The sequence below is a fragment of the Hoplias malabaricus genome, chromosome 2 (genome assembly GCF_029633855.1).
Source record: "Hoplias malabaricus isolate fHopMal1 chromosome 2, fHopMal1.hap1, whole genome shotgun sequence".
Classification (NCBI taxonomy): Eukaryota; Metazoa; Chordata; class Actinopteri; order Characiformes; family Erythrinidae; genus Hoplias; species Hoplias malabaricus.
In genome coordinates, this window is record NC_089801.1 from 11,697,045 (window position 1) to 11,769,133 (window position 72,089).

Sequence of the window (72,089 nt, forward strand, 5' to 3'; positions counted from 1 at the left end):
AGTTTGGGCAGGTTGCTATTCTTTAAAAATAAGTTGATGTCATTTACAGACGGTTCTTGTTCAGGAGTATATCATTTTTGACAGAATGCTTGAAACGTACTATTAATTTAATGTGGTGTAACCTGTTAAGCCATTTATAGCAGGTATAATGGCTTTTTGCTTTTTTTGTTTTCGTTGGTTTGTAAAATATATTCATGATTTATTGTTTTGTTTACAGTGTTCATATTTGAGTCTTTGGATCATAAAGCAGGTTTTCTTATTGAGTATACTGTCTAATTGCAATTGCAGATGTTTCAATTTCAAGTTTCTTCTTTAGGGTCTATGGTATATTTAACTGTGAGATCTTTTATTTGCTGTTTCAAACTGTTTTCTAATTCTATTTTTTTTCTTCTTATATGTTGAGTATGACATGAGTTTCCCTCTCAGTTCTGCTTTACCTGTCTCCCAAAGAAGTGTGGGTGATATTTCTGTGTTGTTCTTTATTTCCAAAAATGATGTCCATTAATTTTTAAAAATGAATCAAAGTTAGGATTTTTTTAGTAAATACGTTGTAGCCTGAGGTACAGGTTGCTTAAAATTAAGGTAAGATAAGACAAGACAGGAGCATGGTCACTTATTATAATTGGGTGTATTGGGTAAAAAAAAAAAAAATTTTGTCTCTGAAATCATGGAGAAGGCACTGGAAGAGAAAGAATAATGGATTAATGTAGTCGGAGCGATAATGAATTTAGAATTTTACTTTAAACACCGTACCTAAAGACACACACACACACGGTATCCCCCTCAGTCTTTAGAACAACACGGAGAGTTCAACGGTGTTTCTGAAAGTCACTGAGGGACTTTCCCAGTAAACAAGGAACGTCCCTGCATGTTCAAAAAAGGTCTTAAAGTAGTTAGTCCGCCAAGGACATATTTTAAACGTCAGTGGACATCCAAAATGAACTGAAAACAAGTCAGTTATTTCAGGACCAACTGATAACTTCAGTGGACGTCCGAAATGCGTTTAAGTCCATTATATTGGGACAAACTGATAACATCAGTGGATGTCCAAAATACCTTTTAAACAAGTCAATTAATTCGGGACCAGTTAACGTCAGTTGATGTCCAAAATGTGTCTGTTATTTTGGGTCCAATTAATAATGTCAGTGGATGTCCGGAATGCGTTTTAAACAAGTCAGTTAAAAGAGAGAGAGAGAGAGAGAGAGAGAGAGAGAGAGAGAGAGAGAGAGAGAGAAATAGAGATAATGTGTATGTTTGAGAGAGAGAAAGCCCCCCCCCCTCAGATAACGGTTACTCTGAGTTTGAATATGGCGCCAAAATAAGTTTCAGTAGATGATTTTTCAACGGTTTGTGGAAGCAGGCATTAAAACAGCGGAGGAGGCTCGTATATTCAGAGGTAAGTGATATTTAATCTTAATAAAATTTTAGCTTCACTCATTCTGGTAAATTATAAGTATTTAAAGAGCTCTAGCAACTCAACAGCTATGCTAGGTTAGCATCTCAGTGAAGACAAGTGAAGGAGCAGAGGAGGATAATAGTTAAACCATTCTGTATAAAAATTGTAAAAGTAATATTACATTATTAACAGTAATGTTTTTGACATTTATTTCAGGTCTGGGTTGCAGTTACATGCAAGCCACCTTACTAACAATGCGAATGTTAACCAAATATCAAAATAAGTGCTGGGCTGGAAAGTAAAATCATACAATACCAATTGCAATTTGTGCTTTTCCGAATATGTGAAAATCATCAGATAAATGATACTTTTATCTGAAGTTGTGCGTAAAATATCGATGTATTGTACTCTGTTATTACTTTTACTTAGAAAATCAATACATATAATTTTATCAGGTGCACCAAAACATTTACATATGATACAATATTTTGTTAGACTGACAATTTTTTTTCCCCACACAGGTATCCAACTAACATGGAGTATGTTCATGTTCCCAAAGGTTTAACTGTGAAATATAAATGTTGTGGGGAACACTAATGCAAATATGTATTTTATTATATTGTAGAATTTGTAATAATATTTTTAAACATATAAGTGTTGATCAGATTATTAATGAAAGCATACATGTTTTGAGACAATACTGTCCATCCTCCAGCACATCTTGCATATGTCATTCAAGCAAAAGCTAGAAAATGTGACACTTTTCAATGTTGCAGAGATCTGAAGGTTTCAGTAATTTTATCAGGCAAGGAAGTCAATAGATGCATCAACAGCATTGTCACCATATGCCCAGTGCAGGTGACAAGTGAACCAACATCATATAAGTATTATTGTATCTTTTATGATTCTGTAAATATTTATGGTTTTGTACAGATCATAATGACTGGCATACTAAATATATATTAGTTTTTTACTCTTAGACAATTTTTAATATTATATAATAATATAATATGTTTTCCTTATTCTAGCTTATTTGCACTACACTATTGTCTTTATTGATATAATTTATTGGAATATTATAAAGAAGCTTTCATCTATTGTGTTCTGCTTTGTTTTTACAGTTGTCTGATGAGGTTGATGGAATCCATACTCTAACAGTGAACAAAATTCAACAGTTCAGCGATGGATTTACAGCTGTACTCCCTAAAATATACCTCGCCACATTGACGTTGAGATGAGAGAGGACTTCAAAGAAGCTTGCAAGTTGTTATTTGACCTAACTAATAATTTAACAATTATTGCATCAATGTGGCTTCTGTGCTTTCATTCATTCATGTATTCATTCATTGTCTTTAACCTCTTGTCCAGTTCAAGGTTGTGGTGGGTACAATATATTTACATACTACCTGGAGTCACTCCGCGCAAGGTGGGAACACACCCTAGACAGGGCACTAGTCCTTCACAGGGTACCACACACCCACACATTCACTCACACACTCACACTATGGACACTTTTGAGTATCCAATCCACCTACCAGGAGCACACAGAGGGAACCCATGCAGACACAGTAAGAATACACCAAACTCCCGAGGGGGGCAACCAGGGTAGGTATGGGATCATTATTAAAGCATTTTCCTTCATGATGTATAAGCATTGACTTCAAGAATAAACTTGTTTTTCTTGACTTACAACTCTGACCCCCTCATTAAGTATGATAAATTAAACTGTTGCCACACCAACTGAAATAGTCACAGTCAACGGAAAGTCAGTATTATGTCTTAGTGTGTCATGCCAAGTCTATTTCTGTTTTTCTGTAGGGTGAACCTAAAACATTATATCTGATAATTCACCTGAAAGATCAGGACTGGGAAACTGGTGTTTCCAGAGGAAGCCAGAGTGTGGTGAAAGCTGAGTTGAGATTTGCTGTCATAGTGCAGTAGATGAGGCCTTCTTCACAAACTCCTGTATGTATCATGCCTTCAAAATTGAATACCCTGCACACCTGAAAACACCATGACATTTCTCCAGAGATGCATTTTAAACATGGAGTTGCAGAGTGTGACTCGAGTGATCAACCTCCTGTACTAAACCTTTCATGCCTCCACTGAACCATCCATCCATCCATTATCTGTAACCGCTTATCCAATTTAGGGTCGCGGGGGGTCCAGAGCCTACCTGGAATCATCGGGCGCAAGGCGGGAATACACCCTGGAGGGGACGCCAGTCCTTCACAGGGCATAACAGACACACACACATTCACTCACACCTACGGACACTTTCGAGTCGCCAATCCACCTACCAACGTTCCTTCCTGTGGGAGGAAACCGGAGCACCCGGAGGAAACCCACGCGGACACGGGGAGAACACACCAACTCCTCACAGACAGTCACCCGGAGCGGGAATCGAACCCACAACCTCCAGGCCCCTGGAGCTGTGTGCCTCCACTGAACCAATGCACACAATTCCTGCATAGAAAGTTTACGTTTCCCAAACTCAAACAACACATTGGCCTGTGCGTGGACATGTACAGTACAACCTGTGGTATATGACTGCCAGTACACTATTTTCAAGTTTCATTCTAACAGAAGATGTGAACTGAAAACACAAGCAATGATTTTCCTTCCACTGTCATATTTTTATTAATTAAATGTATTGGGTTAAACAGATAAAAAAAAAATTATGTATATATTAAAATATTAGTTTTGCACATTTCCTCTTCAGGTGGATTTTTATTCATTTAAAAATTGCTATATTTTTTATTTTGCCTTTTTACTTAAGTAATTGTTTTATACACTGTTGATTATGGAAGCTTATCAGTATTAAAATTAAAATTAAAATGTAATATGTAAAATTGCAATAAAATTCTAAGTTTGAATTTAAATTTCCTTTTCGTACATGCAAGTTTTAACTCAAAATTACAATTCAATATTTCCATATATATTTGCAATTTCATAGACTTCTATTGACATTTATTTTTTTTAACTGAAGCTATATTGTCCATGTGTACAACTAAATAAACAGCATAGAAAGTCATTAAGAATATTTGTGTGAATAATTCTGGTACACTTTAGTCACCACAGGGTCCAAAATGGTTTGTCACTGGGCTGGTATATATAAAGCTAATGTTAATGCTACATTTTAGCCCCTTATGGTTTCAAGTATATTAACTAGTACAAAAACTTACACTGAAAGGTACTGTATTGTACCTAAAAGTGGTACAGCCCCAGTGACAAGCTTTTGTACACTCTGTACTTTGTACTTTGTTCAAATCTGTACTTCATTTTCTTAGTATGTACATTTTTGTTTCATTTACATGTGTAATCAAATACAGAATTTAAAATTTATATTTTCATTAAATATATATAGAGTGGGAACTCTATCTACAAACTTGATCCATTCCGTGACCCAGTTCGTAAGTAGAAAAGTTTGTTTCTCGAGTCAATTTTCTCCATTTAAAATATGTTTACAAAACTCTCAAATTAGTAAAAAAAATACATGTATCTTTACTAAAAATAAAAAAGAAATACAGTGGTAACAGTAATAAAAAGAAATAAAAAAGTTTTAAGTGGTTACATATCGCTACCTTGGAGACGTGACGACTGGCTGGAGGAGTAACACAGGCACTGGCTGTATGACGGGAGGTGGGGAGTGGGTGGAATAACGAAGAGTAGGCAGGCGGTGAATGTGGGGAGACGAAGCATAGATCTGCTATTTACACTAATGCTAAATTGCTAAAACTACAATTTGCTAATCTTAAAAGCTCACTCAAGTCTGGGCGCGCTGGGAGACTTGCCTATTGGGGTCAGTGGCCATTTCCAGCCGCCGGCTCAGCGTAGGTTTGGGTTCGTTTCTAGAGTCATGGTTCGTTGGTGGAGGCAAAAAATATTCAAATGCCTGGTTCGTATCTTGGAAAGTTCGTTAGTATAGGCGTTCGTTAGTAGAGGTTCCACTGTATTTTAAATACATTTATACATGTAATTGTATGCCATATTTGAGTCACATATTTTGGGCTAATAACAAAAAATTTGCAAATATGTTTATAAATATTTTGCTTTTACCTATGGGTATAATGTTTTTTCCAACCGGGATTGTGAACTGACAGGTACAATTAAATACTAATAGAAGTGTTGGAAACATAATGGAAACTATTAAAGAAATAATGGTTAAACTATTAGGAACCATTAAATGCTAATGGGTTACATGATGGAAACTCTTAGATGTAGACACCATTAAAAACCAGTCTGAACCATTAAATTCTTAATGGAACCTACTGTACTTTGACAGTACATTTGTAATGTGACTCTGTTACTCATCTTTTCAAAGTTTATGTTTGGATGTCTTTTCAACTTTAACTCAGTGTTTACTGAATGACATTTAGGTACAAACCGGATTCCAAAAATGTTGGAACACTAAACAAATTGTGAATAAAAACTGAATGCAATGATGTGGAGGTGCCAACATCTAATGTTATATTCAGAATAGAACACAAATCACAGATCAAAAGTTTAAACTGAGAGAATGTATCATTTTAAAGGAAAAATATGTTGTTTCAAAATTTCATGGCGTCAAAAAAAGTTGGGACAAGGCCATTTTTTACCACTGTGTGGCATCCCCACTTCTTCTTACAACACTCAAAAGATGTCTGGGGACAGAGGAGACCAGTTTCTCAAGTTTACAAATAGGAATGCTCTCCCATTCATGTCTAATACAGGCCTCTAACTGTTCAATCATCTTGGGCCTTCTTTGTTGCACCTTCCTCTTTATGATGCGCCAAATGTTCTCTATAGGTGAAAGATCTGGACTGCAGGCTGGCCATTTCAGTACATGGATCCTTCTCCTACGTAGCCATGATGTTGTGATTGCTGCAGAATGTGGTCTGGCATTATCTTGTTGAAAAATGCAGGGTCTTCCCTGAAAGAGATGACATCTAGATGGGAGCATATGTTGTTCTAGAACCTGAACATAATTCTCTGCATTAATGGTGCCTTTCCAGACATGCAAGCTGCCCATGCCATAAGCACTCATGCAACCCCATACCATCAGTGATGCAGGCTTCTGAAAGGAGTGTTGATAACAACTTGGGTTATCCTTGTCCTCTCTGGTCCGGATGACATGGCGTCTCAGTGTTCCATAAAGAACTTCAAATCGTGACTCATCTGACCACAGAACAGTCTTCCATTTTGCCACACTCCATTTTAAAAGACCCCTGGCCCAGTGCAAAGTCTGAGCTTGTGGAGCTTGCTTAGAAATGGCTTCCTCTTTGCACTGTAGAGTTTCAGCTGGCAACGGCAGATGGCACGGTGGATTGTGTTCACTGACAATGCTTTCTGGAAGTATTCCTGAGCCCATTCTGTTTTTTCCTTGACAGTGGCATTCCTCTTTGAGGTGCAGTGACGTTTAAGGGCCCGGAGATCACAAGCATCCAGTAGAGTTTTACGGCCTTGAGCACAGCAATTGTTCCAGATTCTCTGAATCTTTTGATGATGTTATGCACTTTGCTATTTTACGCTGGGTAACACCATTCTGGTATTGCTGCACTATCTTTCTGCGCAACAATGGTGGAATTGGTGATCCTCTTACCATTTTGGCTTCAGAGAGACACTGACACTCTGAGAAGCTCTTTTTATACCCAATCATGTTGTCAATTGACCTAATTAGTGTTAATTGGTCTTCCAGCTGTTCGTTATATGCTTGTTGACACTGTGATATTTTGAATCAACATATTTTTCCTTTAAAATGTTACACTTACTTAGATTAAACTTTTGATCTGTCATCTATGTTCTATTACGAATAAAACATTGACATTTGCCATCTCCACATCATTGCATTCAGTTTTTATTCACAATTTGTTTAGTGTCCCAACCTTTTTGGAATCCGGTTTGTATGTGATTTCAACGTTGAAATAACGGCTTTAAAAGGACATCTTTAATGTGACTTTGTTAGTAATCTTTTCAACGTTAGTGTTTGGACATCTTTTCAACCTTCATTTTCAACCTGAAGAAAATGCTGATTGAACGACATTTAGGTACGTGATTTCAACGTTAAAATAACAGCTTTAAAAGGACGCCTTTAATGTAAATTTTAGTCGTCTTTGCTACGTCTGTGTTTGGACGTCTTTTCAGCTTTCATTTTCAACCTTAAGAAAACATTGATTAGACGACAGTCAAGTACGTTATTTCAACATTGAATCAACGGCTAAATGTTTACTGCGTTTGAGGCGCCTCTCTTTAAATGAGATTATTATATTTCCTTTAACCTTCGCATTTTTAGTTCTCAGTAAATTATTCATGTTTCAAGCTTTTGTGTTCTGCCATGAACAAGACAAGCTGTTCACCCTCGGTCTTCCTGCTCATTTGTTTGGTCTATAACCATGACAGAGGCGCTCTGATCGGTCAGCCTGATTTTTGAAGCAATTGCAGGAAATAGAACTGGTGTTGGCTACCTCTGTTCTATACATTACAGCTGAGTTCAGATCTGTATCTCATTTGTCTGGCAGTAGCAATTCATTTTATGAAGGAAAAAAACATTAAAATTGAACTGAGGCATATTTTACAAAATAAAAATTTTACCTCCTGCCTGTTGTACATTAGGTTTTGGATCATAATAACTACAAGCTGCTCATCTATGTGCATGTTTTAAATTGGAACCACAATTTACCGATGGTTCCTTAGCGTCTTGGGCTTTGGCTGCAGCTATACCGGCAATTTTCAGTAAATGTACTACTGTTATTTAATGTTTTAAAAATACAGCCATTTAAAAGTAGCTACTGTAATGTATGATATTAACATAATGACAAGGTTCAAAGTGAAATTAAAGAGATTGAATAGAAATTAAGGGCTAGAAAATTATATAATAGGTAGAAAATGAGGGACTTTAAAACTACTACAGCCATTTTATGATAGTTATTGATGTATGGGACGTGGGTTTTGGGACCAAATCTAAGGTGGCGCAGCACGTAGTGTTGCAGTCACACAGCTCCAGGGACCTGGAGGGTGTGGGTTCGATTCCCACTCTGGGTGACTGTCTGTGAGGAGTTGGTGTTTTCTCCCCGTGACCGAGTGGGTTTCCTCCCACAGTCCAAAAACACACGTTGGTAGGTGGATTGGCGACTCCGTAGGTGTGAATGTGTGACTGTGTGTGTTGCTCTGTGGGCAACTGGCGCCCCCCTCCAGGGTGTGTTCCCCAATGATTGCGCCCAATGATTCCAGTTAGGCTCTGGACCCACCGTGACCCTGAATTGGATAAGTGGTTACAGATAATGGATGGATGGAAAACATGTTCTTTTAATGTAGAAACTAATTAAATCCGCCATTTTAAAGCATTTAAAAACAATCCAGTAAGCAAACGGAAATATAACAGTAATATAATAACAAAAAAATCTCCAATATGTTAGATATCCAAAGCATTGAAGAACAATTGCCTTTTTCATCAACTCTTTTGAGCTCGTTGGCCTTCCATAGCGGCAGTCGCCGTCTAACAGAGAACGTCTTCCTTTAGTGTGCGGCAAAAGTGACAATATAGGCAGTCTAGATTCATATCATAGAACAATATGAACTATTTAAGGCCTGTCAGCATCATATTGTACCATTTATAGACGTGTAAGTGAGTTTTTTAGCCGCAGAGAGCTGATTGCTCTTCAGCGTCTGAAAATTGAGTGTCGAAATGAAAACATGATATTTTGGCAAAATATAATGGCTGTATTTTGTTCTCTGTGCCTCCATAATTACGAAAATGTTTAGGAAAAATAGATTTTAGGACGCTGTTTATGAACATGAGGAGGGGCGAAACACGAATATGAATGCAATACCTACACAGTAAATTCACCAGTGTTAAATCAACACTATTAGTATTACCTTACAATAACAGTGTTAATTTAACACTAATAGTGTTTATTTAACACTAGTTAATTTACTGTGTATAGCGACGTTTTTTGACCTGTAATATTTTCTACACCCCACCAGTCGAATATCAAAAAAAAAAATTACTACAAGCTCACTTTAAAACTTGGAAACTTACCGAGAGGAAGTACTAATCTCTGTTCGTGCAGCATCGAGGCTGTAATGTGCGGAAACAGCAGGCTGTAAATAAGAAGCAGATTGTAAATAAACATAGCTCCTAATAGTTGTTTAACATCAGCTGACAATGCTAACGCGTAGCCACATGTTTTAAAGAGAGTACTGCAGGCACTTGAAGGTCATTCACGAAAAGGGTAGAGGAGGTGCTAAATTTGGATCCTTTCAATGAGTATACGGCTTGTTTCTTGATTAATTCATTTAAATGAGACTTATCCAATTATGAATTTATTTATGTACAGGCTGCTGTTTCATTCATTTTGATTAATGCTCTCTCTCCCTCAACACACATCATAAAATCACCACTCTTTTACATAACTCAGCTTGGCCAGAGCTCATTTTGGATTTGTTTTATTTTTGTCATTGGCTCACAAAAATGTAAGTAGACGTAACTTATAACAGGTTTAATGCCTCACCCAGTGTTATGCAGTGATGAGTAAACCATGGAGAAATGAGTGGAATCATCTCGAGGTCTGTAGTGTCCAGGCAGAGACCATGTTCCTGACCAATAGCAATAACTTTTGGAAACAGTGAGGAAAGGAGTTGAGAATAACAGATAACAAGTTCAGGCGTGTGTTCTCCCCGTGTCCGCGTGGGTTTCCTCCGGGTGCTCCGGTTTCATCCCACAGTCCAAAAACACACGTTGCAGGTGGATTGGCGACTCGAAAGTGTCCGTAGGTGTGAGTGTGTGAGTGAATGTGTGTGTGTCTGTGTTGCCCTGTGAAGGACTGGCGTCCCCTCCAGGGTGTATTCCCGCCTTGCGCCCGATGATTCCAGGTAGGCTCTGGACCCCCCGCGACCCTAAATTGGATAAGCGCTTACAGATAATGAATGGATGGAAGTTCAGGCGTGAGGCAAGAGGGTTATAGACTTATTGTTCAGTTATATGAACTGTATGGTTTTCATATTGTGTGCTGTAGAGTATCACGCCTCTCTGTGTCTGTATGTCCTTCTTTCGGGGTAATGAAAGTGGCTGCCCTAATATTTACCCAGTAGTCGATTTAAAACCACTGAGTGATAAAGTGAATAACATCGATTATCTCATTCCAGGGACGGCACAGTGGCGCAGCAGATAGTGTCACTGTCACACAGCTCCAGGGATCTGAAAGTTGTGGGTTTGAGTCCTGCTCCGGGTGGCTGTGAACGAGGTTGGTGTGTCCGCGTGGGTTTTATCACACGGTTCAGAAACGCATGTTGGTAGGTGGCTTGGAGACTCCAAAAAGTGTCCATAGGTGTGTTTGTGTGTGTGTGTGTGTGTGTGAATCGCCTTGTGAAGGACTGGCGCCCCCACCAGGGTGTGTTCCTGCCTTGCACCCAGTGATTCCAGGTAGGCTCCAGACCCACCTGGACCCAGAACTGGACAATGAATGAATGAATCTCATTCCTGTGGCCCCTTTCATGTGGTGGGATATTTCAGGCAGCAAGGGAAGTCTGGTCCTGAAGTTCAGTGTGTTCAAAGCAGAAGTAATGGGCAAGCACGTGGAGTTACTTTGAGGGGCAAATTGCGATGGTCATTTACTTTTGGTCAGAGTAAAGTGGTCCATAAAAAAAAAAACAATCTGTGAACTGGCGACAGAGTCATGGGCACCACAGGGTTGACTGATACACATGGGGAATGAAGGCTAGACTGTCTGCTCCCATCCCATGGAAGAGCTTTTGTGTGTGTACAACTTTCTGTAGGAGGCAGTCTTAAAATTGTCAGCAGTGTGCGCTACAGTAGTTCTTCCAGGGTATTGGAACAGATTGGCTGTGCTTTGCTCCACTTCTACATCAACAAGTTTCTGTCGCCCATGACCCTGTCCTCTTTCTGCTGGACACAACCCCTCTTCCTATGGGAGTGTGATTTCAATAGCTCCCCTTTTGTGTTCAGAGAACCCAGTTCCTGTCTTAGACCCAATGTCACAAGAAGTAACCAAAGTAGGTCTGTTTCAAAGGCTTTTATTTTATACATATTATTGTTTATTATTATTATTAAAAACAGTAATACAAGTGGAACAATTTTCATGTATGACATGAAAAGAAAAACAGTACAAAGCACCATAAAATATTAGTTACGTCTTTTTTAAACAGACACCCTTCTTCTGTTTGGTCTTTACACATATGGACAGGAATGATGGTGATGAAGCTGAAGGTGTGCTTACTATATAAAAAATAAAAAAGTATTATTCATAACACAAAATGATGTGTGATTGATTAAAACAATGAAACTAAAATAAATTCCCAAAAACAATTCCTGGAAAAGGTTCTCACAATGATGAGAAAGCATTCTAAAAAAACATGGCCTTTCAACAAATGACACAGTGGTTAACGTAATAGTCATTGTATAAACTAGGTGCTGGATTATTTTAATATTTTATGTTTGGGCATAATTGGTTTCATACAAAATTTATTTCACCTTTTTAGAGGCACCTTTAAAATAAACATAGTAACTATGCCTTCAGGGATTTTGAAATCTCTAAAAATGTCCTAATAATTTCTGAGGACTTAGAGATATAGTTAGATAAGGGTATACCATGGTAGTAAAACATGTTACACTTCTGCATCACTGCTTTTCCTGGCTAAACCCTAATCTTCAGTACAGATTTGAACTCTCAGGCATAACGTAGCATATTTCTAATGTAATAATGATGTCTAATGTTTTAGAGATTTCTTCTGGTTCAGACGTGTGGTGCCCATAATTTATTATATTATATTCATTATCTGTAAGCGCTTATCCAGTTCAGGGCCGCGGTGGGTCCAGAGCCTACCTGGAATCATTGGGCCCAAGGAGAACCAGGATGTTAAAAAATCCAGTATCTGTAGACATCAGCAAGTCATTCACAACTTTAACAAGGGCAGACTCTGTGCTGTAAAAAAGTAGCTTTGTATAGCTACCTCCTGGTCTTCAGGCTGGGAATGAAGAGATTCCATCATTTCGGTCCATGGCTTTGAAGTCATATTATTACTTTCACTTTGCTCAACTGAGAAGTGTCTATTTTTTCCCCCTCTTCATCTGCTCTTGCCTCTTTTGAACACAAACCCCAAATAGTGCTCCAAGAACAAACATCAAAACACCAACCAATATTGAGACAACAACCACTGGAGTTATAGAAGAGGTCACACCTGAAAAAGAGTGGAAATAGACACAAAGGAATAAATGGCAATGTGCGGATTTGTTGTTGTTGTTCATTTAGCTAATAGCTCCACGAGGAAACCATCTGCCGTCTCCTCAGCGGGCATACCCAAATGTCAGGAGTGCACACAGTCAGTCATGTAGGGGTCATACCCACTATGAGTTGATGAAATTCACTAAATTGGAGGAACCTGTGATTTTTATGGTGTGATTTTGAAAACCAGCCCTTAATGGGTTGATGATTTTGGTTTCCATTAATTGTTGTTATATTACTCTGTTCTCAGCAACTTACAAAATTTATATCAGTAAAGATTTTCAGCTTGAATATTTGGACCATCGAGATCAGATATGTGATTTAAGTGTTCCTGTAATTTTTGAGCAGTGTAGTTGCTGGATTCCCTGATTACTACAATAACTTAAAGTAACAGCTGTAATGAAATGCTGAATAACAAGCAGGAAAGCTTGAAACACTTACCAATGACTGTTAGTTTGTGAATGCCCACCACTTCATTGGTAAAGCTATCTGTGATGAGTTTACTCAGCAACACAGTTATTCAGGATTGAGGCTCAGTGAACCAAGTCTTTTTGGATCATTGCTGAGGTTTGGACTAATAGATCCAGATAGACGGAGTCAACCTCCTTTACATAATGTTCAAACCGATGAGCTGTGGGAAAAAAAAAAAAGACGTTTAATTTATATTTAGCTCAATAATGCTAACAATAAATGACAAATATACAAACCGGATTCCAAAAAATTTGGGACACTAAACAAATTGTGAATAAAAACTGAATGCAATGATGTGGAGGTGCCAACATCTAATATTTTATTCAGAATACAACACAAATCACAGATCAAATGTTTAAACTGAGAGAATATTATTTTAAGGGAAAAAAGTTGTTTCAAAATTTCATAGCCTCAACAAATCCCAAAAAAGTTGGGACAAGGCCATTTTTTTACCACTGTGTGCATCCCCCCTTCTTCTTACAACACTCGACAGACGTCTGGAGACAGAGGAGACGAGTTTCTCAAGTTTAGAAATAGGAATGCTCATTCATGTCTAATACAGGCCTCTAACTGTTCAATCATTTTGGGCCTTCTTTGTCGCACCTTCCTCTTTATGATGCGCCAATTGTTCTCTATAGGTGAAAGATCTGGACTGCAGGCTGGCCATTTCAGTACCCGGATCCTTCTCCTACGTAGCCATGATGTTGTGATTGCTGCAGAATGTGGTCTGGCATTATCTTGTTGAAAAATGCAGGGTCTTCCCTGAAAGAGATGACATCTAGATGGGAGCATATGTTGTTCTAGAACCTGAACATAGTTCTCTGCATTAATGGTGCCTTTCCAGACATGCAAGCTGCCCATGCCACAAGCACTCATGCAACCCCATACCATCAGTGATGCAGGCTTCTGAACGGAGCGTTGATAACAACTTGGGTTATCCTTGTCCTCTCTGGTCCAGATGACACGGCGTCCCAGTGTTCCATAAAGGACTTCAAATCGTGACTCATCTGACCACAGAACAGTTTTCTATTTTGTCACACTCCATTTTAAAACACCGCTGGCCCAGTGTAAACGTCTGAGCTTGTGGAGCTTGCTTAGAAATGGCTTCCTCTTTGCACTGTAGAGTTTCAGCTGGCAACGGCGGATGGCACGGTGGATTGTGTTCACTGACAATGCTTTCTGGAAGTATTCCTGAGCCCATTCTGTTTTTTCCTTGACAGTGGCATTCCTGTTTGAAGTGCAGTGACGTTTAAGGGCCCGGAGATCACGAGCATCCAGTAGAGTTTTACAGCCTTGACCCTTACGCACAGCAATTGTTCCAGATTCTTTGAATCTTTTGATGATGTTATGCACGGTTGATGATGATAACTTAAAAGTCTTTGCTATTTTATGCTGGGTAACACCATTCTGGTATTGCTGCACTATCTTTCTGCACAACAATGGTGGAATTGGTGATTCTCTTACCATCTTGGCTTCAGAGAGACACTGACACTCTGAGAAGCTCTTTTTATTCCCAATCATGTTGTCAATTGACCTAATTATTGTTAATTGGTCTTCCAGCTGTTCGTTATATGCTCAAATTCCTTTTTCCAGCCACTTATTGCTACTTGTCCCAACTTTTTGGGGATTTGTTGACACTGTGAAATTTTGAATCAACATATTTTTCCTTTAAAATGTTACATTTACTCAGATTAAACTTTTGATCTGTCATCTATGTTCTATTACGAATAAAATATTGACATTTGCCATCTCCACATCATTGCATTCAGTTTTTATTCACAATTTGTTTAGTGTCCCAACTTTTTGGAATCCGGTTTGTATTAATAATGGCAAAATCCACTGCAGCTAGTTTGCATGAGTCTACTAGTGCCCTTTAGTCTCTGACCAATTATTCTAGGTCTATGGCCAGAACTGTAATTGCTTTCTCATTACTTAACTGACCACATCTGATTTTTCTGGATTTTTTCGTTTTTAAATCAAAGTTCATCTGTTCTTGCAGGTCTCCAGCAGCATTTATCTACATGTTATTAGGCCTTAAAAAAGGAGACTGTATTAAAGACAAAATAAATATATAATAACCTTCAACATTCAGAGAAATTGTGTGTGGGTATCCGTACGCTCCGTCTTTAAGTCTGCATCTAAACAAGCCAGAGTCAGAGAATCTGACAATGTTGATGCTCAGAGAGAGGTCCCCCTTTTTGTAACCTTCTGTTGACACCATGATGTGGCTCAAATCCAGAACCATACGAAATCACTCCATTCTCAAGTTTAACCACCAACTTTTTGGTCTTTTTCCCATTGAATTTAGACAGAGGAGAAGTCTGAGCCTTTGTTTGTTTCAGCGAAGCAAGGAAGTGTAGCCTGAGCTCCAACAGAGACATTTATATCAGTGGGGACTGTAATGAATTATAAAAACAATAATCAATACCAGTTTCATTAGCTACATTAATTTCCTATTCTAAAATACTCTATACAGTATATGTCTTTCTAATTAGGGAATTCAGATACTTTACAGTGCCCCTATTTCTAATATAAGTGCATGCAGTGTTTGATTAATCTACATAGAAGAGAATTGACCAATAAAATGTGACACTTTTAAGAAGCACATAAGCCTTAGTGCCAAGTATACCAAGTGTCAGAGAGGTGTAAAGCCATTCAAAGGCAGTAGTTGAGCTCAGTGTACTTTTATCAGGTTGTTATCAAATTATTTTAGAAGTTTCACAAGAATTTAACAACTTGTGGACAGATAGTGCTGGGTTCTTGGACTTGGAAGTGTTATATTAGACTTTTCAGTGGAAAGTCTAACTTCTACATCTGGTGTTAATTCTGAATTGAAATATCCTGTGTAGTCCAGGCCCAGACACTGTCCAGGAAACTGACCTGCAGTCCTTGTTTTCCAAGCATGGATTAAGCCCAGACTTGGCCCAGTTTTGTTTAATTAAGTCCTGGGAGGCTACATCTGTTGTGTTCAATGTAGTTTTACTCCTTAACATTATACAAACATTTTTGACACCGAGTGCAGTACACTGGAAACGCTTTAGATGAGAATTTACCGTAGAACATCTATCTATCACAATGGTCCTTCCCCTTACACATTGTGTAGGACCAGCCTCGGTCACTGTACACCACAGACGATAAATTAAAGGAAACATCTGCACTTCTGATCTTCTCTGAGGAGCATTCAATCTTGCCCTCAAAACCCGGAGCAACTGTACATTTATCTCCAGAAAACTGAAGAATCTGATATATATATATAAATATTCTAAGCTTTTGGTCAACCATGTCACTGTTGAGCAGTTCAGTTTACAAGAAATGGTGGCACTGTGTCCAAGCTGCACCCAAACTGCATTACTTACTGAAGCAATGACAAGCAGAACTGGAAAAGAAAATACATGTACTTATTAAAACAAATGGAAATTCAGGTAGACCAAATACAAAAATATATAATCACACAAATTATCTTCTGGTCTTGTTTCTTTGGTCATTAAAACATGTCTCTGTCTATCGGACCATTTTTATTTGTTAGAATGTTTGTGAAGGAGTGATTTAAAAACCAAGTCTGAGAGATGTACGCAGTGATTTAAGGTCCACAAATGTTAAAAAGTCTGCTGCCTGTACAGTGTGTATTCCCGTCTTTCACTCAGTGTTTTTGGTTAGGCTCTGTACTATGACATAAACCAGTTTTCAAGGACTTTTTAAGTGTCATGTTTTGTTTTTACTAATGCTGCCAACGCAAAAAAAATCCTCCTCAGACCACAAACAGAGGGTGGAGACCCTCCTCAAGAGGGACTGGATGCTCTGTCACTCTGGACTTCCCCAGGGTGCGAGATGTAAGGCAGGTATGTGCTTACTCATAGCACCATGGCTCTGTGCCTGGACATAGGGTTTTACCCCAAACTGCATGAGAGGTTAGTTTCCCTGTGGGTTGGGGGACAGGATCTGACTTTTGTTTCTGTTTATGAACTGAACAGCAGCTCGGGGTACCCAGCATTCTTGGAGACCCTAAAGGGAGAGCTGGAAAGTACTCAATCTGTGGACTCTATATTTCTGCTGTGGGACTTCAAAGCTCATGTGGGCAATGAGAGTGAGACTTGGAGGGGTGTTATTTTGAGTAATGGCCTCCCTGATTTTAATCTGAATAGTGCAGTGTTGCCAAGTTAGTGACTTTGTCACTATATTTCGCAAGTATTCAGACCCCTCTAGTGACTGTTTCTTTTTTTTAAAAGCAAATAGTGATAAATCTAGAGGCTTTTTTTCTGGAGTTACTGGAGACTGAAAGCACGTATAGTTCTGCATTTACTTGTCCTTAACGTGCAGTGGGTGCTGCCGTGAGCCCCTCCCCGGTCCCAAAACATTCACAGGCGGTCAGTCTCCCAGTAGGTGCAGTCAGAGCACAGAGGAGACCCACAACTTCTCCAATCTGCATCCAAACTGCAGATGAATCACACATGCCCAAAGCCTCCAATGATCCCTCCCTGGCTTACGAAGCTGGATTTCAGTGTTACTCACAACATGTGTAGGTTTGAAACTGGACCAAATGTAATAAAATGTTATAAAAAAAATTAAAAATCCTAAACTTTTAATGACTTTGCAGAGTTAGCAATTCCAACCCACATAAGTCTTTTGAAATTGGATTATTTCAATGATTAAAACAAAACAAAACACAAGAATCAACAGAAGGCATTTCATTTGTAGTTCTAAACATATTTAGGGTGTTTTTTACTCACTTTTTGTCTTTGTCATGGGACATCATTCCTCATTATTCTACAGTAAATTACAAATTGACAATTGTGCATATTAGGCAAAGATGTCTTCTAGCGACTTTTACTACAGCCAATAGCTACTGAAACTATAGAAACTATTTTATTAGCAGAAGAATGTAGTGTAAATGCTAACAAGATACATAGATATCAACATACATAGCTCTGCAATGCTAAAATCTAATACTTTTCTAAAGGAGGTTTAATACTGCAGTTCAAAAAGAGAGAGTGGAAGGTAGGCTTAATAATAAATAAATAAATAAATAAAACTATATTAAGTATACCCTAGACTATACCCTTTCATTCTCTGGTATGTTTTTTAAGTTTACATGCATTGCTTTGCCAATGTTTACTGCAAAAAAAAACTGAAATATTCTTTGCTACACATAAATAGTGAAAATATAGTTAAAACAAGTACACAGTATATGCAGGTGTACGTTACTACATTACAGATATATATCTGACAGAATTCTGAATAGCTAACCACAAGCTAACATTTTCAGCTATTCATTCATTCATTATCTGTAACCGCTTATCCAATTCAGGGTCGCAGAGGGTCCAGAGCCTACCTGAAATCATTGGGCGCAAGACGGGAACACACCCTGGAGGGGGCGCCAGTCCTTCACAGGGCAACACAGACACACACACATTCACTCACACACTCACACCTACGGACACTTTTGAGTCGCCAATCCAAGCTAACTTTACTGCACTCAAAATATCTGTCGATTTACGCCATATTCCTGCTCCATTTCTCTGCTGACAGATTTAACTCTTTAATGAACTCTCCGGCTCGTGCTGTGTGCTCGCGACCCGCTGTGTCCCGTGCTCACAATGAAAGACGCACAGGGTTAAAATGTAGGAAGAATAAACAAAACGAAAATTATTGACATTGTGGTCACAGATCCTTCGCTGGTCAGAGCACAGTGCTTTAACAGAACTATGTAAAAGGAAACAATACAATTTAAAATTTAAAGCGTGGCTGTTAAACTTAACAAATCATATCTTCTGCACCCCACTGTCACGCCCTCGTCTCGTCATGTCTGCTTTCCCCGGTCATGTGCTCTTTTAGCACATGGCTATGTTTGTTATTATTCTAGTCCCGCCTTTGTCCCGTTTACTGTGTTTTAGCGAATGCGTCCGCCCTCAGTCAGTCCGCTCCGCGTTCCTGACACCCACCATCTCCCAATATTAAGTTTCACTCTAAACGCACCTCAAAGTTTGAAAATCCTAATACAGTGATGGGTGAAAACTTACAGAAAACAGGCATTATCTTCTCTGTCCGTGTAGCATCGAGTCTGTAATGTGCGTAAACTGCAGGGGATCAACATGGCTCTTAATGGGCTAGAAACATAATACTTACTAGTTTTATTTAATGCTAAGCGGACAACTGCTTCTACGTGTTTAAAAAAAACGCTTTAGCTTCAAAATACTCCACAGCTCTGACGGTCCTCCACGGGAAGGGGGCGGGGATATGTCGACAGTGAAGTGTTTTCTGTCTCAAAGCACTCTTTTACATAATCCACTAGTTTGGCCAGAGAGCTACCAGTCCTCTGTCCAGCGTTACACTTGGACAGGCAAATAAATACATTAGTTAAACCTTTCACTTTGAATTTGTTTTATATTTGTCACTGGCTTAGACAAATGTCAATATAGTCACTTTGTATTCAACTGGTTAAACATATCACCCTGTGTTATACAGTGATCAGCAAGTTAATCAGGTCCTGAAGTTAATGTTTAATGAGTAATGGGCAAATTACTTTGAGAGGCAAATCGCGATGGTCATATACCTTTGGACAGAGCATCTTAAACCTAGAGGTATTGTGGGGTGATATGTAGTTCTTAGTAAGTGAAAAAAAGTGGTCCATAAAAAACTGAACTGGAGACAGAGTCATTGGCACCACAGAGTTGACTGATACACATGGGGAATGAAGGCTAGACTGTCTGGTCCCATCCCATGGAAGAGCTTTTGTGTGTGTACAGCTTTCTGTAGGAGCCAATCTTAAAATTGTCAGCAGTGTGCGCTACAGTAGTTCTTCCAGGGTATTGGAACAGATTGGCTGTGCTTTGCTCCACTTCTACATCAACAAGTTTCGGTTGCCCATGACCCTGTCCTCGTTCTGCTGGACACAACCCCTCTTCCTATGGCAGTGTTATTTCAATAGCTCCCCTTTTGTGTTCAGAGAACCCAGTTCCTGTCTTAGACCCAGTGTCACAAGAAGTAACCAAAGTAGGTCTGTTTCAAAGGCTTTTATTTTATACATATAATTGTTTTTTTATTAAAAAAAAAAAACAATAATACAAGTGGAACAATTTTCATGTATGACATGAAGAAAAACAGTACAAAACACCATAAAATATTAGCTACATCTTTTTTAAACAGACACCCTTCTTCTGTTGGTCATCACACTTATGGAAGGCAATGATGGCGATGAAGCTGGTGAGTTTACTGTAGTAAAAAAAAAGAAAGCATTAGTCATAACAAAATTTTGTGAATGATGAAACTAAAAACCATGAAACAAATTCCCCAAAATATTTCCTGGAACTGCTCTTCATGAAAACAGAATGAAAACGGTTCTCACAACAATGAGAAAGCATTCTAAAAATAACATGGCATTTCAACAAATGACACAGTGGTTACCGTAATAGTCATTGTATAAACTAGGTGCTAGATTTTTAAAATATTTTTATCTTTGGGCAGAATTGGTCTCATACAGAATTTTTTTTCACGTTTTTAGCGGCACCATTACAATAAACATAGTAACTATGCCTTCAGGGATTTTGAAGTCTCTAAAATGTCCTAATAAGGGACTAGATAAGGGTATACCATGGTAGTAAAACGTGGTACACTTCTGCATTACTGCTTTTCCTGGCTAAACCCTAATCTTCAGTACAGATTTGAACTCTCTGGCATAAGGTAGCATATTCCTAATGTAATAACTATCTTAGAGATTTCTTCTGGTTCAGACGTGTGGTGCCCATCATTTATTTTATATTGGATTTTATTTTATGTGTACTCAGTAGATTTAAAGCTTTTGTGTAACATAAATGTAATTCAAAATTAAAATGTTCTCCTGCTCTTTTTCATTTTATGGCATCTGTTGCAATTTATTAAACACAACAAATGTCATTTTATTCAATAAAAATAATATAAACATTCAGTAGTTTGAAAATGACAAGAAAAATAATTTATTTGTCACTGCATTCATTTTGAGTTCCATCAAGGAAATAGAGCTGCAAAAGCATGTGCATCAATTTGTCCTTTACTTGGGGATAATATCATATCCAAAAGTATGTGTGAATTTTGTTTTAGAAAATTTCAAGATGGTGATTTGATCTTAGCATTTGTGAATGTAGAGGCTAACCATGATTCTAAAATCTTTTGGCTTATGTTGATTTTGAATCTAGTGTATAAGAGAGCAAAGTAATATTGGTCCAACAAATACCTAACTACTGGTTTCACATTCCCATATTATTTTAAATAAAAAGATTTTTTCTTTCAGTTTTATGCTTTATGTAAACATCTACATATAGTTTTGCACATCTACCTCCTGGTCTTCAGGCTGGGAATGAAGAGATTCTGTCATCTCAGTCCAGGGCTTTGAGGTCATATTATTACATTCACTTTGCTCAACTGAGAAGTGTCCATTTTTTTCCCTCGTCGTCTGCTCTCGCCTCTTTTGAACACGAACCCCAAATAGTGCTCCAAGAACAAACACCAAAACACCAACAAATATTGAGACAACAACCACTGAAGTTATAACAGAGGTCATACCTGAAAAAGAGAAATAGACACCTAGGAAAGAAAATGAGCTGATTTGTTGTTCATTTAGTCATTCATTGTCAGTAACTGTTTATCCAGTTCAGAAACACTCACATATTCATTCACAGCTATGAACACTTTTGAACCACCTACCAACGTATGTTTTTGGACAATGGAAGGACACTAGAGCACCTGGTGGAAACCCACAGAAAGAACATACCAACACAGTCACCCAGAGAAGGACTTGAACCCACAACATTCAGGTCCCTGGACTGCGTCACTACCTGCTGCACCACTGTGCTGCTTGTTGTTCATTTAGCTAATGTTCTAGCTAATTGGTGGTGGTGTTAGTGTCTGCTGTGACGGTACAAGAGGATCAGACACAGCAGGGGTTTAAACGTTCAGAAGCTCTGGCTCTTTGAAGGTGGAACGGTATTGTAACAGTGGGATTAACCACCAAATGTAAGGGGTAAAGCTCAGAGCAGTCAGAACAAAAAAGAACAAATGTTTGTTTGTTTGTTTGTATGTTTTTGTGTGTGTAGGAGAGAGAGAGAGAAGAGAAGCAAACACCCAGGGATAAATATGGAGACACTCGAAAAGAGGATAGAAAGGGGACGTGAAAAAGCTCTTAGCCCTTCTACCAAATTACTGGCTCTATATATTTTTTTTTGACCCGCAGTAGAGACAAAGACCTTGTACTGAGCGCCATGTCTTTGAGCTTAAAAAGCCCTCTGCCCAGGTGTGGGGCATTGAGTCTGATTAACTCTGGGGTCGGCATAATGTCTCCCTCGGGTGGTCAGAGACGGCCCAGCACCAGAGCCAACCATTACAGGTATGTTTAAGCAGAAGAATGAGTGGTGTTTGAACATGGCTGGAATTTTACTTTTCTGTAGGTTTATATTCACTGTTTTAATTACCACAGAAAATCTTTTGTAACACGAGTTGTTTAGTTTTGTATCGCTTTTGGTAATGCTGTTAGCCGTCTTCCTTAAGTAAAACAAAACAGCAAATATAAGTCAGTATTACCCAGCTATAGACCAGGAATAGAGCAATATCCCTTATCAGGATTCATGCTTTGCAATGTTTCGAGTTCTTTTCATTATCTAAAAAAAATGACGGATGCTCTTTCTCTGCCATGAGCAGATTTAACATCTACAACATGGCAACCAAGGCAGGTGTGTCTAATAGAGTGGCAAAATGATAATAATAATAATAATAATAATTAAAGGAAAATCTAATCATGACAGTACAAACCCAATTCAACTTCAGGAATATCACTCAACAGCAAGAACCCCCCCCCCCCCCCCCCCCCAAAAAAAAAGTTTGTTTGTGCAGGTGGTGGCCACAGACAGTTACACTCTTCTCATACTTCCTGACTGATTGTTGTTGGGTTTGCATTTTGTTACTGTCCTTGGCATTACTGAAAGCATGTGGCAATACCTTAATTTGCCCAAGTTGTCCAGCTCCTCCAGGATGGCATAGATGAGCCACATTATGAGTTGATTCACTCAAATTAGAGGACCCTGTGATTTTTATGAATTTGATGGTTTTGGTTTCCGTTGACTGTTTGGTTCACAGCAACATACAACATTTATATCAGTAAAGGCTTTTAAGGAATATTTCGATCATCGAGACCCGATGAGTCATTTAAGTGTGTGTTTTTTTCTTTTTAAAAAGGTAGTTGCTGGACTTCCTGATTACAGCGATCCCTCCTATTTCGTGGGGGATGCGTTCCAAGACCAGCCGCGAAAAACGAATTTCCGCGAAGTAGAGGAAAGATGTTTTTTTTATGTATTTAACGAATATTTGGACTTTTAAAACCCTCCCTGTGCTGTTAACAACCCACCCTTTGCATTAAACAGTCATTCTATAATGTTTTTCAGCGGGAACTACATCTGATATCCTACCAGTTTCTTTAATAGAGTAATTCCTAAGCTGTGATTTAGCGTAAGTACATTTCACTCAGATGTAGACATGAACAATACATGTACTGTACGTAAGAAATACTTGTAAATGATATTTTGTCACCTGCAGGCCTAGTCTAATACATGTAAATAATAAAAAAGCCCCCTTTGCTGTACTACAAAGACTGAAAGTAACAGCTCTAATGTAGTGCTGAGTAACAAGCAGGACAGCTTTAAACACTTACCAATGACTGTTAGTTTGTGAACGCCCACCACTTCATTTGTTCTGATGTCTGTGATGGTGTACATTCCACTGTCGGACTCTGAGACTTTACTCAGCACCACAGCGTTATTCAGGATGGAGGCTCTCTGCTCGTAGTCTGGTTTACAATGAAAATAGTCTTCTTTTGGCTTGGTGCACATCCAGGACTCTGCAGGGTTTCCACCGTCCTGTGAGAAGTGCATCATCACTGGAGTTGGGAGGACTAGATCCAGAGAGACGGAGTCACCCTCCTTTATATAGTGTTCAAACCGATGAACTGTGGGAGAAAACAGAGACGTGTAATTAATATTTGACTCACACAGTAATCATATACAAATGAATAGATAATAGATTGCATCCACTGCAGCTGGTTTCCTAGACACTACTTTAGCCACAACTAGTTTAGAGTTTCTTTTATACCAGCATTTTTTATAGATTTCTACAACAGTTTTATAGCAGGTTGATCAGCTGATTGTCAGTTCAATGTTACTGACTTCACCAAAGATACTGTTATAGAAGTTCTGTAACTGACACTGTAAACATATAACAGTGTTATACTTGATATTATTCTTGTGATTTAAAAAAAGGGTACACTTAAAATTCCAATTTTTGCACAAATGGTGATGGACACTCACTCATTTTTGTCTCTTAGGGGCATCATGTTTCTGACCAGTTATTCCAGGTGTGAACACTGGTCTTCTGGCCAGTGCCATAAATGCTTTCACATGGCACAACAGAATGCAACTCTTTTTTTCCTATTTAGATTTTTACATTTTCAGTTTTAAAACAAATGTAATCTGTTCTCCCCCAGCATTTTGCTACATATTATTAGTTATTTTAAAAAGTAACTGTATAAAATATAAAATGAAAATATAATAACCTTCAACAGTCAGAGAAACTGCGTGTGGGTATCCGTACGCTCCGTCCTTAAGAGAGCATCTAAACAAGCCAGAGTCAGAGAATCTGACATTATTGATGCTCAGAGAGAGGTCCCCCTTTTTGTAATCTTCTGTTGACACCATGACCCTCTGCTCAAACCCAGAACCATACGAAATCACTCCATTCTCCAGTTTCACCACCAGCTTGGTGTCTTTTTCCCACTGAATGTAGATGGAGGACAAGTCTGAGTATTTGTCTGTTTCAGCGAAGCATGGAAGTGTAGCCTGAGCTCCAACAGACACATTTACAACAGTGGGAACTGTAATGAAATACAATATCAATTTCATAAGCTTAATCAAATTTCAGTTCTAAAATAAAAATCTTATTATTGTTGGACCTGGAAGTGTTATATTGGAGTATATTCTCCTTCCAATGGAACAACTAACTTCTACATCTGGGGTTAATTCTGAATTTAAAAATCCTGTGTAGTCCAGGCTTAGACCCTGTCCAGGAAACTGACCGGTAGTCCTATATTTCCAGGGATGGATTAAGTCCAGACATGGCCCAGCTTTGATTAATCAAGTCCTGGGAGACTCCATCTGTTGTGTTCAATGTAGTTTTACTCCTTGACGTTATATGAACACTTTGGACACTGAGTGCAGTCCACTGGAAAAGCTTAAGGTCAGAACTTACCTAGAACTTCTAGCTTCTGGTCACAAAGGTCCTTTCCGTCACACGTTGTGTAGTACCAGCCTCTGTCATTGTACACAACAGACAATATAATCAAGGAAATATCTCCCCTTCTGATTTTCTCTTCAGAGCATTCAGTCCTGCCCTCGAACTCTGGAGCAACAGTACATTTCCCTCCAGAAAACCGAAGAATCTCTTTGTTATTAGTCTGCCATTTTACTGTAGTGCAGTTCTGTTTACAAGAAATGGTGGCACTGTGTCCAAGCTTTACTGTAACTGCATAGATGACTGAAACAACAGCAAGCAGGACTGGAAAAGAAAATACATTTAGTGTTAAGTTAAATCATTTCAAGAACAAGACGAAATACACTTTTCTGAAGAACTCACTGTATGGACACCTGCTCATCCAATATATCTTCAATAATCAGTAGTATAAACAAAGAGGCTGTTTTTCACAGCAGTTCTGCTCTTCTGGGAATGATTTACCGCAGGGCTCCTAGGTACTCAAGTTGGATAATTACGTTTGCATCACATATTGGAGGACACTCAATCACAATAGAGTTCTACTGCTCCACACTTCAATGTCACGTGGGGCTTGATTATTTTATAGTAAATGTCTAACCTGTTAATCCAATATTAAGAGATCAATGCACAGCAATACTGTCAGGTTGAGAATATATAACTTTTTTTTTTTTTTAACAAATGCTGTATATAGGTATTATTGAGCTCTGGTTTGCCAATAAAAACATAAAGCTATAAGAGTATTTATATCAATTTCAGGATTCAAACGATCTATTGTTCAGGACATTCCCATCAGACCGCAACTCACAAACTTCCCCCTCAATTGACTGGAAGAAGACTGTTGGGGTGTCCCCTGATGAGTTGGTTAAATCTACACCTTCTGTCACTTCTCGTCACTGAATCACTTCCAGTAATGATTTTCAGTAATTTGGCTTAAAAATGTTTATCTAGTCTCATCTATACCTAAAATGTACATGTGAACGGACTGATCAAAATAACAAACAAAACCCTAAGCTGGTGAATCCTTCCTGTTAATACAAGACTCTCAATTTCAATTTTTCTTTGTGTATCAGGTGTAAATTTAAGCTAGAGATTGTTTTTAACAAATGGATTTAATTCAAAGTCAATGAGAAGTAATCAATTGTAAGTCTGGAGTCTCCTGGAATGTAAGACATGTTTGGAGAGATTTTCCAACTTGATCAAACTAACAACAAATGTATAATTAATCCTGTAAAACAAAGCCAAAATGTCCCAATAATAAAATGTCATCACTAACATGTCCCATGTGTATCTGCAGGAGAGTGAGATCTGACTTGTATCATGTAAAGGCAAGATAAGATAAACCTGGAATTTTTGTTAAATTCTGAGTTGTGTTGTGTGTGAAAACTCACCCAAAGTGATATATATCCATTGTCCATGCAGCATTGTCTGTAGTGTGCTGAAACAACAACTTCACAAGTGAAAAGGATCTAGTGCCACACTGAATTTACATGATTATTCTAAAACTGTCAGCAGTAGCACGTGTTCTTGTTTTAATTCATTCACTTTCACTTTGAACAATGAGCTTGTGGCTGTCTTCCAAGTAAAAGTGCGGGGACGTGTGGTGGGTGGGGGGATTGTAAACCTTGTGAATCTACTCTATATAGTGGAATTATACACTAAATTAAAGAGGCTGATCATTCATTCATTCATTCATGCGGTGGCACAGTGGTGCAGTAGGTGGTGTTGCAGTCACACAGCTCCAAGTCCCTGGAGCTGTGTGGCTGTGACACTACTTGCTGCGCCACCGTGCCGCCCATATATTTTAACCCAAAAATTATAAAAATGAACCCTCTACATATTTATTTTTAATTTTGAAAAACTATACTAATAGCACACCGGAATAAATTTCTTGTAAAGGTTTTCATATGTACAGCATGCATTTAATACTCATCAGACACAATAAAACCACTGACTGGTAAAGTGAATAACACTGGTGATATCATTCCTGTGCCCCCTGCCGTGCAGCATGTGAACAATCGGTTCATGAAGTTGATGTTGGAAGGAGGAATAATGGCCAAGTGTAAGGATCTGAGTGACTTTAACAAATTATGATAATGTCATAATGTTTTGGTCAGTCATTCTCCAAAACAGCAGATCTTGTGGGGGATTTAGGTGTGAAGTGGATGGTACCTACCAAAACTAGTCCAACTACATGCAACAAAGTCATGGACTACATAGGTCTTGCCTTGCGCATCAATGATCCTGTCTTTTTTTCCCACTGGACACAACACCTCTCTTAATAGTTTGAGTTTTATGTCCAAAGAATCTTACACCTTTCTTAGAGCCATAAATAATATCTCCTGGTCTCCTGAAGATTTTGAAGACCTCAGGGGTAAAACAAGTATTACTACTGAAGAAAGAAAGAATTATAAAATGATGACAGCGAGTTTTGTTAACCACAAGTTGGATATTCAACACACAGTGCATTGGACAATTGTGTATTAAACCTTAGAACATTTATAATCATGGGTGGGTGATTAATGTCCCATTCACTCAAGCACTGAAAGAATCTTTACCCTAAAGGATCATTATAGTAAAAATTTTTAAATGAACATTTTTAAAAATAAAATATTCCAGTCTGAAGCAACTTTAGAAAGCTGTACTTTCAGCAACTTTTAATAAGAAAATGTTAAGAGAAAAAAATATATAGTAGTTATCCATTTGAAGAGTGTTTTACGGATGTTAAAAAAACACCATCATAAGGTAAAGGCCTGTACCAAAATTAACAATTCTGTATTTTCAGTTTTCACCAATCAAACAATATGTGAAATAAGACCAGCTTCATAGTTTGTAGTAGTACATTTTTAGTGCTGTTTAGTGCATAGTCTCAATACATAGTAACAGGGGGGAGATAAGAACACCATTAGGACCTCAAAACATCATGAAATAGCCCTGATAAGGAAAGCCTATGCGTACTGTGAAGAAAACTTTGTGTCCTTCTGATCAGGAATGTGAGGGAGGTTGGAGGGGTGTCACTCATTTTCATACCATTAAAGTTTGTGCAGTTGTATGTGTACAGTTTGTCCCCTGTCTGAGACCAACTCCTTCTTGTGTATGGTTAGTTGTATGTGCAAAGTTATATTAAAGCCACATCTCTAAATAACACACAAAATATGAGGTAAATATAAATATTTATCGTAAATGTTTACCAAGCAAAAATAAGTACATTCGTGTGTTTTTGTTCAGTGTTGAAACAAATATATTTCAGAGTTGAAAACAATTTAGAAGGACTAGAAAGAGTAGAAAAAAACAAAAGTACAAAAAGTGAAGAACATAAAAACAAACACAAAAAGCACATAAATAAACAAGATAAATATTACATATTCATATTTGAAATCTGAAGGTCACTGTTGTGTGGTTGAATTTATTTATTTAATGCCCTACTGGTTCTGTAAATTTGCCAACTTCATTAAACCACTACAATTCGGATATAAATAAATAATAAATAATGGCTAATTTTTAAACTATTGCTGAAGTGCAAATTATCCGAAGTCCTATCTATAGGAACATTGCTTTTGTTATTTTGTTGTCTTCATCTCATAGCAAAATTTAAAAATATCACCTGGTTTTCAAGGTTGTGCTGAAGGTTCACAATGAGTGAAACAACAGAAACTACCAAATGTTTTGGGGGAAATCATGTCTCATTTACTCCCATTCAAAATTGAGGTTTTTTTTCCTTCTATAAAGATGTCATTTCTGAGATGAAATGTTTTGTCATGGACACGAGTTTGTCCCAAATTTGCCTAAATATGACTGAGCAATAGCGGCTTATATTTTATTTTTCAATGCTCTGTTGCTTATAGGCTCAGTTAAAATATAACCTCCTGTTCTTATAGTATCATTCTCCATCAAAGGATACAGTAGTTTTTAAATGTAGTATTACCCTCCTAAAGACACAAAGTGCAGTAAACAGATCTTACATTCCCTTACACTTAAAAAACAAAACAAAACGAGTCGAGTAAGAAAATGTCTAAAATTCTTAAAATTGTGTGTTTGATATTTTTTAAAACATTGTCTGATGTAGACGTTATTTACACATCTAGTCAGTTATCACATGCTCTCAGAAAAAAATGTCACAGCAATGATACCCTCGAAGGCATGTCTTTATTTAGGGAACATACATTTACCATAATGCTTTTGACTTGTAAAGGTTAAAGTATTAATTTAAGTAAACTATTCTCTGGAAAGAGAAAGATCCTTCCCCTGTGGGAATCACAGCTTGTTCTAAAGATTGTAAACATATAATTCTTTTTATTAACTTACAAAATTATTAACATAACAAATGGAATTTTTAAAGCGCTTTTCAGTAAGCCAAAGACGCTGTTTACAATCAGATGAACAGAAAGACTTCAAAAAAATATTATGCCCAGAACCTGTATTATGGGTCTGCATTATAACATGTCGTTTTTATGACATAATATCTCATAATAACGTCATATTTCCTCATAAGTTTGATGTAAGATTTCATAATAATGACGTGCTGAAAAATATTGGAGTATGCTTGGTGGCAATACGTTTATATACACTTAATAGTAATGTTGGGGATGCTGGTAATTGATTGGGATGTAGGCGAGGTTTATATTAGTGGTATTCACTCTGGGTTGCCAGTCAGAGCACAGGAAAGAGGCAGATGTTTAAATATTCCTCTCTTTACTTGCAATTCAGAGCAGCAATACAGAACATTGCACATTAGCAGATTCAGTAAGTAGATGTGTATCTATGTGTGGTTGTAAAGTAATCAAACAAAGGAATAATCACTATTACATTCTATGCTCACATCCTATAGAAAACAATGAGTGCCTAAGGAGTGATATAAACCAGTATTTCTAGTTCACACACATGACGCGATTCTAACGGCTAATCGCTAACAACCACTTTCTAATAACAGTACATGATTACTGCACTAAGTATAAATATTGGAGAGTAAATCTCTAACTTAGTTACATGAAGTGGTGTTGTTTAACAATAGTAGGGTGACTAGACGTCCTCTTTTACCCGGACATGTCTTCTTTGTTAGACTTAAAAAAATGTCCGGGCGCAATTTCACAGACGTCCGGGATTTTGTTTTTCTAGAGTTTAAATAAAATTTGGAGAATTATTATTGGCTGATAACCTTCTCTGTAAACATTTAATTGATCAGTCTGTACGTCAGTCTGTATCCCCCAGACGTGTCCTCTTTTTCACCATCTCAGGTCTGGTCACCCTAAACAACAGATAAAATATAGTTACTCACTTATTTGGCATTCACGCACACAAGACTACATCACAGTGTAGTGGAAATTACATTACACGTTGCTGTGGCATAAGCACTACATAGCGGAGTCAATGATAATTAATGATTATTTTATTAATAATTAATTATTTAATTCATTTTGCTAAGCTCCATGTTTGGGAGCCATTAAATAATACGTAGTGTCTAATTTTAGCTTAGACAAGAAGGCCATCTTCACATATTATACAGCAGAATTAGCTAGAATTAATTAATATTAATGAATTTTGCTCATTGGCCCGCCGTGGGTTCTTGACTCTGAAATTGAATCTGAACTAGAAGTTATAATTCCATACAAGAAAGGTGCACACACAAACAAATAACCAAGGATTGGTTTTATCACACAACTGGTTTATTAACTGTAAAATAGAATAATGAATATTGATTACACATTCATATAATGAAATGGATTACAACGATACATGAGGGAACAGGGAGATTAATATATGAGGGAACCTCTCTATGAATTACCCTAAATTCTAGAAAAGCTATTGTTTATCCCAGCAAAGATTCAGCACCAACCCTGAGCAATGAGAGACATTAGACCATGTGACCTTATGTATCCGTGGCGATGGACTGGGAGCATGTCGCTGACACGCGGTGCTTTCTGACACGATGCGGGCGTTCCTTTTCTCCTGAGATTTTCAGATACGGCGACCCTCCGTAAGAGCTGGTGGCGTTTTGAAGTTCTCTGTGGGGATTCTCCGTCATTGCTGATCTGCCACATTGTGAGAGACAGTCCAAGCAGGTCTCTCCTGGGACTCATCTCAGAAGGTCAAAAATCTGTTCTTTCTGGACCACACTTGAGAGGCCCAAGACTGTTTAAGAGAGCCATGAGAGAGTCTGCGCCTGCAGAGACGTCTGTAGAGCAAGAGAGCTCTCTGACTACCCTATCTGAGAAGCATTGTCTGCTGGAAGCAGGAGAGAGGCGTTCTTCAGAAAATGTCTTCCTCTCCAAAAATTCTCAAAGATTGTGTCTCAGAGGAGTGTTAAAAGAGCGAAGAAGAAGTGTGATGTTTACCAGAGTTTAGAAAACCTGCCCCGATTACCTGATTCTTCCTCAATGAGGGAGAACTGTAGCATTTCTTGCTCCTGATTGGCTGTTTCCTGAACCTTGTTAGTGGCATCACATAATATTTATGACCCATGACAAGACAAAGGCTTGAAGACCATCTCCTTTGAATGAATCTCCAAGATTTTGAATCATACTATTTCAATATAAAAGATTAGATGTTAACACAGAGTAATATCATTAAGACAACCATCTTCATACATCTTCTTTTCCACTTTTCCATTTCAGGGTCGCAGTGTAAGACAACCATGTTCTACATAATTATTAACCAACTACACACATAGTATGTGGCTACCTTGGTTCTACATAAATTCATATAAAACAAAAATGATTTTTAAACACATGTAAATTAATCCCACCCATTTTGATTGTCCAAATGGAATTAATTTCAAACAGTTGTGCCCTTATACAACTTGTTTTCCATGTAAGAACTTTGGGATGTTTGAGTGTTTTAGAGTTAACAGTCTTTAAAAAGGTGTAAGAGGACATTGTGTGAATTTCAATCAAGATTGAGTCTGTGTGTCTCTCTGCATTTGAGAAGTTCCATGATCCCCCAAGACCCGGTGTTGTAGAAAACAATTTTATTACTTTGTGTTTGTTGACAAATATCCTTAAATGATGATTAGTTAAATTAGCATACTCATGGTGTGAAATCCTGTACCCTATATGCATTTATATGAATGACTAACCAGCATTTACATTATGAATTACTTACACATGTAGTTAAACATTTTTGCTTGATCCTGCACTACTAACTCATATGATAATTACTCCTAAAGACATATTATAAGCTAACTTCACTATATGGCATGATAACTTGATATTGACACACAGTTTTAATTCTTAACGTCTAACCTTGAACAGATGTGCACTCCAGGATTGTAACACACTGACATCATAGTGTTGGGCACGGAGGCGCTGATTTGTAGCTTCTTCTTGTGGCCTTGAAGTGTATCTCTAACTCCCTAAATTTTAGTCTCTAGGGAAAAAAAGTGCTGAGAAGAGAGGCCCATTATAAGCCTGACCAGATAATGAATGTCTTCAGGGTCACAACAGGCACCTGAATATTGCACGTGAAGAGCTGAGTACTAACACGTGAAATTATGCATATTAATATACGCTAATCAGCCAGAAACGCCTCACCACCAGGCTATACGTCATCATGGGTATAACTTTTTGAGTCAGATGATGGGAGGTCAGAATTTTCACTTGGGAGGGGTATTAGACTGTTCTCAATGTGTGAATTCTCCTGGATCCAGTATTTTGGTAAATAAATACTTTGATTTGCTTTGAACTTCACTCGACTGGTGTCTGCGACTCTCTCGTAACGGACATGCCTCCCCCGAAGAGGGAGAGTGTATTTTGGACCTTTTTGTTATTTTCTCATTAGTTGGTAAATTTTAAATACTTTGAGAACGGTCCAAAGAAACATTTTTATCTTCACCGGTCATAAACTTTCCTTGAAAGGACCTATAGTGTCAGGTTTATGACTCTCCGACCCAGACTTTCAGGCACCAATCTAGGGCCAGTTCTTTCTTAAAAGCCTATCTCAAATTCCAATCTTGATTGGTGTGTCTCTGAAAAGAGTTAACGTTTGGGTATTTAAAATAATATCTCAGAAAGTCAAATTTCTTATTAGGAATTAATACACATTCATCATATCATACTACAGATCCCCCCTTTCAGATCATACTTTCTTTCTAGAAGCATTGAGCTGACAATGCAGAGATGAAAAGTGTCTGTTAACTAGGAAATATTATTGTTATCAAAGGAAATTTTCTGGGGTAGTTATTCATGCAAATATTTAAAAACAAATTTTTGCTGGATAATTTCTGGATAAACAGGGTGCTCCTCTATGGTTAAGCTAACCACTAAGAACTCTGATTTAACATGACTAGTGGGCATAAGCCTGTTAGGCATTGAATGTGAGCATTCTCACCTTAGATTGCTAAAGAAACTAAGAAAAATAAGTTTTCCAGAAGAAAATATATATATTTTTAAACAGTACTGTGTGCTGACTGTGCTTTGCTGACCTTTTTTCACATTCCTGAACAGAGGATGAACGGTGGGGGAAAGATTTAGGACCCTGTGTGGGTCTGACTCATGTGGCAGGAGCTTATGAACTTGTTTTTCACTTTTCATGGACTTTTGGTCCAGTTTAATTGAGTTGTACTTATGAAACTTGTCCCCCCTTTTCAGCCTTTCACGGAACACATTTTGGTCATAACCATTTTTGCATCCTCTTTTTGCTCTTTTCCAGTCTCTGCTGGCTGACTGCAAATGCGGCTCTGAGGTTCCGAATGGGTGTTAGCAAAAGGGACTGTTATTGTGTGGACAGTCATTTGTTTTTCATGAGCTGAGATTCTCTGGCTCATGGCATCCTTAGTCATTGTTGGAGTGTGAAAGTTTTTAATAGTCTCTGTGGACCTGGGGTATAGATGACAGGACTGAGCTTCAAGGTGATGTGAGTGTGAGATGGGCAGGGGTTTGTGAACCTGGGCCCAGATTTTCAAACACTTTAAGTCAATCAGTGGCTCAAGCCTGTTGAGCAGGTCCTTGCCAATAAGGAAGGGACTGTTTTCAATTGGAGACGCATATACAGGGTGAACCAGACTTATGGGTCCTATTGTTATGAGCACTCTTGCCACAGACTTTATTTTGATACCAGTGTATGAATAAGGCACAATTTGGAGGGAATGGTTTTGTAACTGCAATCTGCGTGGGGCATGGTCTGCTGCAGCCCACACTTCATCAAAGAGTGTGGATGACATCAGAGTGATGTCTGATGCAGTGTCCAAGAGAGCTTCTTGTACAAGCTTCTTTTCCAGGACTATTGTCAGGTTTAATCTACAAGCAACCCCCTTTTCTCTTAAATGGCCCAGGAACTGTGATGCAGGTGGTTCACCTTGAACAACCTTGACATTAAGAGGAGTCTGATTTTCACCCCCCTTATTAAATTGGTCAGACGTGCAAGTTTGAATTGCAGGGGTCCTTGGGAAATGTTCAGTTTCACCTGAGGTGTCTAAGAAGAGGTCAGCTGTCTGACGCTCCTCTTTACACAGGTGCAAAAACACCTGTTCAGTGGTTACTGGACTTTCTGTGCTAATTCCAGATACTTCAGACTCATTTGCATCATCTGAGCTTTCACACTGGTGCCAGTTCTCATCCTTGTTCTCGTTAGTCAAGTTAGGACAGGGGCTTTTGTCTAGGGTTTTGTCACGTGTGTGCGAGTTTTGGGGACATCCATGGTCCAACATATTATCCTTGGGTGCTGGATTCTCATGCCTACTGGCTGGGAATTTATTCTGAGGGTGCCCTGACATTAACTGATTAACACAGGGTTTTGTGTGATGTTGGGTTTCACCTGATCAGTGAGGACTGGAGTGAGGAGAACACCTATTGGATTGTAAAGGTTTATTATTCTCCTGATTTTCTGTAAGCCTGTGAGTTGGAGCAGGTTTTGGACACCATGATTCAGCCCTAGAGGCTTTCTCTAACTCCACAGGGGAAGGCAGAGTATAATGGCTAAAATTTTGTGGCATTTCTGGCCATTGATTTAAAGTTTGCTGGTCTTTTACAAAGCCTTTGAGTCATGCAGCTGTTTGCTAGACAGTGTGCGTGGACATGCTGCAACCCCTAGATAATAACTAGTGTTGGGATGGAGATTTAAGACAAACAGTGTTTTGAAATCCAACTCTTCTTCCATTCCTGGTTCATTTCGGGGCCCGAAATAAGCTTGTCTAAGGCGGTGATAATACTGATGGCGTGACTCCTGACTCTGTTGTTTAACTTGCAGTGCTGTCATCAGTCCTGCCTGTGACAGCTGATTGGAGAACTCCTTCTCCAAAGTGTCACAGAGCACATCATATTGTTTCCTGACATAGTTAGGTTGCCGTTCAATGAAACTGCTGACTTCCCTGCTGGATGTTTCTAATCAGCTAGATTCTGTCATCTACCGTGGCTCTGGGGAACGAGTAGGTACGAGTAGATTTCATTTGAGCCATCCAACTTTGGCTCGAAGCGCATTATGTGGCGCGTGATTCTGTCTAGGTCCTGTAGGAGGGAGTCTGGTACTGTGCTGAGGGCACATAGCTAAACTAAGAGAACCTGTGTTTGGGAGGACTCTGTTAACCTCCAGTGGTGGAGCTGGTGTAGGGGCTGTTGGGAAAGGTGACTCAGGGATACCTTTAGACTTTGGATTCTGCAGCTCCCTATGAGTGTGAGTACTTCTCTGTTGGTTGCTAAATAGCTATGAGCTTGCCTTCTCTAGCTCTGCTTTAACAATATTTAGCTTGCATTCTGTCTCTGACTGCAGGTGCTGAGACAATTTGAGTTCATCTTTGACTGCAGCAAGTTCTGCTGTTTTAGCATGCAGTGCCATTAACTGATCAGGCTCTTTGCGAGCATTTCTGATGTTCTATATTTTTGGGCTCATCATTTGTGTTTTCACTGCTTCTAATTCTGCTTCTGCTTCTAAGAAAGTGTGTTTAAGTTTTTCTATTGCTAGTGTAGTCATTTGGCTGGGTACCTTTATTAAGTCCTCGCCTTTATGTTCCTCCATTAAATGGAGGGCCATTAATTGTGACATCATATTTGCCATGTGAGAGGGCTCAGTGCTGTGGATCATGGCTGTATCTTCTGACACTGAAGCTCCTGTTGAGCTTGCTAATTCCAAATACACCGCAGTCAGGGGGTCTTACCCCTGATGCTTTGTGACTAGGTTGTGTGTCAGATTTAATACTAAATAATGTTTAATTATTGCAGTTTCATTTTATTTCACCTCAACCGATATAGATTTTATAATCAATAATTGGTTGTTTCCACTTATGGAAGAATGAGTAAAGGATAGAAGCAGTACATCAAAAATAACTTACAATTTACATGTGAATTTAGTATATTATATGAAAGACAACTGCTTTAAATTAACTTGCACTTATACTAGTCATACACAAGAGTGCAACAGTAACGCAAGTAATGCGAAAAAGGGCACTATAAATTGATTTCAGTTGCAATAGCACAAGTCATACACAAGGGTGCACCAGAGATATTTTAAATGCAGTAGTGCAAGTCATACAAAAGGGCACACCATAAATTGACTTCAGTTGCAATAGCACAAGCCAGCCACAGGGTTCCTGGTGCTTCCAGGGCTGGGTCAGTGGCGACACCTTATTTGCTTAACTCCCCACCCCACCCCACCCAAAATTTGCCGATCAAAAGCTGGAATTCGCAGACTTTTTGGCGATTCAGAACACATACACTGAGATTCGGGCGCAGTGATTAATTTAATCTCATCGGTGTGTCATACGCTTTTCATACTGGCGATTACAGTGACGCAGCACAGCTGATAAACCCACGGTATTACTTCACAATTAGGCGCACGGCGGCAGCCAAATAATTTCACAAATGAAAAGTGTGTTCACACTAAACATTGAATCAAAACAAAAGTGAAATGACACATTCAAAATATTAATCACATTCATAGTATCATACTACCGTGCCCCTTCTAGGGTGTGATCCCGCCTTGTGCCCAATGATTGCGTTTAGCCTCTGGACCCACTGCGATGCTATATAGAGCATCATATATTTTAGTTTTTACATATCAGTACTTCTACATTGATCTTGTAGAGGATCATCTACCTCCTGGTCCTCAAACTGAGATTTGCTCAAGGTCACCTTCGGTTTGGGACACATCTTTCTTCTTTTTCTCTTCTGACACTTCCATAAGTAATCCACAAGTGCTACAAGAAAAAGCACCAAAACAACACCCAATGATGAGAGTTCAGCCACTGGAATCTTAACAGGGGGTAGACCTGACAAAGAGGAAACAGACACAAAAATTTTATTGCTTGTAGATTGTGTATTATTGAGAAATAATTAGTTGGCAGACTGATCATGCAGACCTCAGCCTCCTCTATTGTCGAAATGCATGAGGAGACCATACTGTGGTTTTAGTGGCTTTAATCACAACCGAACATAGACATACTGGCGGGAACAACACGTAAACGTGAGATACAATTAACTAGTTACTGAGCATGCGCACCTTCAGCAAGTACGGCTTCCGTTATAGCACACAGCATAAACAATCATTTGTTAGAATGATTTACATCCTCTCCTTATAGCTCGTGCATCCTATAAAACCAAAATATGCCACATGGATAAAATTTATGACACAATAACTTAGTATCACAAATGACTTAAGACAGTATAAATCAGCAGATGTCTCAAACGTTGATCTGCAATAAAGCAACAATATATTTATGTATAACATGTTGTTATCTAAATGAATGACTCAATTGGAAACCAAAATATGTCTTTCCTTAGCTTTACAAAATAAAACTCAAAATACTTATAAACACAAAATTTGTTAATCAACATTGAAAATAAAAAATTGCTAGACCATTAAGGCAAGAGTCCAATGTATTAATACATAATTTTCCTTCTCTTTTTTTTTTTTTTTTTTTTTTTTTTTTTTTTTCTTTTTTTAAAGTTCTGAGTCCCTTAAGTCCATAGTTCAAACGTTGTATTTTGGATTGGGCTTACAGATGCAACCTGAGCGTGTCACATAAGGGGCATTATCATGCGGTATCTTTGTGAAGGAGGAAGGTGTAAGAATTTGCTGCTTGTTTGTATGCTGAGAAGGCACTTGGGTTGGTCGCGGTACCTGTTGGAGCTGTGGTGTGGAAAGAAGAGTGTCCGGCGTGGCTGGGTCGGTTGACTGGAAACTGAGTTCTGCAGGGTCAATTCGTTGGGATGGTGGTTCGGCAACCTGCAGAATATGGCGACGATTTCTTCTGTAGACGCCACCGTCGGATTCGACAATGTAGGAACGTGGCATATCTGCCTTACCGTGCCAAGGTGGTCATGTCCCTTGGTTGTCTGCAACCTGACGACTTGTCCTTCTGCAAGCGGCTTAAGTGGGCGACTTGTGATGTCATAGTGCTGCTTCTGAATGAGTCTTTTCCTCTTGAGATGCATGGAGATCTGCATAGCATTCTTTGGGGCTGGCGCTAGCAGTGTGGTGTTGATAGGAAAAGTTGAACGTGTCTGTCTGGACATTAGGCGTTCAGCAGGTGATCCTAACGTTTTGTCACGAGGGACATTTCTGATGTTTAGGAGGTTGAGGAAAACGTCAGTCATGTCTCTATGAGACTTTTCCATTAGTTGTTTGGCGCTGCGGACTGCTCGTTCAGCTAGTCCGTTTGACTGTGGGTATTCGGGGCTGCTAGTTACATGAACAAAGTCCCACTGCTTGGCTAACTCTTTGAAATGCTGGCTGGCGTATTGTCTCGCATTGTCAGAGATCAGGGTGTGAGGTGCTCCATGGACTGAAAAATGTCTCTTTAGTTTTGTGATTACAGCAGCTGAAGACATGTCCCGGAGAAGATCGATTTCAAACCACCCTGAATAAGAGTCGACTAGCACCATGTATTGTTGTCCGTGCCACTCAAACATGTCTGTGGCGACTGTAGATCAGGGCAGAGTAGGAACTGGGTACGGTTGTAGGGGTTCCTTCTGTTGGTGCGGCCGGATGCTGTTACATAGTGAGCAGGACAGCAGTTCTTGTGTAATGTCTTTGTTCATTGTTGGCCAAAATATTGTGTTTCTGGCTCTGCTCTTTGTTGATTCTATACCTGGGTGGCCTCTGTGCATGATGTTGATGTATTCCTGTTGTAGGGAATCTGGAATGACAGTTCTGTGACCTTTAATTACAATGCCATCTTCCACTACTAACTCATCTCTGTACGGAAAAAATGGACGAACAGGGATGGGAACTTGACGTTCTTTGTTGGGCCAACCGTTAGAAATCACTGTGCTGAGAGTCTGGAGGATTTGGTCCTTTGCTGTGTGGATTCGAAGCTCCTCCAGCCTTGCAGTTGAGATATAGCTGACAGACATTACTTCAAAGTTGTCGTTTGCACTTTTTGTTTGGGAAACGTCGTTGCTAGGGGCTCGTGACAGGGTATCAGCAAGGTACATGTGTTTACCCTTTTTGTATACAAGAGTAATGTCATAAGCTTGTAACCGCAGTAACATTCTCTGTAAACGAGCAGGGGCAGTGTGAATAGGCTTTTTTAGGATGGTTACAAGGGGCTGATGGTCTGTCTCCACCACTGTAGGCTTTCCATAAATGTAATCTCTGAACTTAGTGCACGCAAACACTACTGCCAACAGTTCTTTTTCGATCTGAGCATAACGCGTTTCTGTGTCTGTAAGCATGCGGGATGCATATGCAACTGGCTTTTCGTTCTGTAAGCAAGCGGCACCCAGTCCATAACGTGATGCATCACAGGTTAATGTTACTGGCCTTTTTATATCGAAGTATGATAGGACTGGTGAGCTGGATAAGCATGATTTCAGTTGGTCAAACGCTTGTTGGTGTTGTGTGAGCCAACACCAGGCAATGTCCTTGTGGGTTAGCTGTCTGAGCGGTGCTGCAATATCGCTGAGGTTTGGGATAAACTTCCCGAGATAGTTCACCATGCCAAGAAAACGTTGTATGGCAAGGGGGTCTTGAGGGACTGGCATGTTTGTGATAGCTTCAGTCTTTGTAAGGTCAGCCCTGAGGCCTTCTTTTGTAAATATGTGTCCCACGTAGCAAACTTGATCGAGGCGAAATTTACACTTGTGGGGGTTAAGTCTGAGCTTAATCTCTCGTGCGCGATCCAGCACTTTTTTCAGATTAGTGTCATGTTCTGTAGCATCACGACCTCCCACAATAATGTCATCGACTATGATAGCACAAGGGTAGCCGGCAAATAGTTGTTCCATTGAGCGTTGGAATACTTCACTTGCTGAGTTGATGCCAAATGGCATGCGCAAAAACCTATATCGCCCGAAGGGTGTGCTGAATGTGGTCAGCAGTGAAGACTTGTGATCAAGCTTTATTTGCCAAAATGAACTCTTTGCATCGAGTACTGAGAACACTGATGCACCTGACATTTGGGTGGCAACTTCTTCAACGCTGCGCATTGGGTAGTGGGGTCTCTTTAAAGCAGTGTTCAAATCTTTAGGATTGATGCACAGCCTTATCTCCTCTCTGTCCTTTTTGTGTGCCACAACCATCGACGAAACCCAGTCTGTTGGCTCCGAGACAGTGGTAATGACCCCTTTGTTTGTCATATTGTCAATGGGCTCGACACCATCGACATAGAAAGTGTCATCCGTAGTGTTGTGGTCTGGCAGCTCCAATTCTAGTTGATGTACAGGTCTTCTGCTGTATTGCTTCTTTACGAAGCTCGTCTTATCAGGACCTTGGTTGTATGGCTTGGACTTGCAACATTTCTTGTAATGGTTCCACTTCTTACATTTGTGGCATTGCTGGCCAAATGCAGGGCATTTGTCTCTCTGTGCAACGTGGTTGCCTCCACAATTGTTGCAATTTGTGATGGACTTTGTGTCACGTCTATTTGTTAGCTTATATCTTGTCCTGTGGTGCCCTCCAGTGGAGCCTGGCTGCAGTGCATCCACTGTGGTGGCTGGCTGTTTTGCTAGAGCTCTTGTATTCTCCTCAGTCATCTCGTAAACACGACAGATAGAAATGGCTTTGGAAAGGGTTAAATCACTATCACGTAGCAGGGCCTTTCTTATGCTGTCGTTGTTTATGCCACATACAATCTTGTCACAGACTAGCTCATCTGTTAAATCTCCAAAGTGACAACTTTTAGCTTTAATTCTCAAGTCACTGATGAAAGATTCAATTGTCTCACCTTGCTTTTGATTTCGTGAATGAAATTTGTGTCTTTCCATTATTTTGTTATGTTGTGGGTTGCACATTTCTCGAAATTTCTTCTTCAGACAGTCGGGGTCTTCTCTCGACTCGGCTGCATGGATGATGGCTCCGGCTGCTTCGTTCTCTCCTGTCGGCGCCCTAACTTCTGCGGCGTAGACAAAGGAACGCTCCCGTTCTATTGCTTCTGCTCCTGCTAGATTGAGGAGGATATATGCTTTCGTTTTGTCAGGTTTATTGGAGTGGGCCGCCTCGATGAAGATGTCATACTCCCTTTCGAATATCCGCCAATTCTCGGCAAGGTCCCCGTTGAAAACAAGCGGGTCTGGTCTGCGAAAGCCCTCCGCCATGTTTCTGCTTGTTCGTTCGCTATTTGTAACGGCTTCCGTTACAAGTACGGCTTCCGTTATAGCACACAGCATAAACAATCATTTGTTAGAATGATTTACACCTATCTTCACACAGCAATTGGCTTGGCCCAGGCTGGTTCCATCACCACGGAGGCTGGCCTGTCCTGCAGTTTAAACCAGCTCCTCTGTCCATTTTCAGTTCCACTTACCGTGCTAGTCAGAACCCGCACAGGACCTCCAGAGAGCAGGTATTATTTTGGATGAAGAATTTTTCTCAGGGCTACAGTGACACAGATATTGTAGTAGTGTGTTAGTGTGTGTGTTGCACTGGTATATATGGATCTGACACAACAGCGCTGCTGGATTTTTCTAAATGTTTGTATGTAAACCCATGAAATGTGTGGAACCCATCCCTCTCTGAAAGTTTGAAAAATGCACTGAAGTGGAAGTCGAGCGTATTGGGAGGTGTGACAAAGGGAGGTGATGGCAGGGCCATCAATAATTGCCATCACATTTTTAGACCTATGCTAAACACTGACACCTGAAGGAGGTGCGCCTATAGGCCTGGGAATCGCTTTTGGGAATCTGATGTGAAGTAGGCCCCACATGTTGTTTCTCCTTCAGTGTCAGATGTGAAAAGGCCCACTTCAGGGACCACTGAGCACAGTCTGCTAACAACTCACACCAGCACAAAACACAAACACGTGACCACCACAACATCAATGCTGTGAATGATCCACCCACCTAATCATACCTGCTCCTTACTGGTTGTCACGCCTGTCTCTGTGGACGTCTCGTGTCCTCCCTCAGTTCAGGACGCATTACCACTTGAGTCTGTGAATGACTCTGAGGACTTCATTTCCCATGGTTCAACTGATGGTCACATGACTCCATCAACCAATAGGAACTCTTTCGTGTGCTCCGGGTCACCTGAGTTTTAACTCACAGCTGTTCTGTTTTTATCATAATCACTCACTTACTATATAAACCCAGGCTGTTGCATCTACTACTTGCGAAGTATTGCTAACCTTTTTGTTACATACCGAGCGAACCTTATTTATGAAATCCAAACCGTGTATGACCCTTCCTTACGTTCCTCTTGACTCTGTGTTTTTGGATCCAGACTGCTATTGTTTAGTACATTGTGTTTTTGACCTCAGCCTGTACCTCACTATTCTTTGGATTCTCCCTTTTGCTGTATCTGCCATCTCTTTACGGTGTGCTTTGCACATCTCTGAAGTAAATCTCTTCCTGCTAAAAACCCGCGAGCATCTCTCTTGTTTACCAAGTGTGATAAAGCTCACCCCTTCACCATCACAAAGTGAAATGGTGGGAGGTGTTCTCTATGGGTAGAGTTGGGCGAGAGGCCTGAGATGATATAAGGTTGACTCAAAATAACACCGAGAGGTTCGATTTTTGGTTCCCTTCCACCTTTATTTACACACCCGACTTTATATTACTATTTACAATATATACACGCACGCTCCTTGAGAAAAAAAAAATTAACAAAACAAAATTCTCTATTAGCAGAGACAAAAAAGGATAATGACATCAAAATCAATTGAGTCTTATTATACACGTAAGTTATGCTTCTCTCGCCACGGTCTAGCAGAGTCTTCCCTCTTTTACCCTTGTGTGGTGTATATATATAGGTAGCCCCGCCCCCTAGAATATACCATTCCCTTAGGAGGTAAAATTATTGTATCTTGGATACACAAGTTTCATAAACAATAAAAATAACAGTGAACTAACAACTGTACCAAGATTCAATTACGGCCATGGCATGTTTAACATTCATTCATAATATCAATATTTATTAGTTAATATATTTTCCCTCTTCTAGATGCTAGTTCTCCCTTCCCTCTGTGGAGAATGGATTCAACCAGGTAAGTAAATCTCAGCATCAAGAGATAGTACTCTTTTCCCTCTCACATGACCCATATGCAGGTGAGTAAGTACAGGTAAGTATACATATAATGGTTTCTCTTGGTGATGTGTCACAGGTACTGTACATCATCACACCAAGCCTGACAGAATACTTCGCCTTTAAAATGCAGACGGCAGGTTCTGGTGACTTAACAACTGCTATTGGTAACCAAGGACAGTTGTTAGGACAACATCACTCTATATTGTAGCAATTATCGGAGTCTGTAACTCTATTGAGGCAACAACAGAGCCAGCAACAAGAGCAAATGGCGGTTATTTATGAACATCTAAAAGGTCTTGTTCACCAGCTACCTCCTGCCCCTTTGCTCGAACCTCCATCAACCTCGAATGAAGTTTTACCTTCTTCTGTTCCATCATCTCCCTATAGCGTGAGTAAACCGGATAAATATGATGGTTCTATGGATAAACATAAGGGGTTTTTGTTGCAGTGCTCGTTATTTTAATAGTTATTTTTTTAGTATCTCGGTTGACTGGTAAAGCCCTCAATTGGGCTACGGCCCTTTGGCCTCATGTACAGACTCTTTCTTACAATAGATTTGAGAAAGACTTTAAAACTGTTTTTGATCGTCCTAATGAGGGGAGATCTAATGGCGAACTAATCACTAAAATACGTCAAGGCAGCAGATTCATGGCGGATTATGTATTAGAGTTCTGTATTCTCGCTGCTGGTAGTGGCTGGAATGAACCCGCGTTACTCATTGTATTTCGTAACGGACTTAACGGGGACATCCAGTCTGAGTTAGCCTGTAGGGACGAAGATCTCACATTGGAGGGATTATTCGACTTGGCTATTCGTCTTGAACACCTTTTAAGTACTGGTAAACCTCGCAATATTGGAAAGACCTCCCAGGGCCCCCACATCCCTCTCCTGCGGCAACATTGCAACAGGGCATTTCCAGCACCTGCTTCTTTCACTCATCAGGCATCCGAGTCCCCTACTCCCATGCAATGTGATTCGTCGCGTCTGACACCAGAAGAAAGGTTTCACCGTCTACACAAAGGTTTATGCATGTATTGCGGCACAGCTGATCACGTTCTACGTCAGTGTCCGGCTCAGCCACGCAAATATCAGGCTCCTAACCCTGGAAAGCGCGAGACGCCTCCACAGGCTAATTTGGTGAGTACAATCACAAAGGGGCTTGTTTCGAGGTCCTTCACTCTTCCAGTGACTATTCCCTGCTCTCAGCCTTCTTCTCCTATGTTTTCAGCCTTGATTGATTCGGGAGCAGAAGGAAACATCATAACTGCGGCTGTGGTGAAGGAGTTGAAGATTCCTGTTTTGTCTCTGGAAAGATCCCTACAACTATCAGCTATTGATGGAGACCCCCTAGGAACTGGTTTGGTTTCTCAAATGACTGCTCCTGTTTTGTTAGAGACCAGCGCTCTGCACAAGGAAGAAATCAGTTTATTTGTTATAGACTCTTCTGACTATCCAGTTATTTTGGGGTTGCCATGGTTAATGAAACATCATCCAGTTATCTCTTGGTTATCTCTTGTCTTGGTCTCCACACTGTTTCAAACATTGTCTGCCAAGACCACAAATTAATATTCATTCAACCTCTATTGAGAGCCCTGATATTAGTACAAGATGTAACATTCCTCATGAGTATAGAGATATTATTGAAGTATTCAGCAAGTTAAAAGCCATGTCACTTCCTCCACATCGTCCCTATGATTGTACTATAGACCTCATAGAGGGAGCTAATCTTCCTAAGGCTCGGATTTATCTTCTCACACAAACCGAAAACCAAACTATGGAAGAGTACATAAAGGAAGCATTACAACAGGGTTTCATTCGTCCTTCCACTTCTCCAGTATCAGCGGGATTCTTCTTTGTGGAGAAGAAAGATGGGGGTTTAAGACCATGCATCGACTATAGAGGTCTAAACCAAATAACCAAAAGATATCCATACCCATTACCATTAGTGCCTGAAGCCTTAGAACAGATTAGGGGAGCAAAGGACTTTACTAAATTAGACCTCCGTAGTGCTTATAATTTGATAAGAATCAAGGAGGGAGATGAATGGAAGACCGCTTTTTCAACTAGTAATGGACATTATGAATATCTAGTGATGCCTTTTGGTTTGGCAATAGCACCCTCTGTCTTCCAATCTTTTATCAATGATGTTACTGAGAGATATGCTGGGAAAATTTGTTATTGCATATTTAGATGATATACTGATTTATTCATCAGACCTTAAAACTCATGTTCAATATGTCCGTCAAGTTCTCCATAAATTGTTAGACAATCAATTATATGTAAAAGGAGAGAAATGTGAGTTCCATGTACCAAGAATCTCTTTCTTGGGCTATATAATTAGTAGTCAAGGGGTAGTTATGGAAGACAACAAAGTAGATGCTGTTCTTAACTGGCCAGTCCCCACTACTATAAAGCGTCTTCAGCGATTTTTGGGGTTCGCTAATTTCTACCGCCGCTTTATTAGAGATTATAGCACCTTAGCTGCTCCTTTGACTTCACTACTTAAAGGGTCCCCTAGAAGACTCCAGTGGAACAGTTCAGCTGACGTTGCGTTCCAAAGACTTAAAGAGGCTTTTACTAAAGCACCAATTCTACATCACCCTAATCCGAAAATGCCTTTCGTTGTGGAAGTAGATGCTTCTGATGTAGGTATTGGAGCGGTTCTCTCCCAATATTCAGATCTTACTAAGAAACTACATCCGGTAGCCTTTTATTCCCACAAATTAACTTCTACAGAAAGAAACTATGGTATAGGGGACAGGGAATTATTAGCCATTAAATTGGCTCTCGACGAGTGGCGTCACTGGTTGGAAGGGGCACTACATCCATTCCTAGTTTTAACTGATCATAAAAATCTAGAATACTTACATAATGCTAAAAGACTCAATCCCCGTCACGCCCGTTGGTCACTTTTCTTTTCGCGTTTTCAATTTAACATTACATACCGCCCGGGTTCAGATAACACTAAGGCTGATACTCTGTCTAGACAGTTTGTTATGGTAGAGGACATGGAGAAGCAAACGGAGTAGATACTGTCACCCGGGGTGGTAGTGGCTGCGGTTAGATGGGAAATAGATGACAAAATTGATAAGGCTTTAGAATCCCTGAGTATTCCCTCTCAGTGCCCTGTTAACAAGAAATATGTCCCTACTGAATTCAGAGACTATTTAATCACTTGGGCTCATTCATCACTTACCTCTGGTCACCCAGGTGAGACACGTACTCAAGAATTGGTAAAAGCTAAATATTGGTGGGAAAACATGTCAGCGGATATTCATTGTGTTGTTGCGTCTTGTACAGTCTGCGCACAATGCAAATTGGAAAATTGCTTCCATTACCTGTTCCCAATCGCCCATGGTCTCATATAGCAGTTGACTTTGTCACTGATTTACCTTCTTCACAGCAATTCACCACAGTGTTAATGGTAGTAGATAGATTCTCAAGAGCTGTGAGATTTATTCCATTTTCTCATATACCTACAGCATTTGAAACTGCAGAAGCCCTGTTCAATTATGTGTTTAGACTGTTTGGACTCCCTGAGGACATTGTATCACACTGAGGTCCACAATTTACTTCCCAGGTGTGGGCAGCATTCTTTGAACATCTGGGGGTCAATGTAAGCCTAACCTCTGGTTATCGTCCTCAGTCCAATGGACGATGTGAACGAGTGAACCAGGAACTGGGTAAATTCCTTAGATTATATTGCCACAAGAACCAGTTAGAGTGGGCTCGTTTTCTCCCCTGGGCTGAAATGGCACAGAATTCCCTAGTAAATTCAACAACTGGTATCACTCCATTTGAGTGTATTTTGGGTTATTAACCTCCTATCATGCCCTGGACAGCGGTGACTAACGAAGTCCCAGCTTTAGACAGCTGGATGAAAAGGAGTGAAGAGGTCTGGGAATCTAAAATTGACTCCTAAGTATATCGGCCCATTTAAGGTTATGGAAAGAATTAATGCAGTTAAGTATAAGTTGGATCTACCCAAACAGTATAAAGTTTCATGGTCTTTTCATGTATCCCTTCTAAAGCCTGTGGTGCCAGGTCCTTTGGACGAGGTGATACTAGGCGAGGCACCTCCGTCTCCGGTGGTTGTGGATGGAGTCCCGGTGTACCAGGTTCGTGGGTTGCTGGACTCCAGGAGGAGGAGAGGTCAACTGCAATACCTGGTAGACTGGGAGGGTTATGGTCCGGAGGAGAGGAGTCGGGTTTGCGCCCATGATATCCTGGATCCTTGGTGTTGGAGTTCCACCATCTCCACCCTGACAAACCGGCCCCAAGGACGTCCCAGTTCTCACCCACTTGGCGCGGGCAGAGTTCCTACTACTCGACATTCTGAAGGTTGTCCTGGGAGGAGTTCTTCTGTCCAGCACCTTGTTGACTCGGGTGGTTCAGGGGGCTTACCTGCTCGTTCCGGTGCGAGTCGTCCTGGTTGACCTCGTCCTCCGACTGCGCCGGACTCCTTGGGGGGGGGGGGGGGGGGGGTCCACTTGAGTGTGTGAATGACTCTGAGGACTTCCCATGGTTCAACTGATGGTCACATGACTCCATCAACCAATAGGAACTCTTTTGTGCACTCCAGGTCACCTGACTTTTAACTCACAGCTGTTCTGTTTTTATCATAATCACTCACTTACTATATAAACCCAGGCTGTTGCATCTACTACTTGCGAAGTATTGCTAACCTTTTTGTTACATACCGAGCGAACCTTATTTATGAAAGCCAAACCATGTATGACCCTTCCTTACGTTCCTCTTGACTCTGTGTTTTTGGATCCGGACTGCTATTGTTTAGTACATTGTGTTTTTGACCTCAGCCTGTACCTCACTATTCTTTGGATTCTCCCTTTTGCTGTATCTGCCATCTATTTACGGTGTGCTTTGCACATCTCTGAAGTAAATCTCGTCCTGCTAAAAACCTGCGAGCACAGCAAAGTAATTTGTGAAGCTGGTGGTAATGTTTTGTAATTGCCCAGAGGCACAGAGCTCAGCTGATACAGGGGAAAAACGGCTTGTAGTAAAGTTTGGATGCTCTCTGCTGCTTTCAATCAGTCACCTGTAGCTCATATTCCTGGCTTTGTTGCTCCAAAGCAGTTATTTAGCAGCTAAAAAAATAAAATACCACCTTTTACAAACAAGCAATTCAGTTGGTCTCACTGATGGAGTGGGTGGGGGCTAATGGGCCATTATTTTTGACAGTGGGGAAGGTATTTCTCACCTGTGATTCACACCTATCTCGTGAATAATCATGAATACAGTGTCACATCAGATCCACAGCAATATAGAAGACAAACTAATTAAAATATCAGAAAGCTGTAACACCAGTGTGTAGCCAACACACGTCTACAACCTTCAGAGCTTTTTCACTATATATCAGCAACTTTGAATATTGTATTTTTTTGGGAAGTCCATGTTAAGAGTTAATTTATTTATTTAAATGAGACTTATCTAATTATGTTTTTGTTTATGTACAGGCTGCTGTTTCATTCACTTTGATTAATGCTCTCTCTCCCTCAACACACATCATAAAATCACCACTCTTTTACATAACTCAGCTTGGCCAGAGCTCATGTTGGATTTGTTTTATTTTTGTCATTGGCTCACACAAATGTAAGTAGACGTAACTTATAACTGGTTTAATGCCTCACCCAGTGTTATGCAGTGATGAGTAGCGCATGGAGAAATGAGTGGAGTCATCTCGAGGTCTGTAGTGTCCAGGCAGAGACCACCTTCCTGAACAATAGCAATAACTTTTGGAAACAGTGAGGAAAGGAGTTGAGAATAACAGATAACAAGTTCAGGCATGAGGCAAGAGGGTTACAGACTTATTGTTCAGTTATATGAACTGTATGGTTTTCATATTGTGTGCCGTGGAGTAGCATGCCTCTCTGTTTCTGTATGTCCTCCTTTCAGGGGTAATGAAAGTGGCTGCCCTAATATTTACCCAGTAGTCGATTTAAAACCACTGATGAATAACATCTATTATCTCGTTCCAGGGATGGCACAGTGGCGCAGCAGATAGTGTCGCAGTCGCACAGCTCCAGGTATCTGAAGGTTGTGGTCCTGTTCCAGGTGTCCGCGTGGGTTTCTGCCCATGGTCCAGAAACACATGGTGGTAGGTGGATTAGTGACTCAAAAAAAAAAGTGTCCAAAGGTGTGTGTGTGTGTGTGTTGCCTTGTGAAGGACTGGTTCCCCCTCCAGGGATTGTTCCAGCCTTGCACCCAGTGATTCTGGGTAGGCTCCAGGCCCACCATGACCCTGAATCTGACAATGAATGAATCTCATTCCAGTGGTCCCTTTTGTGTGGTGGGATATTTCAGGCAGCAAGTGAACAGTTCAGTGTGTTCAAAGCAGATGTAATGGCTAAACACGTGGAGTTACTTTGATGAGGGGCAAATTGCAATGTCCATACACTTTAGGTCAGAGCATCTTAAAACCACAGGTATTGTGAGGTGGTATGTAGTGCTTAGTAAGTGAAAAAAGTGGTCCATAAAAACCAATCTGTGAACTGGCGACAGAGTCACCAGAGGCACCACAGGGTTGACTGATACACATGAGGAATGAAGGCTAGACTGTCTGGTCCCATCCCATGGAAGAGCTTTTTGTGTGTGTACAGCTTTCTGTAGGAGCCAGTCTTAATTTTCAGCAGTGTGCGCTACAGTAGCTCTTCCAGGGTATTGGAACAGATTGGCTGTGCTTTGCTCCACTTCTACATCAACAAGTTTCGGTTGCCCATGACCCTGTCCTCTTTCTGCTGGACACAACTCCTCTTCCTATGGCAGTGTGATTTCAATAGCTTCCCTTTTGTGTTCAGAGAACCCAGTTCCTGTCTTAGACCCAGTGTCACAAGAAGTAACCAAAGTAGGTCTGTTTCAAATACTTTTATTTTATACATATTATTGTTTTTTTATTAAAAAACAATAATACAAGTGGAACAATTTTCATGTATGACATGAAGAAAAACAGTACAAAGCACCATAAAATATTAGCTACATCTTTTTTAAACAGACACCCTTCTTCTGTTGGTCATCACACTTATGGAAGCAATGATGGTGATGTAGTAAAAAAAAAAGAAAGCATTAGTCATAACAAAATTTTGTGAATGATGAAACTAAAAACCATGAAACAAATTTCCCAAAACATTTCCTGGAACTGCTCTTCATAACAGAATGAAAACGGTTCTCACAATGATGAGAAAGCATTCTAAAAATAACATAGCATTTCAACAAATGACACAGTGGTTAATGTAATAGTCATTGTATAAACTAGGTGCTGGATATTTTAAATAGTTTATCTTTGGGCAGAATTGGTCTCATACAGAATTTATTTCACATTTATAGAGTCACCTTTACAATAAACATAGTAACTACGCCTTCAGGGATTTTGACCTAATAATTTCTGAGGACTAAGAGATTTAGTTAGATAAGGGTATACCACGGTAGTAAAACATGGTACACTTCTGCATCACTGCTTTTCCCGGCTTAACCCTGATCTTCAGTACAGATTTGAACTCTCAGGCATAAGGTAGCATATTTCTAATGTAATAACTATCTTAGAGATTTCTTCTGGTTCAGACGTGTGGTGACCATCATTCATGACATATTGGATTTTATATTGTGTACTCAGTAGATTTAAATCTTTTGTGTAACATAAATGTAATTCAAAATTAAAACATTCTCCCACTCGTTTGTGATTTTATGGCATCTGTTGCAAATTATTAAACACAACAAATTTCATTTTATTTAACAAAAATAATCTAAACATTCAGTAGTTTGAAAATGACAAGAAAAATAATTTGTCACTGCATTCATTTTGAGTTCCATCAAGGAAATAGAGCTGCAAAAGCATGTGCATCAATTTGTCCTTTACTTGGGGATAATATTGTATCCAAAAGTGTGTGAATTTTGATTTAGAAACTTCCAAGATGGTGATTTGATCTTAGCATTTGTGAATGTAGAGGCTAACCGTGATTCTAAAATCTTTTGGCTTATGTTGATTTTGAATCTAGTGTATAAGAGAGCAAAGTAATATTGGTCCAACATCTACCTAACTACTGGTTTCACATTGCCATACTATTTTAAATAAAAAGATTTTTTCTTTCAGTTTTATGCTTTATGTAAACATCTACATGTAGTTTTGCACATCTACCTCCTGGTCTTCAGGCTGGGAATGAAGAGATTCTGTCTTCTCAGTCCAGGGCTTTGAGGTCATATTATTACATTCACTTTGCTCAACTGAGAAGTGTCCATTTTTTTCCCTCGTCGTCTGCTCTCGCCTCTTTTGAACACGAACCCCAAATAGTGCTCCAAGAACAAACACCAAAACACCAACAAATATTGAGACAACAACCACTGAAGTTATAACAGAGGTCATACCTGAAAAAGAGAAATAGACACATAGGAAAGAAAATGAGAATGAGCTGATTTGTTGTTCATTTAATCATTCATTGTCAGTAACTGTTTATCCAGTTCAGAAACACTCACACATTCATTCACAGCTATGGACACTTTTGAATCACTGATCCACCTACCAACGTATGTTTTTGGACAATGGAAGGACACTAGAGCACCTGGTGGAAACCCACAGAAAGAACATACCAACACAGTGACCCAGAGAAGGACTTGAACCCACAACCTTCAGGTCCCTGGACTGCGTCACTACCTGCTGCACCACTGTGCTGCTTGTTGTTCAATTAGCTAATGTTCTAGCTAATTGGTGGTGGTGTTAGTGTCTGCTGTGACGGTACAAGAGGATCAGACACAGCAGGGGTTTAAACGTTCAGAAGCTCTGGCTCTTTGAAGGTGGAACGGTATTGTAACAGTGGGATTAACCACCAAATGTAAGGGGTAAAGCTCAGAGCAGTCAGAACAAAAAAGAACAAATGTTTGTTTGTTTGTTTGTATGTTTTTGTGTGTGTAGGAGAGAGAGAGAGAAGAGAAGCAAACCCCCAGGGATAAATATTTAGACACTCGAAAAGAGGATAGAAAGGGGACGTGCAAAAGCTCTTAGCCCTTTTACCAAATTACTGGCTCTATATATTTTTTTTTTTTTACCCTTGTACTGAGCGCCATGTCTTTGAGCTTAAAAAGCCCTCTGCCCAGGTGTGGGACATTGAGCCTGATTAGCTCTGGGGTCGGCATAATGTCTCCCTCGGGTGGTCAGAGACGGCCCAGCACCAGAGCCAACCATTACAGGTATGTTTAAGCAGAAGAATGAGTGGTGTTTGAACATGGCTGGAATTTTACTTTTCTGTAGGTTTATATTCACTGTTTGAATTACCACAGAAAATCTTCTGTAACACGAGTTGTTTAGTTTTGTAGCGCTTTTGGTAATGCTGTTAGCCGTCTTCCTTAAGTAAAACAAAACAGCAAATATAAGTCAGTATTACCCAGCTATAGACCAGGAATAGAGCAATATCCCTTATCGAGATTCATGCTTTGCAATGTTTCGAGTTCTTTTCATTATCTAAAAAAAATGACAGATGCTCTTTCTCTGCCATGAGCAGATTTAACATCTACAACATGGCAACCAAGGCAGGTGTGTCTAATAGAGTGGCCAGTGAGAAGGCACAGCTTAAAAATATACAGCTCAAAATAATAATAATAATAATAATTATTATTATTATTATTATTATTAAAGAAAACCTAATCATGACAGTACAAACCCAATGCAACTTCAGGAATATCACTCAACACCAAGAACCCCCGCCCCCCCAATTTTGCTTTTTGTTACTGTCCTTGGCATTACTGATAGCATGTGGCAATACCTTAATTTGAAGTGTGTGTTTTTTTCTTTTTAAAAAGGTAGTTGCTGGACTTCCTGATTACAGCGATCCCTCGTATTTCGTGGGGGATGCGTTCCAAGACCAGCCGCGAAAAACTAATTTCCGCGAAGTAGAGGAAAAATATATTTTTTTATGTATTTAACGAATATTTGGACTTTTAACACCCACCCTTTGCATCTAACAATCATTCAATAATGTTTTTCAGCGGTAACTACATCTGATATCCTACCAGTTTCTTTAATAGAGTAATTCCTAAGCTGTGATTTAGCGTAAGTACATTTCACTCAGATGTAGACATGAACAATACATGTACTGTACGTTAAATATACTTGTAAATGATATATTTTGTCACCTACAGGCCTAGTCTAAGGCATGTAAATAATAAAAAAGCCCCCTTGAAAAAACCCGGGAAGTGGCGAGGGATTGCTGTACTACAAAAACTGAAAGTAACAGCTCTAATGTAATGCTGAGTAACAAGCAGGACAGCTTTAAACACTTACCAATGACTGTTAGTTTGTGAACGCCCACCACTTCATTTGTTCTGATGTCTGTGATGGTGTACATTCCACTGTCGGACTCTGAGAGTTTACTCAGCACCACAGCGTTATTCAGGATGGAGGCTCTCTGCTCGTAGTCTGGTTTACAATGAAAATAGTCTTCTTTTGGCTTGGTGCACATCCAGGACTCTGCTGTTTTTCTATTGTCCTGTGAGAAGTGCATCATCACTGGAGTTGGGAGGACTAGATCCAGAGAGACAGAGTCACCTTCCTTTATATAGTGTTCAAACCGATGAACTGTGGGAGAAAACAGAGATGTGTAATTAATATTTGACTCACACAGTAATGCGAACCATAATATACAAATGAATAAATAATGGATTGCATCTACTGCAGCTGGTTTCCTAGACACTACTTTAGCCACAGCTAGTTTAGTGTTTCTTTTATACCAGCATTTTTTATAGATTTCTACAACAGTTAGAATATAGCAGGTTGATCAACTGATTATCAGTTCACTGTTACTGACTTCACCAAAGTTACTGTTATAGAAGTCCTGTAACTGATACTCTAAACATATAACAGTGATATATTTGATATTATTCTTGTATTTTAAAAAAAGGGTACACTTAAAATTCCAATTTTTGCACAAATGGTGATGGACACTCACTCATTTTTGTCTCTTAGGGGCATCATGTTTCTGACCAGTTATTCCAGGTGTGAACACTGGTCTTTTGGCCAGTGCCATAAATGCTTTCACATGGCACAACAGAATTCAACTCTTTTTTTCCTATTTAGATTTTTACATTTTCAGTTTTAAAACAAATGTAATCTGTTCTCCCCCAGCATTTTGCTACATATTATTAGTTATTTTAAAAAGTAACTGTATAAAATATAAAATGAAAATATAATAACCTTCAACAGTCAGAGAAACTGTGTGTGGGTATCCGTACGCTCCGTCCTTAAGAGAGCATCTAAACAAGCCAGAGTCAGAGAATCTGACATTGTTGATGCTCAGAGAGAGGTCCCCCTTTTTGTAACCTTCTGTTGACACCATGGCCCTCTGCTCAAACCCAGAACCATACGAAATCACTCCATTCTCCAGTTTCACCACCAACTTGGTGTCTTTTTCCCACTGAATGTAGATGGAGGACAAGTCTGAGTATTTGTCCGTTTCAGCGAAGCATGGAAGCGTTGCCTGAGCTCCAACAGACACATTTACAACAGTGAGAACTGTAATGAAACATAAAAACAATAATAAATATCAATTTCATAAGCTTAATCAAATTTCAGTTCTAAAATAAAAATCTTATTATTGTTGGACCTGGAAGTGTTATATTGGAGTATATTCTCCTTCCAATGGAACAACTAACTTCTACATTTGGGGTTAATTCTGAATTTAAAAATCCTGTGTAGTCCAGGCCCAGACCCTGTCCAGGAAACTGACCTGTAGTCCTATATTTCCAGGCATGGATTAAGTCCAGACATGGCCCAGCTTTGATTAATCAAGTCCTTGGAGGCTACATCTGTTGTGTTCAATGTAGTTTTACTCCTTGATGTTATATGAACACTTTGGACACTGAGTGCAGTCCACTGGAAAAGCTTAAGGTCAGAACTTACCTAGAATGTCTAGCTTCTGGTCACAATGGTCCTTTCCATCACACATTGTGTAGTACCAGCCTCGGTCATTGTACCCAACAGACAATATAATCAAGGAAATATCTCCCCTTCTGATTTTCTCTTCAGAGCATTCAGTCCTGCCCTCGAACTCAGGAGCAACAGTACATTTCCCTCCAGAAAACCGAAGGATCTCTTTGTTATTAGTCAGCCATTTTACTGTAGTGCAGTTCTGTTTACAAGAAATGGTGGCACTGTGTCCAAGCTTTACTGTAACTGCATTGATGACTGAAACAACAGCAAGCAGGACTGGAAAAGAAAATACATTTAGTGTTAAGTGAAATCATTTCAAGAACAAGACGAAATACACTTTTCTGAAGATCTCACTGTATGGACACCTGCTCATCCAATATATCTTCTATAATCAGTAGTATAAACAAAGAGGCTGTTTTTCACAGCAGTTCTGCTCTTCTGGGAATGTTTTATGCCAGGGCTCTCAGGTACTCAAGTTGATTAATTACGTTTGCGTAATTGGAAGAAACTTAGTCATAATAGTTTTATTGCTCCACACTTCAATGTCACATGGAGCTTACAAACTCTCCCAGTTACACTGAGAGCATTGTGTGTTACACTAAGCTATGAACATGGTGTGTCTAAAACAAATAATAAAGAACATTTTACAGTAAATGTGTAACCTGTTACTCCAATGTTAAGAGATCGATGCACAACAATTAAAAAATTGCCAATTAAAAAAATAAAGCTATAAGCTTTGTATCAATTTCAGGATTCAAATGATCTATTATTCAGGACATTCCCATCAGACCGCAACTCACAAACTTCCCCCTCAGTTAACTGGAAGGAGAGTGTTGGGGTGTCCCCTGTTGACTTGGTTAAATCTACACCTTCTGTCACTTCTCGTCACTGAATCACTGCCAGTAGTGATTTTCATTAATTTGACTTAAAAATGTTTATCTAGTCTTATTTATACCGACAAATTGACATGTGAGGGGACACTTGCTGTGTCTATGTTTGGAGCAATATGTCAAATTTGATCGAAATAACAAACAAAACCCAAAGCTGGTGAATCGTTCCAGTTTATACAAGTTTATCTGTTTATCTGTGAAAGTTAACAGTTTCAATTTTTCTTTGTGTATCAGGTGTAAATGTAAGCTAGAGATCGTTTTTAACAAATGGATTTAATTCAAAGTCAATGAGAAGTTTTTAATGGTAAGTCTGGAGTCTCCTGGAATGTAAGACATGTTTGGAGTGGTTTTTCAACTTGATCAAACTAACAAAAAATGTATAATTAATCCTGTAAAACAAAGCCAAAATGTCCCAATAATAAAATGTGATCACTAACATGTCCCATGGGTGTCTGCAGGGGAGTGAGATCTGACTTGTATCATGTAAAGGAAAGATAAGATAAACCTGGAGTTTTAGTTGAATTCTGAGTTGCGGTGTGTGTGAAAACTCACCCAAAGTGATATATATCCACTGTCCATGCAGCATTGTCTGCAAAACAAAACTTCACAAGTGAAAAGAATCTAGAGCCACACTGAATTTACATGATTATTCTAAAACTGACAGCAGTACCTCGTGTTCCTGTTTTACTCTTTCACTTTCACTTTGAACAAGAGCTGTGACTGTCTTCCAAGCAATGGTGCGGGGTCGTGGGGTGGGTGGGGGATTGTAAACCATGTGAATGTACTCTATATAGTGGAATTATACACTATAAATTTAAGAGGCTGATCAATCAGTCTCTCTTGCTCTCTCTCTCAGCAGTTCCCTTTTAAAAAAGGTATATTTTAATTAATTAATTTATTGTCTGTAACCACTTGTCCACTTCAGGGTCACAGTGGGTCCAAAGCCTACCTGGAATCACTGGGTGCAAGGTGGGAACACACCCTGGAGTGGGTACCAGTCCTTCACAGCGTGATACACACTCACACATTCACCACATTCACTCACACACTCCCACCTATGGACAATTTTGAGTAGCCAAACCACCTACCAATTTTTATGTGTGTGTGTTTGTGTGTGTTTTTTTTTTTTTTTTTTTTTGGACCATGGTAGGAAACTCACGTGGACACAGGGAGAACACACCTCCTCACAGGTTTCACCCAAAGCGGGACTTAAACCCACAACCTCCAGGTCCCTGGAGCCGTGTGACTGTGACACTACCCCTATATTCGAATTCATTTTATTAATTAAACTTAAGTTGAATTATATTCCCCTGAAAATGTGTCCGTATTATACAAGTACACATCCGATCAGTACCCAAAAATTTTAACTCTACATATTTATTTTTAATTTTGAAAAAATATACTAATGGCTCTCTGGAATAAACTTCTTTGTAAAGGTTTTCATATGTACAACATGCATTTAATACTCATCAGACACAATAAAACCACTGACGGGTAAAGTGAATAACACTGGTGATATCATTCCTGTGCCCCCTGCCGTGCAGCATGTGAACAATCTGTTCATGAAGTTGATGTTGGAAGGAGGAATAATGGCCAAGTGTAAGGATCTGAGTGACTTTAACTAAGGCCAAATTGTGATAGTCATAATGTTTTGGTAAGTCATTCTCCAAAACAGCAGGGATTTAGGTATGAAGTGGATGGTACCTACCAAAACTAGTCCAAGTACAGGCAACAAGGTCATGGACTACAGCTGGGGGCTGGAACAGACGGGGAAGCCTTGCGCATCAATGACCCTGTCTTTTTTTTCCCACTGGACACAACACCTCTCTTAATAGTTTGAATTTTATGTCCAAAGAACATTACACCTTTCTTAGAGCCATAAATAATATCTCCTGAAGGTTTTGAAGAAATTTTTAAGGGAAAAAAATTATAGTAGTTATCCATTTGAAGAATGTGTTTTACGTATGTGTATATCATAGTCTGTGACTAGAAACTCATTGTCATTTTACATAAGAGTTTAGTCTTCTTGTGTATGGTTAGTTGTATGTGCAAAGTTATATTAAAGTCATATCTCTATGTATATAAAAAACACACAAAGTATGAGGTAAATATAAATATTTATTGTAAATGTTTACCAAGCAAAAATAAGTACATTTGTGTGTTTTTGTTCAGTGTTAAAACAAATATATTGCAGAGTTGAAAACAATTTAGAAAGACTAGAAAGAGTAGAAAAAAACAAAAGTACAAAAAGTGAAGAACATAAAAGCAAACACAAAAAGGACATAAATAAACAAGTTAAACATTACATATTCATATTTGAAATCTAAAGGTCACTGTTGTGTGGTTGAATTTATTTATTAAATACCCTACTGGTTCTGTAAATTCGCCAACTTCATTAAACCACAATTTGGATATAAATAAATAATAAATAATAGCTAATTTTTAAACTACTGCTGAAGTGCAAATTATCCGAAGTCCTATCTATAGGACTATTGCTTTTGTTATTTTGGTTTCTTCATCTCATAGCAAATTTTGAAAATATCAGCTGTTTTTCAAGGTTGTGCTGAAGGTTCACAGTGAGTGAAACAACAGAAACTACACAAATGTTTTGGGGGAAATCATGTCTCATTCAAAGTTGAGGGTTTTTTTTTTTCCTTCTATAAAGCTGTCATTTCTGAGATAAAATGTTTTGTCCTGGACGTAAGTTTGTGCCAACTTGGGTTTATATTTTATTTTTCAATGCTCTGTTGCTTATAGGCTCAGTTAAAATATAAACTCCTGTTCTTATAGTATCATTCTCCATAAAAGGATACAGTAGTTTTTAAATGTAGTATTACCTAAAAACACAAAGTGCAGTAAACAGATCTTACATTCCCTTACACTTAAAAAACAAAACAAAACACAACAGTCGAGTAAGAAAATGTCTAAAATTCTTAAAATTGTGTGTTTGATATTTTTTAAAACAGTGTTTGTAGACTTTATTTACACATCTAGTCAGTTATCACATGCTCTCAGAAAAAAATGTCACAGCAATGATACCCTCAAAGGCATGTCTTTATTTAGGGAACATACATTTACCATAATGCTTTTGACTTGTAAAGGTTAAAGTATTAATTTAAGTAAGCTATTCTCTGGAAAGAGAAAGATCCCTCCCCTGTGGGAAACACAGCATGTTCTAAAGATTGTAAACATATAATTATTTTTATTAACTTACAAAATTATTAACATAATTATTACTGCACTTCACAGAAGGTTTCTGTTCCTTTTCTAAAAACTAGGAGGGACCCAGAAATGTTTTGTCTTTGGTATCAAAGGTTGGACTGAGTGGGTCCAAGAAGCTTTTCACATTTTTATCTTGTTTCACAGTTATTCTCTAAATAAATAACACACGATTAAAACCCAATGCATCTTCACTGAAAAAGAAGTAGACTGTGCTGGTTTGGAATACAGAGTTTGTTCTGTGGAAATTATTAAATGTAATATAAATGTAAATTACATTTTGCAGTGTTCAATAGCTGAGATGTACACAAACAAGTTAAAGGTCTAATTTATGTCAGAAGAAATTCAGACTCAGATTTCCTTACAGTACGTCTGACAGGAATTTCATATGAAATATATTTTAAGTGATAAGAACCACACATCTGAAGAATGTAATAAAACACTCTCCTTCCACAGTCCTTCACAGTGTGAAAATTTCATGATGAATTAACCAAAGGAAATAATCCAAAATTAGTCTTACATTCGCATCCACTGAAAGAAGGTTTTATCCTTTCCTTGCATCTGGAAAGTTACTATATTGGGAGAGGCATGTTTTTAATTGGACATTTGCTACTTTAGCACTTTAGGACTGAAATATTTAGCTTGAATAACTGAATACTGTAATTTCTCCCTTGTGTTTGGACACTATTTTAGGGTAGATACTTAGATGTGTTATTGGGCAACTGCGTTAGTAGTAGTTAAAGCTAAAGCTGATCTGAAAATCTGTCTGCTTATGCTTGGTTAATTTTGGCAACAGCATTTTTGGTTTTGGATCTGACTACTGATCCAAAATATAATATTTTAAGTAAATAGCAGAAATATTTAGATCTATTTATTTATACACTGTCTGAAAAACGGTCACTGTGGTGGTTCCCCTTAAGGGTACATATGCAGTGCCTTTGGTTATGGAACAAAGTTGTAGATTATTCCGTGATAACTGAAGATTTAAAAATTGTGTTGATTTTATACTCCCAATTCCCAGGACTTATGTAGTTTTGTTTAACACCACTGTTGTATCTTTAAAAGGTGCATTTACACACTTTGTACCTTTAATGACAAAAAATGTACCCCTACCACGCCTTTACTTTGTGAGAGTGTACATCTAGACGTAGCTTTGATCATCTACCTCCTGGCTGTAAATGCGGGGATTCAGTCATGTTATGTAGAGCTTTGAAGATCTATTTGTAGTTTCACTTTGCTCAACTGAGAGAAGATCCTCTTTCTTCTTTTCCCTCTTCTCTTTTTGCCTCTTTTGAACACAAACCCAGAATCCAAGAACAAGCATCAAAACACCAACCAATGCTGAGACAACAACCACTGGAGTCATAGAAGAGGTCGTACCTGAAAAAGAGTGGAAATAGACACAAAGGAGTAAATGAAAATGAGCTGATTTTAAATGTGTTCCAACACCTTCATTAAAATGAATAGTTTGATGATTTAGCAATGAATATTTGGGGGTATCTGTGAGCGTATAATTATTGTTTCAGTCTGTTATGTATGTGCAGTTTCATACATACATATATACACAAATCAGCCAACCATTAAAATGAACACCTTGTTTCTATTCACTTCATCAAACATATGGTCATACATTTTATTTATTGTTTAGTATCCCCACAGGACCACCACAGAGCAGGCTTGAATTGGGTGGTGGATTATTCTCCGCACTGCAGTGGCACTGATGTGGTGATGTTAGGATGGGTTTTAAACATCTCACTCTAATCAGCATCTTGATATGCCACACCTATGAAGTGGTTGAATTGCCTCGGCAAAGAAGAAGTGTTTACTAACACAGATTTAGATGAATTTGTGAACAATATTCGAGAGGAAAATGCTTTATGTGTACATAGAAAAAGATCTTTGAGGTCAGCTCATGAAAAATGGGAGCAAAAACAAAAGTGTGTTGTTTATATCTTGTTCAGAATATTTACAACATGAACAATCAAGGAGTAACAGAGTGGTCTGTGAGAGGTCACAGTGTTAAAATTGTTGTAGATTCACAGGTTACTATAATACGGAAGCATATTACCGTCACATATGATAAAAATAATTCTTCAACATATTGTTATTAGGAGATCTGTCATAATTATGAAATTAACATCTCATTATTTTTGACATGTTGCAAGAAGAGACAAAAGGACTGAACAAAGGGTTAATTTTGTTTGCTTAATTTTGCTTTTATTAACAAAGTAAAGGCAATATATTTTTATAAATAACCTTCCCAACTAAAAGGAGAAAGCAAATGGAAAGCACTGAAAGAGGCAGAAGAATCAGTAATGAGCCTGAAGTGTTTTTATTGTTTATTTTTTTGTTTTGTTTTGTTTTGTTTGTTTTTTAAAAGCGAGAGAAAGAAAGAGTTCTGAACACAGAGTATTCACCAGAAAGAATCGAGAGAAACGGAAACCTGGGAGAAAACTCTACCAAAACACCAGGGGCCTCATTCACATGCAACATCTCACGGAGAAACTGTGATTCAAAAAGAAATACTAGGTGTAAAAATGAGCATACAAGATTTGACCCAAGCTTACACACACAAACACAGGTTTACCCTAGGAGCCTCTGCATGGATTCTGGAGTGAAGGGGTACGCGTGCCCAAAAAAAGTCAAATTTAGGAAACTGTACATGCATATAACCTCAGGTATATTTTCACGAGAGACCTGTGATTTTGTGGAAGTAGCTACAATTGTTTAGGCCTGAAATTATACTCAACAACTACCAGCTCACAAAGATTTGTCTATTTATTATGGAGTATTATAGAGTATTTTTTTAATAAAGTGCCATTAAGATTATTATTATTATTATTATTATTATTATTATTATTACTATTACTACTACTACAACTACTACTATTATTAAAGATTACAGAGAGAAAAAAGAATATAATAATTCAAACTAAATTAAATTTTAATACAATGCAGGATGAAGTAAAACAAGTTAGAGTAAAATAAAGTAAAATGAGTCACAGAAAGCAATGAAACTTTTAAGATAAGATTTAAAGATAATTTAAATAAATCTGTGTTATTCTTCCTTTCTTAATCTTAATAATACATTATACAGTGAATAATATACGGAATAGGGAGCCATTCGGATACAGGGAAAAGTGATGCTTCAGATTATTGTGGCAGCTGTATGTCTCCCTCTAGAGGTCATTGTTTGCGTATTAAGCCCAGAACCTGTATTATGCGTCTGCTATTATCTCATAATATTATATTATAATATTATTCTTCCTCATAACGTCATAATCGTTTTTTTGACGTAAGATTTCATAATAATGACGTGTTGAAAAATATTTGAGTATGCTTGCTGTCAATATGTTTATATCCAATTAAAAGTAACAATACTAATGAAATGCAAAAAAACACTTACCAATGACTGTTAGTTTGTGAATGCCCACCACTTCCTTTGTTCTGATGTCTGTGATGGTGTACGTTCCACTGTCAGACTCTAAGACTTTAGTCAGCACCACAGCGTTATTCAGGATGGAGGCTCTCTGCTCGTAGTCTGGTTTACAATGAAAATAGTCTTCTTTTGGCTTGGTGCACATCCAGGACTCTGCAGTGTTTCCACCGTCCTGTGAGAAGTGCATCATCACTGGAGTTGGGACGACTAGATCCAGAGAGACGGAGTCACCCTCCTTTATATAGTGTTCAAACCGATGAACTGTGGGAGAAAACAGAGATGTGTAATTTATATTTGACTCACTAATGCTATCACTAAATGACTTATATTATGAATAATTAAAGATTGCATCCACTGCAGCTGATTTACTATTTTAGCCACGTGTAGTTTGAGGTTTCCTTCACTCCAATTATACATATATATTTATGGTTTTCTAGCGCTGTATCATCAGTTCACAATTACTGACTACCTGACTACTACTGACTAGTCCTGGCATGTAGCACGAAGCACGAGTTAATACCAGTTCGATTTTGCAGACTATTATTAGGGTTTAAGATAAAGACGACAGGAAAAATCATTTGCTTATCAGCCCTCCGTGAGGTAAACTGTTCCTTTTTGCACTTTTCAACAAACTCTGGATCTTGAGCTGTTCAGGATTCTGAACAGGTGTTTTGACGAGCTGTGCTACCTTGTCGAAATGTGCTGCTTTACAGCTCTGCACATGCTCAGTCCCAAAATGTTTTTTTCATATTAAATATGTTTTTCTCCAGTGCATTACACAAGCTGAATTTATTGTAACACAACTCATCAGAACACTTGTTCACCGTTGGTTGAAAAAGTCTGGGCACCCCAGTGCTCTCTTGTAAGTGCTGGTGTTGTTGCTAGGTTACATGTATTTTGTGGAGTGAATTGTCCAGTAGGGCTTCACAGCTTTTCCTGTGTCCGAAATGGCTCCCTAATTACTATTCCCTATATTATTCACTAAATTGTGTACCGTTATACGGAACTGAATTCAAGAGTAATGAAAGATTTCAAACACTACCTCATGTGGGTTTTCACGAAACAATGCAGTGGATTATGGGTAATCTGATATCTGCTAGTGTACATGTATTGTATACTACTTTTTTGCAGTGCATTGTGGGATCATTTGAGTGCACTGAAATATTACAAAATGGCGGCACCCCAAAATAGTGCAATATATAGTGAATAGGGCAATAATGCCACTCCTGGAACGTCTCTCAGCCAATCACACTGCAGGGTCAGGATTCACTTGGAGTGTTTGACCAATTTTTCCAGGTGTGAACAATGCTCTACTGACTAGAGCTGTGAATGCGTTCTCATGGCTAAACTGACTACAGTTATTTTTTCTATTTAAGTTGGAAGCTTTCAGTTTTAGATTCATCTGGTCTTGCAGGTTTCCACCAGCAGTGTGTTAAGCATCATAAGTTATTTTAAAAAGTGTATAAAAAGACAAAACGAACAAATAATTACCTTCAACAGTCAGAGAAACTGCATGTGGGTATCCGTATTCTCCATCCTTTAGAGAGCATCTAAACAAGCCAGAGTCAGAGAATCTGACATTGTTGAAGATCAGAGAGAGGTCACCCTTTTTATAACTTTCTGTTGATACCATGACCCTCTGCTCAAATCCAGAACCATATGTAATCTCTCCTTTCTCAGATTTCAGCACCAGCTTGTTGTCTTTTTCCCACTGAATATAGGTGGAGGAGAAGTCTGTCATTTTGTCTGTTTCAGCAAAGCATGGGAGTTTAGCCTGTGCTCCAACAAAGAAATTTAAGGGAGTGGGAACTGTAATGAAATGTAAAAACAGTAATCAAATATATCAATTTCATAAGCTTCATCAATGTCCATTTCTAAAATAAAAATCATATACAGAGTATGTCTTTCTACCTAGTGAATGCATATACTTTACAGTGCTCTTATTTCTAAATCAAGTGTTCAAATGTTCATGCAGTTTGTTTAATCCCATGATCAGCAATGGTCACTTGGTCATTTCTTGGACCTTGAATAAGCTTGTACTACATTTCCCTTCAGTGGAAAACCTAACTCATAAAAAATCCTGTTTTGTCCAGGCCTAGGCTTAAACACTGTCCAGGAAACAGACCTGTAGAGCAGGTTTTCCAGGCTGGATTAATTTTGTATCCATGGAAGAATTACATTCATCATCATCATCTTCATGTCTGAAACCATTTATTAAATTCAGGGTCGTGGTGGGTCCAGAGCCTACCCGGAATCACTGGGCACTAGGCGGGAACACACCCTGAAGGGGGCGCCAGTCTCTGGGTATGCCAATAACTGATTAACAGCACAGAGGTGCTGATCTTCATTTAGGGTGCTGGAAAACTCTAGATTCAAGTATAATCTTTTTTTAATCTTTCTTTTAATCATCTTTTAATTGCAACTATCCATGCAAAAGCAAATCTGAGGTGCTAGATTTCAGGAATTTTCTAATGCTTTTATTTATCATGTCAATTTCTGTTCAATTTATTATAATGGATTAGCCTAGGATATTTTATCCTGTGTATGAGTATAATAATCTTGAATTATTTTTAATAATATTTATCAATATTTTTTTTTAATCTGGACTTTAATTGCATCTATATTGTTTAACATTTAATATTTTATCATTTTTTTTAAGGATTTATATGTATATAGTACTTTGAACTGCATTTATGTATGATAGGTACTATACAAATAACAATGATGATTATTATTATTATAAATTTTTGGACACTAAGTACAGTACATTCGAAAAGTTAAGGTCAGAAATTACCTAGTACTTCAACTTTCTGGTCACAGTGGTCCTTCCCGTCACACGAGCAGTAGTACCAGCCTCGGTCATTGTACACAACAGATGATATAGTCATGGAAACATCTCCACTTCTGATTTTCTCTTCAGAGCATTCAATCCTGCCCTCAAACTCCGGAGCAACAGTACATGTCCCTTCAGAAAACTGAAAAATCTTAGAAATCTGAAATATTTTTGTGTCTTTAATCCACCATATTACTGTGGAACAGTTCAGTTTACAGGAAATGTTGGCACTGAGTCCAAGTTGCACTATAACTGCCTGGGTCACTGAAGCGAAGACAAGCAGAACTGGAAAAAAATATATTCAGTGTTAAATCATTTCAAGCAAAAAAAGAAATACACTTTTCTGAAAAAACACCATATGGCCAAATATGTGTTAACTTCTGCTCATTTAGCATTTCTTCTGATATCAGTGGTGTTAACAAAGAGGCTGATCTTCACATCAGCTTCCTCTCTTTTGGGAATGTTTTTACCTTATAGTCAGGTCAGGTAATGACTGGTAAGTCAGGTAAAGGTTGGATGATTAGTTTTGCATCAAATATTGGAGAACATTCAATCACACCTCAGTGCCAGGTGAGGATTTATAACACTCTCATCTACAATAAGTTTTAAGTAGGGCTGGATGATATAGTCAATATCTATATTAAATTATATTTTTTAATTTCGGTCAATAATATGTAATTCCAATATCGATATGAACAATTCCACAGACAAAGCCACAGACAAACTGCCAAGAACAAACAAGATATATGATATCAACCTCAAACCTAAACTTCTCAGCTTTGTCAATATTAATATTTTTAAACTAACTTCATAATTTATTTCAATTAACTGATGACAGCGTCCTGAAATGACCATCAGTCAGTGACAGATGATGTAAATAATTCAGATTGAAATTTTGAAAATGTGTTTAAAAATCATATTTTTGTTATTTAAACATTTTATATTGCAATATATATATACTGATATTTAATCATTGTCCAGCGCTAGTGTCAAAGATATTTTCCTCTCGAAAACATGGAACATTTTTTCGTGAATGTAAAATCTGTTTATCTGAAGTAGGTTCAGGTTGATGCTGTATAAATGAGCAGTTATTCTTCTTTATTGAAAAAATGCTGTTTCTTCATACAGTGCTTCTTCATTCTATCACACATTCATTCATTCTTTTTCTGTAATGGTCATTTCTAATGTGGCACAGCAGGTAGTGTCGCAGTCACACAGCTCCAGGGACCTGGAGGTTGTGGGTTCGATTCCCACTCCGGGTGACTGTCTGTGTGTGTTCTCCCTGTGTCTGTGTGGGTTTCCTCTGGGTGCTCTGGTTTTCTCCCACAGTCCAAAAACACATGTCGGTAGGTGGATTGGCGACTCAAAAGTGTCCGTAGGTGTGAATGAGTGAGTGTGTGTGTTGCCCTGTGAAGGACTGGTGCCCCCTCCAGGGTGTGTTCCTGCCTTGCGCCCAATGTTTCCGGGTAGGCTCTGGACTCACCGTGACCCTGAACTGGATAAGCGGTTACAGATAATGAATGAATGAATAATTTCTAATATGTAGTCCATACAACCATCAGATCTTAGTTCAGTGTTTGCCATATGATGTACCTACGAAATATGAAGTCATATTACTGTATAGTTTTTGAATAAATGGCATCCAAATTCCCCATATTATAGACTGAACGGATATGTGTTGGTTGTATCTACTTATTAAAAATATACCCATTTTATAAAGCAGTAATATTGAGTCATCTTTAAAAACAATGGACAATTATGGGGAATTTGAGATGCCATTTATTCAAATACTATACAGTAATATCGCTTCATATTTCATAGTACATAGTATAGAAAACACTGCGTCAGGGAGGGCATCCGGCGTAAATACTGTGCCAGATCAATGGTGTGGATTGCGGTTCCTCTGCTGTGGTGAGCCCTGATGAGAGGGAGCAGCCGAAAGAAGAAGACATATAATGGAAAACACTGAACTAATATTGGTTGGTTGTATGGAGTACTTAAGTTATGACAATTTTATGCAGCATGGAATATTGGGATTTTGGATTATATTTACTCTAGAACTATACAGTAATATCACTTAAAATCACATATACATAGTATGATAAACACTGAACTGTTATCTGTAGGTTGTATGGACTACTTATTCAATATGACCATTTTATAAAGCAGTAAACTTTAATAATCTTTAAAAGCAAGGGACAATTATTGGGATGTTGAATGAACTGATATCTGATCATACACTACTTATTAGATATGACAATTTAATGCAGCATGGAACTTGACCAATCATTAAAAAACTTTTTAAAATGTTGGGATTTTGGAGGATATTTATTCAAAAACTGTAAATCACTTTATATTTCATACACAGCAAATTCACCAGTGTTAATTCAACACTATTAGTGTTGAATTACCACTGTTAGTGTATTAATTTATCCCTCTCAGTGTTAACACTAATGGTGTTGATTTAACACATTTGCTGTGTAGGTACATAGTATGAAAAACACAGAATTGATAGCTGATGGTTGTGTGGACTTCTTATTAAAAATGGCCATTATATAAAGCAGTAACCTTGACTCATCATTAAAAAAAAAATTATGGGGATTTGGTTGCCATTTACTTAAAAAACAAAACATACTTAATAGGTACATGGTAAACACTGAACTGATATCTGGTGGTTTATTAGGTATAGAAATTATTTTATAAACCGCTTAAATACAGTCATTCCTGTCTACCTAAGCCGGTGTGGTGACTGGCTGTCGTGTTTATGTTGTGAAGTGAAGTGTCATATAATCTAATCCTGGAAAAAAAAATCCCAGTAATAAAGTTTCATCACTAACATGCCCCACGAACGGCACTGAGCTTCACAGATCTGATGCTGCTTATCATGTTGCTACCACATTTAGCCTAAGTATTTGTTGATACATTTCTGTGTGAAATATAAGTGCTAGATAAAACTTACCGAGAATATAGAGAGACCTATGTCCATGAGGCATTGTGTTTATAATGCGCTGGAACAGCGGAACAGACATATTTTACACAGCTGTAACACTTCTGGAACGTGTTGAATGACGTAATTGGATCCTTCGCGGAAGGACGCAGCGCGGTGAGGGCGGGGGGGGGGGGTCGTCTTTTTCTCCTATAGAATGGAATTTTACCCTGTAATATTATTTATCGTTTTATTTTAAAACGTGATATACACCACAGAATGTTTTGCAATGTATATGTTGATTATTCTTGACTCTCTCTCTCTCTCTCTCTCTCTCTCTATCTATCTATCTATCTATCTATCTGTAGTTTTCCCATATGTAGCACCCATCATACACCCATAACTGACATGAAATGAATAACACTAATTATCTCATTCACAGTCATCTAATGGCCAAGTTTAAGGATCTGAATTTCGTTTTAAAGGGCAGAGTTGTGATGGTCATGGTTTCGTTGGAATTTTTCCAGTACAACAGGTCTTGTGGGGTTTTTCCTGTTATGAATTTGCTAGTAATTACTTATTCGTGATATAGTCACATATATAGGGGACTGCAATTCGTGACATAGTCGCATATTTTCCACATTTTATGCGACAATATCACGATCATAAGTGTATGGGTAATTACCATAGAAACACTATGCGACAAAGGCAAAAAAAAAAAAAAACTGTTATATGCAGTGTTATTTCATTTAAAATTTCAAAAAGGGTTTTGTTGCTCCCAGTGTTTTCTTTACTGTGTGAAATGGGTCCAAATGGCTCTCTGAGTGGTAAAGGTTGCCGACCCCTGACCTAGTGTATATTTTAGATCCAGTACAGGCTTTTATCTTGAACTTTTGATTGTTTGTTTATTTATTTTTTTATAAAAATATAATACAAGGATAATCATTTTCATATATGACATGAAAAACAAAAATGTACAGAAATATACATCATTCATTCATTCATTATCTGTAACCGCTTATCCAGTTCAGGGTCGCGGTGGGTCCAGAGCCTACCTGGAATCACTGGGCGCAAGGCAGGAATACACCCTGGAGGGGGCGCCTGTCCTTCACAGGGCAACACACACACACACTCACACCTACGTACACTTTTGAGTCGCCAATCCACCTACCAACATGTGTTTTTGGACTGTGGGAGGAAACCGGAGCACCCGGAGGAAACCCACGCGGACACGGGGAGAACACAGCTGTGTGACTGCGACACTACCTGCTGCGCCACCGTGCCGGCCATATATTATACATGTTTTTTTTTTTTTTTTTTTTTTTTTTTTAAACAGACACCCTTCTTCTGCTGGTCATTACATGAACAACAATGAGGGTGAATACCATGAGCATCAGTCCACAGCTCAAAGCACTGGCGATGATTGTGTGGTTGCGAAATATTCTATCAGCGCCGCTGGAAACATCTGTTTCTGATGACGTAGAAGGTGAGCTTACTGTAAAAAAGGAAAGCATTAGTCATAACAGGTTACAGCACATGACATGTGAGTGATGGTTAAAACCTTGAAACTAAATCACTTCCCAAAACATTCCCATGAAACAGCGTTTCACAACAGCACTGCGCAACAAAGTAAAAATTCTTAGAAATTTGAGAAAGCATTCTAAAAATATGCACTTGTTATTACCAGTAGATGACATTGCTCTTAACTTAATGATCACTTAATTGATGAAGTGCTGGATTATTATTATTGAAAATGTGAGGTTTTGGGACTTTTATGCAGAATTGAGTTCATTTTTTAAATGTGCTTGGGGCCTTTTAAGATTTTAACTAATAATTTCTGTAAGAAATCAGGTCAGTTTCTAAGTGCAGTCTAGGTGAAAACATGCACTTAATCTTTCTCATTGGTTAGAACTTCAGGAGATTAAAGGCCCATATGCATTAGATTTACAGCCAAAACAATAAAGAGAAATATTAGTTAATTGTTTGTTTGTGTTTTACAGTTTTAGAACCATTTTGTGTGAAAGATATACCATTTTAAGTTTTCTGATATTAACTTTTGTTCTGTACCATGTTCAAAGCCAAGAAGCATAGCTGGTTTGCAGTAAAACTGAAATGAATCTGCTGTTAGAGGGTTATCTGTGGGTGAAGCACCTTCTTCATAGAAAAGTGAATCACAGCCTTAAAATGCAGTTGCTTAAAAGCTACTTTACTCTATCCACTGCATTCAAATGATATATTAATGTCACATTTCCTGCATTTTAGTTAAAAATTGGTTTAAAGATTAAAGAAATTCACTAAACAAGGTGGATAAGTATTACATATGGCAAACATATAATCAGATGTCTTGCTAAATCAACAAATGCACTGACACAGACTGGTATGGGCTGGAGACATCTGGCAAAATGCTAAAATTTTTGTTTATTTGTTTGTTTTTATTGTTTTTTGTGTTGTTGTTTTTTTTAAACCCTACCTTCCTGAAGTGAGTTTTTGAAGAATGGGATGTCTGCATTTTAGTTTCTGTTATTACACTGCAATGGGCGATATATTTTAAAGCATTTGTTCAGGCCCTAATTTTCAGGTTTTCAACATCAGCACTTTAGAAATAAAAGATAAAATAAAAAAATAAAACATTTTACATAAAATGCTGTGAGCCATGTGATGGCAGAGCAAGGCAGAGAAACCCTGCTGTATATGTCATTACACTGTGCTGTGTACATTACCTTCTTTACACTTCTGCTGTGTCTCTCCAGCTGAAAATGACAAAATACATAGGATTAGAATGGATACTTGTATGCCTAATGCCATGTGTTGGCTAGAATGGTATAAAGCCTTCCAACACTAGGGCTCCAAACAACACCTTTTTATAAGAGTTGAAGTGGTAATCTGTGATCTTGAACTTATCATCCAGCATCAGTACCTGACCTCACTAATGTTTATGTGGCTGACTGCCATCAAATCTTCACAGCAATGTTCTGACATCTACTCTATATTCTTCCTTGAAGAAGAAAAGCTGTAACTGCAGCAAGGACTGAACATTAATAATTTCATTCATTCATTATCTGTAACCGCTTATCCAGTTCAGGGTCGCAGGGGATCCAGAG

The 72,089-nt window shown here is 38.7% G+C and overlaps 2 protein-coding genes and 1 long non-coding RNA gene across 5 annotated transcripts in view; all 3 read right to left on the minus strand.

Annotated features, from left to right (window-relative positions):
• The window catches only part of LOC136675740 (versican core protein-like), a 14,515-nt gene extending 5,016 nt beyond the window's left edge, over positions 1-9,499 (minus strand). The window contains exon 1 of the mRNA XM_066652477.1: positions 9,414-9,499. Within this exon, the coding sequence (XP_066508574.1) occupies positions 9,414-9,447 (34 nt within the window). The 5' untranslated portion in view covers positions 9,448-9,499. The remainder of the gene's footprint in view (positions 1-9,413) is intronic.
• Positions 9,500-11,464: 1,965 nt separating this feature from the next.
• Positions 11,465-15,389, minus strand: LOC136687489 (uncharacterized). Of its 2 annotated transcripts, XR_010800485.1 has the most exons (4): positions 15,166-15,389; positions 13,057-13,246; positions 12,217-12,571; positions 11,480-11,609 (listed from the first exon to the last, which is right to left on the minus strand). It is a non-coding gene; the product is annotated as an uncharacterized lncRNA (long non-coding RNA). The 2 variants fall into 2 exon arrangements; XR_010800484.1 differs by having other exon boundaries at positions 11,465-12,571; positions 15,166-15,386.
• Positions 15,390-20,210: 4,821 nt separating this feature from the next.
• Positions 20,211-57,245, minus strand: LOC136687465 (uncharacterized). Of its 2 annotated transcripts, XM_066661892.1 has the most exons (6): positions 57,124-57,245; positions 55,652-55,957; positions 54,947-55,264; positions 54,038-54,331; positions 51,902-52,128; positions 20,211-20,295 (listed from the first exon to the last, which is right to left on the minus strand). In XM_066661892.1, the coding sequence occupies exons 1-6, from the start codon at positions 57,155-57,157 to the stop codon at positions 20,293-20,295; spliced, it is 1,182 nt and encodes a 393-aa protein (XP_066517989.1). In that variant the 5' UTR covers positions 57,158-57,245; the 3' UTR covers positions 20,211-20,292. The 2 variants fall into 2 exon arrangements, with proteins under 2 accessions (XP_066517989.1, XP_066517987.1); XM_066661890.1 differs by lacking the exon at positions 20,211-20,295 and having other exon boundaries at positions 50,725-52,128.
• Between the last annotated feature and the right edge of the window lie 14,844 nt (positions 57,246-72,089).

Bases quoted from the DNA above. Each gene is read 5' to 3' on its own strand.
- LOC136687465 (XM_066661890.1), bottom strand. From the start codon at position 57,157: ATGCTGCATGGACAGTGGATATATATCACTTTGG. The intron at 55,958-57,123 runs GTGAGTTTTCAC...TTTCTTTTCCAG, and splicing joins GTGGATATATATCACTTTGG to TCCTGCTTGCTGTTGTTTCA. The intron at 55,265-55,651 runs GTAAGTTCTGAC...GTTTCATTACAG, and splicing joins CCAGAAGCTAGACATTCTAG to TTCTCACTGTTGTAAATGTG.